Below are 72,089 nucleotides of genomic sequence, written 5' to 3' on the forward strand. Positions count from 1 at the left end.
CAGACCCAAACTCAAAAGTCATCTCCCAGCAAGTGATGCAGCAATCTCTACTTTGACTTTGACTTTGACTTTAGCTCCACAGCTGTGGTGAAACTCACATGATGGCTGTGGGAAAGAAATTGTTCCCAGGTGAGAAGTAAATTACCTGGCTTGGCACAAAAATGTTGAAAAGGCAAATTCCACCTGCTTTTCTCTAGGCAAGATATTTTTGTTCAGATATCTCCCTGCCACCTAGTCAAGCATATGTCCGATTTACATCCTGATTCCGGAAATGATGCTAATTTTGCAATCTGTATACACATAGTATGTGTGTGGAAATACACAGAGAACTTAAGGGCTGAAGCACATGCTTTCTAATTCACTAAAGAGAGAATTTTAAGAAACCTCAAGTATGGTTATCTCGATTTATTGATTGATCCATTCATTCGCTGATTCATTCATTCGTTTCATTTTTTTTTTTTCATCTTTCATTCAACAAATATTTCCTGAGTGCCTGTTTTATACCAGGCACTGTTTTAAGCTCTGGGACTACAGCCAGTGACAGACAGGGTCAACACTTTTGTTCTCATACAAGAAGATAAACAATGAGCATATCAATTAGACATATGCATTCTTACTCATTTCACACTTAGCTGGTGTACAGCATTTGAGAAAACATTGTTCTAAGGCCCTGCAATAAAAGAGATGAGGAAGAGTTTATTATGACTTCTGCCTTAAAGAAACATAGAATTTTATGGGGGTGGCAAGCATTCAAGCCATATGCTATAATATTAAACATAATTTTTTAAGTTCTAGAATAAAGATACAATAGAAATGTTGGTAGAACACTAAGGAAAGAGCAGATATTCTGACAAGTGATAGGAGAAAGCATTTTGCATACAGAGGAATATCGGAAAAAGGTGGTGATGATGATAATGATGATGATGACAGGTAATATTCCATGCAGCGCTCACTTCTTGTCATGCACTGTCATAGGTACTTTACATGTGTGAACTCTTTCCATCTTTGTCACCCTGAGAGATTAACATTTTCCTATCCTGATTATAGTACCGTACTGAGGCATGCAGATATTAAATAAGTCACTCAAGGTCACAGATGTGGTGCATACAGGAGCTAGGATTTAAACAAGGTAGACTGAATTTGGGGTCCATGTTCTTATACACACAGCTCAATATGGTCTTTCACAGTAAAAGAAATTTCAGCAGGTAAAAAATAATCCAGCCTATTAACACAGCATAACCAAAGGCAGAAAGGCTTCAAGATGCCAAGCACGCTGGAGAAGAGGAAGTTGGATGGATAAGGGAAATCAGAGGAATGTAGTGGAATTTAAGGCTGGAAAAGAAGGAACTAACTGTGGGACTCATGAAGGCCATGCAAAGTAATTTTATTATTTCGGTTGGCAATGGGGAATGACTGCAAGTGTCTAATGATGAGAGCACAATACTACTACTAAGAGTATTAGGGTGCCTGGGTGGCTCAGTTGTTTAAGCAACTGCCTTTAGCTCAGGTCATGATTCTGGAGTCCCGGGATCGAGTCCCGCATCGGGCTCCCTGCTCAGCGGGCAGTCTGCTTCTCCCTCTGACTCTCCCCCCTCTCATGCTCTCTCTCTATCAACTATCTCTCTCAGTAAATGAATAAAAATCTTTAAAAAAAAAAGAGTATATTATGACGCATACTTGCATCCCTGTAATAGGTGCTTTATCTATATTATTTCTAGTCCTCATAAAATGGTACAAACAATTGGCACAACTTTGGAGATCAGAAAACTAAAGTTCACTGCTGACACGAGGCAAGGCTAGGATGTGAATCCACATAATTTAGACTACTGCATCATTCCCTTTAATTCCTATAAATTCTAGATTTGTAGTGGTTTGGGGAGATAATGAAAACACTGAGAACCTGCAGGCAAGGAGACCAAAAGTGCACTTATTACCCTATATTATGTTATTTTAGGGGTTTTAAAGGCTCATTATCAAATATCAACAGTATACTTACATTGTTCCTTCAGTTACCCTGCAATATCATTTTTGAAGCCATAGAATTGGTTAGTCCAATTACTGGGACTTTAAGGTCCTGTGAATCTGGTAGCATCATTCATTTATTTTCTTTTTAATGCTCACTACTTCAGTATTTACTCTTTGTCACAGTTTGCTAGGGGATCCTGTGGGTGCTGTCTCAGACCCAGTCTTTCTCATTATGCTGGATACAGTGTAGTGAGGAAGACAGGTAAAGATAACAACAACCAAAGTGGGATACTGGTGATAATACAGGGAAACAGAAAGTGTTATGGTCCCTCACAGCACAGCCATCCAACCTGGTGGAAGATAAGGTTTAAAAAGGGGAGGAAGGGGGAAGGGAGAGAAGGGGTCAGAAATGTTTCCTGGAGAATAAGGAGGAGTTAACAAGAATATTTGTAAGAAAGACATATGCATTTCTGGGAAATAGGATAGAGGAAAAGTGGAACAGAGGGGAAGAGTAGACAAGGGCTCAGACTGTGGAGTTAGATCTAGCTTAGAATCTTGGCTTCATACTAGCTAAATAATCTTGGGAAATTTATTTAACCTCTTTGAGTTTTCATTTTCTTATCCACAAAATAGTAATATTGTTGCACTCCTTGCAGGGTTGTTGTGAAGGTACCTGAAATAGTGGCTATAAAGTACCTGGTACAATGCTCACACATAGGTATTATGTAGAAAACTGTATCAAAGTTTAAACAAAGATACAAGTGTTTTCTTTTCATGGCCAATAAGATTCTTCATGATTTACCCTCTGTTCATCTCCCTGACTTCATCTTGTACCATACTCCACTTAGCCCACTTAGGATCACTATGCTCTAATCTTTATGACTTTATTTCCATTTTTTAAAATCACCCTGTCTTAAGGCTACTGTATTTGTTCTTTCCTCCAGGAAGATCCATTCCTCAAAGCATTGCATGGTTACTTCCTTCCATTATTCAGATACTTTTATCTCCTTGAGGAGGCCTTTTCATAATCAACCTTTTATCACAAGGACCCCTGCTCCACCCAATAATTCTTTATCATGTTATATTTAGAGTCTTTCTAACAGTTCTTTCTACTTATAATTATCTTCATTATAGATTCATTTGCTTTTTAATTATATGGTTCCCCCACATGACTATGAAATGCCTAAGACCATGATCTTCTCTGTCATATTCCTCAAAGAATGCCAGACCAATAGACCTTCAGTACATGCGTGAAGGATGGATAGATAAACATGAGTTTCTGTTTATGTGTATCTAATGAGGGTCAAGTAAAACAAAGGGAAAAAAAGGAAATATTTTAAAAGAACAGCATATGATATTACATTTCTGTGGGAAATGGAGACGGACATTTGCCTGCTGTCCCAGACTGGAGGGATGCAACAGAAAGGGAATCAGGTGACTACTCTTTGTTAGCTGCGGGGCTTGCACTGGAGACAAATTTACCCCATGCTGCAGTGAAATCATAAGTCAACCTGATCTTTTCTCTGATGCTCTTTATTCTTTCCCTCAGGTATTATGAATGTGTGACCTAGGGATTCTCTCTCTTCCTTTCACTTCTGGTCTTTTGGGTTTAACTCTGGGTATCTGGCTGGATGTCTCTCAATCAAGAAAAATTGTCTTCCTTTTCCAGGAAGTAGTATTTCAAGTCTCATAAAACAAATGCATTGCACATGCAAATCATTCCTCCAAAAAAACAAAACAATTCTAAAAATTACTCAGCTTGCATAAAAATAAATGTTAAATTCATTAGATTGACTGTTTTTACTTTTCTGATCTTTTCACTGGAGCTATCTGGCAACTGAAAATTCATCAGTGTATAAATGAATCCATGTGCTTGTGTTAGAAGCTTCTAATTAGCACATACAGTGAATTGTAAGAGTTTCCTGTACAACATTCTCTGGCTGAGGTTTAAACCAAGGTCTGTCCTCTGAAATACGTGGACAGCTGCTAGGCACTTTAAAAAAATAAATAAATAAAAGGAAAGGAAATAAGTTGTTAACTTGAGACTGTGGTATGGATCTTGACTGTATCTCCAGAACAGATGTTTCAGGTCTGGGACGTTTTGCATGGAGTCATTAGAGACTTCATATCCAAAGGCTCCCGGGAGCTGTCTGACTGTTTTGTTTAGTTAATATATCTCTTCACAACTTAGAAGCAGAGAGGCAAGGGGACAAGTATAGATGTGCAGTATTGTTTTTCCACCTGAAAACTGGTTATGTTTGCTCCAGGTGGCCTTGGAGTGATCACCAAGCTTCCCTAGGCCTCAGTTTCCCTATCCTTAATTGAAGAGGATATGAATCCTTCCCTGTTTCACAGGGATATGTCAGAGGACCCAAACTAATGAATATACCAGTTGTGTGCTTCCTGATAACCCAATTTTTTAAATACCTAATGCTTTATTTTTCTCTAAAATCATCATGAATTCAAGGCTATCATAATTTGGGGGATTAGAGCCACATAATATAATATTCTCACAATTGTTTAATGGCACTAAACAGTTTATATTTTTCATCATTTATGTTCAAACATTCAACAACAAATTTAGTATTAAGCAATTTCATAATAGCTTAAAAAAAGAGAGAGAGAGACTTTGCTCTCCTGTGCTCAGTGCACCCCTCTTTGATTCATAAACCTGGACACTTGGAATACTAAGGAAGTGAACATGAAACCCTCAATAGTATGCTTTGTACAACAACTAAAAAGGGCACCTTTCTTCCTGTTCTGCTGATTTACAAAGTGATCGATGATAAGGAACAACACTAAGCTCCATGCCTAACAAAGTACCACTCTTCAGCTATTAAGAAGATATTGTCTTAATATTGACAAGGAAATCAAATGTTTCCCTGAGTGGTGGTTGCATGTTTTCTTCCTGGTGGAATATGATTTCCTAGTGTCCTTGGGAGGAGAACATCCCCCCCCTCCAACATCCTCACCCCACTGGAAAATATTTCCACTCTCTTTGCTTCCTCGAAGGAAGAGACTTCCTATTCACTTAGTTTAGTTTCCTAGAGACCTGAAGTCATTTCACCTGTAGAAGACTGATGACTTCAACCCTCAGTGTTGAGCCTGAATTGCAATACAAACTAAATTAGATAAAATAAATCAATAATACCCTTGCAGGCCAAATTCACTTAAGTAACATTTACAGTACAATTGCCCACTTTGCCCATATACTTTAATCCATTAACACTCTACATCTGGTACCTGAATAAATACGTTACCCCAACTGAATATAATAAATGAAGTAGGATCCCACCATTATTTTGTGTTGAGTGAAAGGTTAGTAAATTTTCATTTCTTTAAAAAAAATGATTTTAAAATGAAGCAAAAGCTGGTATATTGTGAAGCCCTAAGACTGTGAGTAGCTACTGCAGTACCTTCCAAGTTCATTGATGGCTTATAAGTTTATACTGAGTTTATGGATCATTGCATTCATATATTACTTTATGATTCTCCAAATACAAATATGGCCCAATACATTTATATTTGGATTATAACTTAGAAAGCAAACCTTAGATAAGGAACAATAGACATACATGCTGAACTTTGGCATAGAAAACTTCAAAGTGGGTTTTGTGCTTACAAAATTAAGACACCTGAACATAACTGTGGCAAACATGGAAATAACTGAAAGATATTGGTCAGTCCAACTTATTCCATTTTTTAATGTAAATTACAAGTAAATTAGTCCCTCCAATTCCCAAAGTACCAATGGAGTATAGTACATTACACTGTGGGTAAGGTCTTTAATTAGTCATTGGTTTCAACTTAGGGAGAGCTATCAAACAATTTTTTTAAACCATTATCAGAGCCATAGTAATGTCAAAACTTGCTCTCAGCTGGAAAGGTGACATTGGAAATCTAGTCCCAGGGGTTTAAGAATTAGAATGAAAAGCAATCAAGATATATGCTAGGCAGATATATTTAAGACCACTACAGTTACGAGATTGTTAGTGACATAATTCTCACCAAATGTACTTTTCCCGGTGCTTGACTACCTTATGTTTTTGGCTTTTTTTTTTTTTTTTTTTTACCCTCACACACTGCCAAGGCAGACTACTCATGGGCATGTTTTACATTATAGCACAGGGGCTAGGGTAAAAGCTTTAGTGTTAGGGAGCTGGATTCAAAAGCTGACACGGCTACTTACTTTCTGAATGACCATGAGAGTGTCACTTATCCTTATCTAAACTTAACTTGTCAAAGATCTACGACCTAATTCTTAAAGGTTGATAGTGAGAAATAAGAGAGATAAGGATGGAAACACAAAAGGAAAAGGAGAGAATGAATGACAATTTAAGTAGGAAGCGGGCTTGACATTGGCCTTGAGGCAGGTAGGTATGGAATGGAAGTGAGATGGTAAATGGGAGATTTGACTCTCTTGTCTCCTCAGACGGTCCTAATATATAAGCCTCTCATATACCATTGTCCTAGATCACCATGCTGAGCATGATCCTAATATCTAAAGATGTCGAGTTTTGCTCATGACGACCAGTGAACATACCTGTATTTCACCTGGTGCTCAATAAAAAACAAGCAATCTTTTCCGTCCTTAGGAGAAAGACTGCATTATACTTGAAACAGTAGTATGTTGGTCTCCAATGTATCACTTTCCTAAGATATTTTTGGTGGTTAATAGACTATACCTAATTTTCATCATATGTGATGACTTTAAAATGTTACCTAGAATAACAGAGAACCCACCTTTCTGGGCCAGACCAAACTCTAGAAAGTACTCTAGAATGTTCATGGATCAGAGCATACAAACTGACACACATTGGAGATTAAAGTGACTCAGGGACCACCAAATGGGTATATTAGAGTCTTGAGAAATGGCTCCTCTATTCAACTGGGTTCTAGAGTTCTCTCATACTTAAAACTGAGTTGTTGATTCAGTAGAGAAAGCCATAATTCAGAGATAACTCACAGTACTTATCCAGCAAATTGTGTTGATAAAAAGGGAAAAATTAACTGCAGAGAGAGAGAGAGACAGAAAGCGTTTGTGCTACAGCTTAAATCACATGAAAAACAATTTACAAAATGAGCATTTTAATAGACAAAGCAGGATGTTTTTACTGGTTAAAAAAGGCTGCAAAATGTTGGCAACAATAGTTTGCATTCAAATAGTCAAACCTAATTGTTTGTGAATGCAACATAATTGAGTCTTCATTGTAAGAGCTTTAAGAAAAGCAAGTAATATAACATGGGTTTTACAACATTAAAAACAAATAATGTGTACAGAGTTATTATGTTTGAAGAAACACACACCCACCAACCCATTAGATTTCATTAGAGACATACACAAATTGTTAAATGTTTTGTTTTGTATCTGCTTTGAACTTCACAAAAGATGAAACTCATTTCTTTGAAACATTTTCTACTCTATCCTTAGAAATAAACTTTTAAGGTATGCATTAAAATAAAGCCACACTTAACCACAGCACCCATAATTACTATTAGCTGTTAATTTTATTAATCAACTCTCAGGAGCATTAACAGTACTGTCAAAACCTCTACAACTGAAATTGATGCCCAATAAACACTTTGAAAATTTTGACCTCATTGACATAAGTGCAAATTTATACTATTAATGAAGACACTGCTCAGTCAAGAAACAAAAGGAGGGATTCAAAATAACCTGGATGAGAGCAAATAGAGTAACACATCAAAAAATAAAGTCAAGTCAACAAATTTAAGTGACTTTCAGGAACTTTAAAATGATACCCAGCTTCTGCCTTTGTTGAGCCCTATTGCACACATAACACTGAAGTGAGAAAGAATTAAGCAGAGAAGCAAGCTATGGATCACATACTCCAGCGTAATCAAACTCCAGCAGTTACCGCAAGAACAAAATGTCAATTCTAACTAACTGCCTTATTGAATTCTCCAAATCTATGACCCACAAGATAGCCATATTAATTTGGTCATGCCCAGAGCCTAAGGGAAATCAGTCAGGGAATGAAGAATATCTGACAGTGACAAAATGAAATGCAAGATAGTCTAGCTTCTACAATAGGCACAGAATTATTTCACCATAATGACTAATTTGCCAGGTTTGCCTGGGACTTACCTGGTGTTAGCCCCAAAAGTCCTGCATCCCAGAAAACCTCGCAGTCCCAGAAAAACTGGGAGAGTTGATCACCCTCCCATTTAATCTGAGAATCTCATTACTGCTGACTTACTCACCTGAACTTACATTTGACTAAACTATATAGAGAGCAGTGTTGTCAGACTTTATGGTACATAAGAATCACCTGGAGAGCTGTTAAAACACAGTGTGTCCTGGGCCCTATCCCTTAGATTCTGATTCCATAAACTGAAGTGGGGCCAATGAATCTGCAGCTCTACCAAGCTCACAGGTGATATGAATGCTGTTGGTTCAAGCATCACATTTTGAATAACACTGTTTCTAACTTCATATACCCCTTTCATTTCCCAGTTTTTTCTTCCCATGTCCTTGAGTTTAGTTTTCAAGGGTATATGCATGAACAGACTACATAGGTCTTTTAGAAATAGAAATGTCTTGTCTTGGCATAAATGATGCCAATATAATTAATGGAAAAGTTATCCAATAAACTAGTTACTTCTACAACATTAAAAGATGTGATGCATTTATTCATATGTACAATTGGTTATTTCACTTGTAAAGTCTTACCGAAATGCTAATTCACTTCGGGAAATTAATAGAAATAATAGCAAAACAGAGATAAGCCTTGACCATAGCCAATGGGTTTATGCAACTATAAAACTGGAATAACCACAAACTACCTGAAGAAGCTCAGTAAGGGAAATCTCAACTAAGTTATATTAGCAGGCCTACGACTTCCCAAAACCAACTGGGTGTGAAACAATTAAATTCTGACACTGTCAGGATTTAATGCATACTCCAGAGGTTAAGGGCTCAGTCCCACAAGACTGCCTCCACTTCAGATGCCAGTCTCAGAAGTCCCAAGAGCCACCTGTACTTCTGACCTACCAGCTACAAATTTGGCATGACTCCTTCCTCAGGTTCTATAGTTGCTAGAATGACTCACAACCCAGGAAAATACCTTATGTATATTTACTGGTTTATTATAAAGGATATAATTCAGGAACAGCCAAATGGAAGAGATGCACAGGACAAGGTATGGGGAGAGTGGGCATGCAGAGCTTCCATTTCCTCTCCAGGCATACCACTTTCCAGGCACCTTGAAGGGTTTGTCAACCTGGAATCTCCCCAAACTTCATCATTTAGGGGGTTTTACTGAATTTCATTACATAAACATGACACTAAATCATTGACCATTTGTGATTTAACTTAATCTCCTCCAGCTCCCATTCTAAAGGGTACCAGGGCTGCTAAAAGTTCTAACCCAAGTTCTAATCATTTGGTTGATTTTTTTGATGATCAGCACCTCCATCCTGAAGTTCTCTAGACAGGCCCCCCCACCGGGCATGGCCATGTCATTCACATACAAAAGAGAGTAAATTCCAAGCATCTTAGGAGTTGTGTGCGAGGAACCTGGAACAAAGATCATATATTTATTTTTTTACACTATAGTAGGACTTTATTTTGCATTTATCTTCCCCAAATAAAAGATACAAGTCATGAGAGAAAAAGCTATCTTTGACCAGGGGTACAGTTTCAAAAGTTACAGCTCAATCTCTAACACCTGTAAACATAGTATGAACCAAAGACCATGAGCATCCACACCAATGACACAAGGTTATTATGCTCCATCCACTCTAGTTACTATGGTGAGAAAGTCAGTGAATACATTTTACAGAGACTTTTCAATAGCCAAAGCCAAAGCTGAAAGAAATTCTCAGGATAAATCCATTTAACTAGAATGTCATACTTCATGAGCATTTCAATTTATTGAATGTTGAATGTGCTATTTGTTTAAAGATAATCTTTACAAATTCAACATCTTTTTATAAATGTTAACATTCATAAAGAGGCTCCAACTTATTCATTTGACATTTCTCATATAATAAATTAGAAAACGAGCACATACACACTCACATTCATATGCACTGTCCAGTCTTCACAGGTCACCTATGGGAATAAGCTCCTGATCTTTCCTTTTAAGCTGAAAATATTGCCAATCCATTATCATAGTTGTGTTTTTCTTTTAATTCACATTAATATAGTGGTAATTTTCCATAGTCTTCTCTAAAGTAATCATAGCAACAACAATAATATTAGCAACAATTACATATTATTCAGTGTTACCTATGGTACTGGCCCTCAGCTGTATAATTTATTTTAATTATTATTGTTAATCTTCACCAGGGTCAAGTCTAAGGTGAGGTGAATGAAGTTCTTACCTTGGGTGCAAAATCTGAGGGGCCATAAAAAACTTAGCAATCAAGATAAATAATATTTTAATGCACCATTTTTCAATGAAATATCCAGTTTCAATGAAATATCCATGATGAACAGAATATAAAAATTTTAAATAAAAAATAGATCAGCATTACTGATTTTTCTCTTTGCCTCAGGTTCTGATATGGTTTGGCACAGTACTGTCACAGATTTCTCATAACAACCCTACAAGGTACAAAATAGTATTACTTTGATTTTATGAACAGAAACTCAGAGAAGTTAAATAACTTGTCCAAAAGCACATAGTTGGCTAATGGCAGAGCCAGTGTATTTGACTTCAAAGCTCTTAGTCTATGATGTTACAGCACCTCTCCATATGTATTGAGTGTTTTGTATGTCTGTGATGTTAGGGGATAGAGTGCCCAACCTCAGGCCAATGGTTCCTTAGAAGGGCTCATAATACTCACCAAAAGCTGTTATCTTCATGGTTATGTTTTATGATAGTGAGAGGATACAGATTAGAGTTAGCCAAGGGAAAAGATGCATGGGGGCAGAGTCCAAGAAGTTTCCAAATGTGGAACTTCCAATTAACCTCTCCCAGTAGAGTCACAGACAGAAATACCTCTCCTAGCAATGATGTCTGACAATATGCACAGAGTACAGCCAACCAAGGAAGTTCACCAGGCTTCAATGTTCAGAGTGTTTACTGGAACTCAATCATGTAGACTTGGTTGACTGCCTGTGTGCCTGACCTTTAGTCTCCATACCCTCCAGAAGTAGAGTAGATACCATGTGACCCAAAACCTTTATCATTAATCACATTGTTAGACTGACTAGTATGGCCTGAGGTCCCAAGGTAAACAAAGACACTCTTAATAGGCAGGACATTCCAACAGCCTAGAGATCACTTCCCAGGAACCACAGGCAAAGGCCACACCTCTCTTTGGGAAATGTTAATTATTTACTATACCACGTGCCAGCACCAGGAGCAAAACAGGGCTGTGAATAAGGATACAGACACTTCTTTTTTGGAAGAGAAGATATAAGTCTTAAGTAAATAGGGTAACATGATCCCATATTTACAAATCAGCAACATTGCCTATATCTTTAGTAGAATGAATACATATGGAACGTAAATGGCTTTCCTTCTCAGTTTCCAGACTGCCAACAGGAAAAAGAGCACTTAGTCTTTAGGTGCAGCCTGATTTTACTTCCTAAATCTGCTTCTCTATTTTGGTGAAAGAAGATGCCTTCCTATAAAAATAATCAGTACTGAAGTCAGGAGATTAAAGAAGATGCACACACAACCATACAGTATTTATAAATAACATCCATCAGAGACCACAGCTTCTCCACAAATCCTTAATATATTTCCTTAGCACCTAAAGAACATTATCCCTATTGTCCCAGCTTGATAAAGAGAAAAGAGTGTTTAAGAGGTGGGAGGTACACATCCATGTGAGATGTTTTAGGTGTTATATAAACAAACAGGTTTTAATCTTAATAACTATTTTTTTTACTTAATGTGTATTAGAAAATTCTATTACATGCAATTGGAAACATACTAAAAGTATTTATGCTTTTAAAAAACTATCAATTTAAAGAAAAACATTAAGTAACTTAAAAATGAACAGAAGCTATACTTGGATATGAATACAAAAGTAAGGATACAAAAGTAAGGAAGGAAAGGAAATAACTGAAGTTTAGGATGCTATAGATGAGTAGGATATGGACCTTATCCCATCTTCTTAAATAAAAGGATTTTAATTCTAAGGCTGTTAAAAAAACAGTTTCTGAAATGGAAATCTAGCCATGTTCAATTTAGGTTTTTATTTATTTAAAATGCTCGAAATTGAGGGATTTCCTCAAACTTCCTTTTTTTGCTAGAGATCAGTTTTGAAGGGGACAGGGTGAGCCTACTTCTTTCTGATGGGTCATTCTGAAATATTTTTAGTCCTGAATCAACTAGCTGATAAAAATTTTCTTTTTTATCACAGTTTCCCCCAGTGCTAACCATTATCTTCAAATGCTACAACCTGTCTTCCCTGTGCCTGATGACTGGATCTCTTCACTAGAAAATCAGTAGGTGAGCTGAGGTGGAGGCAGGTGGGCCTGGTGGGAAGGGTACCCAGTTCCCCAGGGCTCCTCTCCCACCACAGTATGACCTTTAGAAAACTGTTCCTCCTCCAAATACCTCACTTTCACCATTTGGAAGGGATGGGATGGTGACCTTCTCAGCACATGGTGGGAGGAAGGAGTCCCTGTCTGCTGGCACCCTGAAACTCTTGAAATGCAAAGAGGGAGGAGGTGAAGGAACAGCAGGGTTTCTGGCTGTGTCTGTGATCACACAGAATGAACAGAGCAGGTGGCTAGTTGATGGAATGCAAGGGCCCAGTTCTGAATATGGAGGAAGCTACCGACTGTACTTGGAACTCCCACACTCCTTTGTTGTAATAGAGCATGATTAAAATGAATGAGCAAATGTTAAACTGGAGGGTGAAACCATTTCCTCGATTTTTTTTTTTCTTTTTGTGTTCAGTTTACTTATTGGTTTAAAATGGAATAGGAAAAAAAACTGTTCTTCAACACTGGATTTTAAGACTCATAAGCTAGAAAGGTAGAACAGCATAGTGAGTAATTGTCAGATCTGGTTCTCAGTCTACTACTTCCTGTGTAACATTGAGGAAATAACCTCTCAGTGTCCTCAGCTGTAAAGTGAGTATAGTAATAGTAGCAGCCTCTTGTTTTATTTGAGATAATTAAATGAGATAATTCAGTGAAGCATATAATGTCTGTTATTGTTGCCGTTATTATTAGTTTAATTTAACCTCTCAAAGTTGCATTTCCTCATCTATAAAATGTTAACAATAAATACTTTGTGCCCACTGTATTATGTTAACATGAGAAAATCAAAAGAGATAATGGAAGTAAAGTTATATGTAACCTGATGTGACTTGGGGGCCTTTCTGTCCCTTGAAGATTTAAGTAAAATTGGGTGGAATGCTCTAAATTTTAAGATTTTACTAACAGGTGCACACACACATGCACCCACACACCGACACAATTTCTGCAAACTTCCATCTTACTTTCTCATCATCCCCCTATCTCTAGGCCTGAGTTTTTTTGGGCATTCCCAGGAACTCCTACATCATATCTGGACACAAAAGTTCTGTTCTCATGTTATTCTCCTAAGAAACCTCATCACTTTGAGTAGGCAGGATCTTAGTAAAGATCTTAGTAACTTTACTGAAGATCATGACATGCAGTCTCTTATTACTGCACTCCCTCAACCTTCTGTTCTGTGCCACACCTCACCACTGTCAGCCTCCTCAAAGCCTGTCCCACCACATGCCATCTGCCCTGTCACACAGAGCTGACTGGGGAAGGTAATCTATTGCCCCTCAACTGCAACTGCTTTTCTAAAAGGACTCCTCTACCACCTTCCCTCAAAATGTCTTCTTTTGTAAACTAAAAAGTAATTCTAAAGTATCAAAACATGCAAATTATAAGAAAACTGGAATTTTAATTCCAAGTCAATTCAGGATATATTTATTGATATTCATCCTATGCCACAGATTATGCTGGTTTCTAGAATGCCATAATAAATAAAACATATTTCCGGCCTCCAAAGAGCTGGCAGCCAGGAGCAGAAAGAGCCAGGAAAATGAATACTTTCAGGATAGCTTCATCAGTGAAAGGAAGAGTTCAGGGGAGACAAGGAAACAACAATGGGTGGAGGCCCGAGTACTGGAGAAGATGAGAAAAAGGCACAGCAGGGTAATGAGATCTTAAGCAATGAAGACAAAATAAGCAAGAAAAGAAAAAAGAAAGGGAGGAGGGTGGGAGGAAGGAAGGAAGGAAGGGAGGGAGGAAGAAAGGAAAGGGGAGGAAGGAAAAGGGGAGGAAGGAAAAAGGAAGTTCATTTCAGGTAGAGGATAAGCCATTGCAAACAAATAGCCAAAAAAATTAGAAACAAGATATTTTAGGGGAACAGAAAATACTTCATTGTAGTTAGAGCCCAGTTTAGATACTGAGCTTAAATCTCTACTCCATTATGTAAACATTTCTAAAAACCAAAAAAAATTGAAAAGTCCTATTTCAGTACTATTTCTATAGAAGTGATCAAGTCTAGCTAAGAATTATTAATTGTAGTAAAAGCAAGCCCCCAAATTTCAGGCTTATTGTCATAATATATCTTACAATAAATAGACTGAATCAATGGTGATATGAGTTTTATGAAATCTTGACATCTATGGAGGTGACACACAAAACATGTGCTACTGAAAAACTGTGAATCTTTCATATTCTATGCAAGAACCACAATTTATAGACCTTTCTAGGGCACATGTAGATGCAGCCTTGGATGCTAAAATGAGAGACAAAACAAAAATGTATCACTTGTTGCACTGTCCACTTTGGGTGCAAATTTCTCTATTATCTATTATTACCAGTTACTCATTGCAATAAAAATAGAATTTTACCAAAATTTCCACTTAAAAAATAGACAAAAGAATATAATTATCAGGGGAGGAGCAAGATTGCAGAGGAGTAGGAGACCTAAATTTCCTCTGGTCCCAGGAATTCAGCTGGAAAGGGATCAAACCATTCTGAACACCTACAAACTCAATAGGAGATCGAAGAAAAGAATAGCAGCAACTCTCTGAACAGAAAAGCGACCACTTTCTGGAAGGTAGGATGTTCAGAGAAGTGAATCCGAGGCAATATTTGGGAGGATAGACGGCAGGGGAGGGGGGCCTCCGAGAGCTGCTATCAGCAAGTGATAGAGCCATGGAGCACAAAATCAGAACTTTTACAAGTAGGCTCCACTGAGCGACATCACACCAGTGGCTAAGCAGGGGGAGGAACCCTCGCTGGGACAGTGTGGTCTCAGGACCCTCGGGGTCACATAAAGACCAGGGGTGCCTGAGTGCGGCAGAGCTCCCAGGTATCAGAGCAGGGAAGCCGGCTGCATAGTTGGAGCCGAGAAGCGGGCTCTCAGCTCGGGGTTGCCATAAACCGTGATCTGCGGCACAGTTGGGCCACTGCTCCTCCAGCAGGGACCCAACAAGTGGCAGATCCAGGGAGACTCACATTCCTCCCCTGGGAGGGGCAGCATGGGAGCGCACCGCAGGGATCTGCTGGGTTTGGAGACTCCACACCTGGTCGGGTGCCAGAGACAGAAACGCTCGGTCACAGGCCAGGTGAGCACGGAGTGCGGCCAGAGACCGGGAGATGGGAGTAATTGACTGCTTTCTTCTGGGGGCACACTGAGGAGCGGGGCCCTGAGTTCTCGACTCCTCAGGGGCGGAGATTGGGAGGCCGCCATTTTCAGTCCTCCAAAGCTATACAGAAAGCTTGCAGGGAACAAAAGCTCCCAAGAGCAAACCCGAGCAGATTACTTAGCCCAGCCAGTGGAGGGTGGGGCAATTCCGCCTCCAGCAAAGACATTTGGGAACCAAGGCAACAGGCCCCTCCCCCAGAAGATCAGCAAGAATGGCCGGCCAAGACCCAAGTTTACTGATCAATGAGAATGGCAGGACTCCAGTGCTAGGGGAATACTGCACATAGAATTCATGGCTTTTTACCCCCTAATTCTTTAGTCTTTCAAAGTTAATTTTTTTAATTTTCTTTTTTTCTTTTGAACTTTTCTTTTTCCCTTTTTCAACCAATATCTAATCAATCCCTTTTTTAAAAATCTTTTTTATTTTTCATTTTTAGAGTCATATTCTATCCCTTCATAGTAGTTAACCTTATTTTTGGTATATATATAAGTTGTTCTCTCTTTAAAATTTGGGATACAGTTTCTTCTAACAGACCAAAAGATACCCTAAATCTTAGTGTATGGTTTTGTTCTAGGCTCCTGCCTGATCACATTCTCTCCTTTTATTTTTTTTAATTTCTCTTCTTTCTTTTTTCAACCAACTTCTTATCAATTCCTTTTATAAAATCTTCTATAATTTTCATCTTTGCAGTCATATTCTATCCCTTCATCGTATTCACCCTTATTTTTGTACATATATAAGCTTTTCTTTCTTTAAAATTTTGGGAGGCAGTTTCTTCTAAAAGACCAAAATACGCCCAAAATCTAGTGTGTGGCACTGATCTATTCACCAGCCTGATCATATTTGATCATATTCTATTTTTTTTTAACTTTTTCTCTTTTTTTCTTTCTTTCCCCTTCTTTTCCCTCAGTTTCAGGTCTCTTCTGATTTGTTTAGTGAATATTTTTCTGGGGTCATTATTACCCTGTTAGCATTTTGTACTCTCATTCATCTATTCTCCTCTGGACAAATGACAAGATAGAAAAAATCACCTCAACAAAAAGAACAAGAAGCAGTACCGACTGCCAGGGACGTAATCAATACAGACATTAGTTAGATGTCAGAACTAGAGTTCAGAATGACAATTTTAAAGATACTAGGTGGGCTTGAAAAAAGCATGGAAGATATTAGAGAAACCCTTTCTGGAGAAATAAAAGAACTAAAATCTAACCACGTCGAAATCAAAAAGGCTATTAATGAGGCGCAATAAAAAATGGAGGCTCTAACTGCTAGGATAAATGAGGCAGAAAGAGGATTAGTGATATAGAAGACCAAATGATGGAAAATAAAGAAGCTGAGAAAAAGAGAGATAAACAACTACTGGATCATGAGGGCAGAATTCAAGAGATAAGTGATACCATAGGACAAAACAATATTAGAATAATTGGGATCCCAGAAGAAGAAGAAAGAGAGAGAGGGGCAGAAGGTATAATGGAGCAAATTATAGCAGAGAACTTCCCTAATTTGGGGAAGGAAACAGGCATCAAAATACAGGAAGCACAGAGAACCCCCCTCAAAATCAATACAAATAGGTCAACGCCACGACATTTAATAGTAAAAGTTATGAGTCTCAGAGACAAAGAGAAAATCCTGAAAGCAACTCAGGACAAGAGGTCTATAACTTACAATGGTAGAAACATTAGATTGGCAACAGACCTATCCACAGAGAACTGGCAGGCCAGAAAGGACTGGCATGATATATTCAGAGCACTAAATGAGAAAAATATGCAGCCAAGAATACTATATCCAGCTAGGCTGTCATTGAAAATAGAAGGAGAGATAAAAAGCTTCCAGGACAAACAAAAACTAAAGGAATTTGCAAACACAAAACCAACCCTACAAGAATTATTGAAAGGGGTCCTCTAAGCAGAGAGAGCCTAAAAGCAACATAGACCAGAAAGGAACACAGACAATATACAGTAACAGTCACCTTACGGGCAATACAATGGCACTAAATTCATATCTTTCAATAGTTATTCTGAATGTAAATGGGCTAAATGCCCCAATCAAAAGACACAGGCTATCAGATTGGATAAAAAAAACAAGACCCATCGATATGCTGTCTGCAAGAGACTCATTCTAGACCCAAGGACACCTCCAGATTGAAAGTGAGGGGATGGAAAACCATTTACCATGCTAATGGACACCAAAAGAAAGCTGCGGTGGCAATTCTTATCAACAAATTAGATTTTAAACCAAAGACTGTAATAAGAGATGAGGAAGGACACTATATCATACTCTAAGGGTCTATACAACAAGAAGGTCTAACGATTGTAAATATCTATTCCCCTAACAGCCAATTAATGACAATTAACATGGGAGCAGCCAATTATATAAGCCAATTAATAACAAAAGCAAAAAACAAATTGACAAAAATACAATAATAGTGGGGGACTTTAACACCCCCCTCACTGAAATGGACAGAACATCTAAGCAAAGGATCAACCAGGAAATAAAGACATTAAATGACACACTGGACCAAATGGACTTCACATATATATTCAGAACATTGCATCCCTAAGCAACGGAATACACATCCTTCTCTAGTGCCCATGGAACATTCTCCGGAATAGATCACATCCTAGGTCACAAATCAGGTCTCAAATGGTACCAAAAGATTGGGATCATTCCCTGCATATTTTCGGACCACAGTGCTTTGAAACTAGAACTCAATCACAAGAGGAAAGTCAGAAAGAACTCAAATACATGGAGGCTAAAGAGCATCCTACTAAAGAATGGATAGGTCTACCAAGAAATTAAAGAAGAACTAAAAAAATTAATGGAAACAAATAAAAATGAAGACACAACTGTTCAAAATCTTTGGGATGCAGCAAAGGCAGTCCTAGGAGGAAAGTATATAGCAATACAAGCCTTTCTCAAGAAACAAGAAAGGTCTCAAATACACAACCTAACCCTACACCTCAAGGAGCTGGAGAAAGAACAGCAAATAAAGCCTAAACCCAGCAGGAGAAGAGAAATAATAAAGATCAGAGCTGAAATCAATGAAACAGAAACCAAAAGAACAATAGAACAGATCAACGAAACTAGGAGCTGGTTCTTTGAAATAATTAATAAGATTGATAAACCCCTAGCCAGACTTATCAAAAAGAAAAGAGAAATGACCCAAATCAACAAAATCATGAATGAAAGAGGAGCGATCACAGCCAACACCCAAGAAATACAAACAATTATAAGAACATATTATGAGCAATTATATGGCAAAAATTAGATAATCTGGAAGCAATGGATGCATTCCTAGAGATGTATCAACTACCAAAACTGAACCAGGAAGAAATAGAAAACCTGAACAGACCTATAACCACTAAGGAAATTGAAGCAGTCATCAAAAATCTCCCAACAAACAAGAGCCCAGGGCCAGATGGCTTCCCAGGGGAATTCTACCAAACATTTAAAGAAGAGGTAATACCTATTCTTCTGAAACTGTTCCAAAAAATAGAAATGGAAGGAAAAACTCCCAAACTTGTTTTATGAGGCCACCATTACGTTGATCCCAAAACCAGACAAAGACCCTATCAAAAAGGAGAATTATAGACCAGTATCCCTGATGAAGATGGATGCAAAAATTCTCACCAAAATACTAGCCAATAGGATCCAACAGTACATTAAAAGGATTATTCACCACAACCAAGTGGGATTTATCCCTGGGCTGCAAGGCTGGTTCAACATCCACAAATCAATCAATGTGATACAATACATTAATAAAAGAAAGAATAAGAACCATATGATCCTCTCAATAGATGCAGAAAAAGCATTTGACAAAGTACAGCATCCTTTCTTGATCAAAACTCTTCAGAGTATAGGGACAGAGGGTACATACCTCAATATCATAAAAGCCATCTATGAAAAACCCACAGCAAATATCATTCTCAAGGGGGAAAATCTGAGAGCTTTCCCCCTAAGGTCGGGAACGTGGCAGGGATGTCCACTATCACCACTGCTATTCAACCTATAGTACTAGAATTCCTAGCCACAGCAATCAGACAACAAAAAGAAATAAAAGGCATTTGAATTGGCAAAGAAGTCAAACTCTCACTCTTTGCAGATGATATGATACTTTATGTGGGAAACCTAAAAGACTCCACCCCAAAACCGATAGAACTCATACAAGAATTCAGTCAAGTGGCAGGATATAAAATCAATGCACAGAAATCAGTGGCATTCCTATACACCAACAACAAGACAGAAGAAAGAGAAATTAAGGAGTCGATCCCATTTACAATTGCACCCAAAACCATAAGATACCTAGGAATAAATCTAACCAAAGAGGCAAAGAATCTGTACTCAGAAAACTATAAAATACTCATGAAAGAAATGGAGGAAGACACAAAGAAATGGAAAAACGTTCCATGCTCATGGATTGGAAGAACAAATATTGTGAAGATGTCAATGCTACCTAGAGCAATCTACACATTCAATGCAATTCCTATCAAAATACCATCCACTTTTTTCAAAGAAATGGAACAAATAATCCTAAAACTTGTATGGAACCAGAAAAGACCCTGAATAGCCAGAGGAATGTTGAAAAAGAAAAGCAAAGCTGGTGGCATCACAATTCCGGACTTCAAGCTCTATGACAAAGCTGTCATCATCAAGACAGTATGGTACTGGCACAAAAACAGACACATAGATCAATGGAACTGAATAGAGAGCCCAGAAATGGACCCTCAACTCTATGGTCAACTAATCTTTGACAAGGCAGGAAAAAATGTCCAGTGGGAAAAAACAGTCTCTTCAACAAATGGTGTTGGGAAAATTGGACAGCCACATGCAGAAGAATGAAACTGGACCATTTCCTTACACCACACACAAAAACAGACTCCAAATGGTTGAAAGACCTCAATGTGAGACAGGAGTCCATCAAAATCCTAGAGGAGAACACAGGTAGCAACCTCTTCGACCTCAGCCACAGCAACTTCTTCCTAGAAACATCGCCAAAGGCAAGGGAAGCAAGGGCAAAAATGAACTATTGGGACTTCATCAAGATAAAAAGCTTTTGCACAGCAAAAGAAACAGTCAACAAAACCAAAAGACAACCGACACAATAGGAGAAGATATTTGCAAATGACATATCAGATAAAGGGCTAGTATCCAAAATCTATAAAGAACTTATCTAACTCAACACCCAAAGAACACATAATCCACTCAAGAAAGGGCAGAAGACATGAACAGACATTTTTCCCAAGAAGACATCCAAATGGCCAACAGACACATGAAAAAGTGCTCAACATCACTCAGCATCAGGGAAATCCAAATCAAAAACTCAATGAGATACCACTTCACACCAGTCAGAATGGCTAAAATTAATAAGTCAGGAAACGACAGATGATGGCAGGGATGCGCAAAAGGGGAACCCTCCTCCACTGTTGGTGGGAATGCAAGCTGGTGCAGCCACTCTGGAAAAGAGTATGGAGGTTCCTCAAAAAGTTGAAAATAGAGCTACCATATGACCCAGCAATTGCACTACTGGGTATTTACCCCAAAGATACAAAAGTAGGGATCCAAAGGGGTACGTGCACCCTGATGTTTATAGCAGCAATGTCCACAATAGCCAAACTATGGAAAGAGCCAAGATGTCCATTGACAGATGAATGGATAAAGAAGATGTAGTGTATATATATATATATATATATATATATATATATATATATATATATATATATATACACACACACAATGGAATATTATGCAGCCATCAAAAGGAATGAAATCTTGCCATTTGCAATGACGTGGATGGAACTGGAGGGTATTATGTTGAGCGAAATAAGTCAAACAGAGAAAGACATGTATCATATGATCTCACTGATATGAGGAATTCTTAATCTCAGGAAACAAACTGAGGGTTGCTGAAGTGGTGGGGGGTGGGAGGGATGGGGTGGCTGGGTGATAGACACTGGGGAGGGTATATGCTATGGTGAGCGCTGTGAATTGTGTAAGACTGATGAATCACAGACCTGTACCTCTGCAACAAATAATACATTATATGTTAAAAAAAAAAAGTAGAAGATAGTAGGAAGGGTAAATTGAAGTGGGGGAAATCAGAGGGCGAGACAAACTATGAGAGACTATGGACTCTGAGAAACAAACAGAGGGTTCTAGAGGGGAGGGGGGTGGGGGGATGGGTTAGCCTGGTGATGGGTATTAAAGAGGGCACGTATTGAATGGAGCACTGGGTGTTATGCACAAGCAATGAATCATGGAACAGTACATCAAAAACTAATGCTGTAATGTATGGTGTTTAACATAACATAATAAAATTTAAAAAAATAAAGGGAAGAATATAATTATCATAAAGAGAAAAAGACAGCACAAAGTTGGAGACTACCAAGGTCTAAAGGAACCTAGATTTAATAACACAGAACTCAGAGAAGACCCATGTAACAACAAGTGTCGATGTGGTGTGCCACCTTGGAGAGACGAGAACTGTCATATGTTTCCATACACAGAGATACTTTTTTCTTAATTATTTCAAATATAATTTACATCCTACCTTCTAGGTTTGAGAAGAAATCTAGACGTGTTTGAATCCCAGGATTTATTCATTCCAAAAAAATTCAAGGAATGGCTTCTGGTTTTCTGGTCTCCTTCGCCCAATATGGCCAGCCCTACTTCTTTTATTCAAGCTTGGGTGCAATGATTTTAATTTTTTTTTCCAGTGCATCAGCAGCAACTGTGTGATGAGCATTTATTTAAAATAACTTTTCGTCTACACTGTAAGAGTAGTTGAACATTTGAAGTACCTTAATCAGGAATCCATACTCCAGGTGTTTCATTAGCACCTAAAGGTTCTTAATCAGTTGTATACACTCCAGAGGTGGCTGCATTAGTGCTTCAAATATCACTATATAAATTCGTTACAGTGTTTTTTAGTTAACATAAAGGATATTAAAAATTACTTTTTATTGTTGAAAAGCCACAAAGGTGGCTTTGTGGAGAACACTTTGTTGAAAACTGTTGTTGATAAGCTCACTACTGATTGCTTTTGGATTATTACTCTAGATATGGAAGTGCTTTGAGAAGTTTATTTCCCTGAAAATGGAGGAATTTGTGGCCTGATCCAATCAGTAGTCTTGCTGATTCTGCTGCATGCATCCCCATGTAAATGAATCTTTCACATAGTGGGGTTTTTTGAAGGGTCTAAAAGAATGGAAAGTCCTTACTGAGCACAAGAAAAAGGTTGCATGACTGGTTATGCACCTAGTTATTAACAATGTTTGTCTCTGTATGCCAGATTTTGACTTGAAACTGGGTATCATTAAAACAACACCTGATAGTATTGCTGGACTGGGTATGGTCCCTAGTTACCTCTAACGGTTAGAAGCAACCAATATAGATGAAAAGAACTTGAATGATTGTGAAGGCTAAATGATCTTTGCCTGGGCTCCAGAAATTTCAACCTCCTTAGATACACACACTTGAAAGCATCCCTTATCATCAAAGTCCTTGCACTTTAGCACTGTGGTGATTTTGCTCCTCGGGCATTTTTTGGCAATGTCTGGAGACATTTTGGTTGTCACAGCTGGAAATGGGAGGGCTATGAGTATCTGGTGGTTAGGGCCAGGGACACTGCTAAACACCCTATAGTGTATATAGCACAACACACACCCTTCCAACAAAGAATTATCCAGTTCCAAATGCCAATAGTGCCAATGTTGAGAAATCCTATACTAGAAAATGTAACTTTAAAAGATAAAACGTAAAATATGATAACTATAATCGGTAATACTGGATTATCTGGTGAAGTTTCAAATCCTCTAGATGACATGTATAGGTTGCCACAGCACAATTTCTAATGCTTTAATCACTTATTGTTTATCTTTGTTCTGAAAAAGGTTTGTTTCTCACCTGTTTTTGTTTGTTTCCTATGTAAACATTTCCTATGTAAAACTGAATTCTTCCTTCAAGTTTAGAAGACCATTACTTATAAAGAAATGTTTAGGAAAAGATATTAAAACTCGCTAAATGAAGGATACTGTGTAGCAAGCATTTTGTATTCTATAAGAGAACAAAGACATTTTGTCACTATTCTATGGCCATGAATGGGGTGGGGGGGGAGGTGGCACTAAATAATGCTCCAATGGATTGTGACATGAGACAGATCATAAAATTGAGATTTAAACCGGAAAAGACCAAACAAAGCAATGAAAATTAATTTAGTCAAAAAGGAAAATTGAAAAGGCAAGGAAATGAAACTTACAGAGGAAATACAAAACCACAGTATGAAGTACTGCTCCTTTAGATATTAGCATGGTGGAAACTGAACTCCTAAGTGCTCTATCGATAAACAGAGCCATCATTAATCTTTTGTGACAAGATACTTTGGAGTAACCAAATTGTGATTGTCCTAGGCCCTGAATATCCTGTATTATCCTCAGAATTGAAGATGGCTTCTATATATATTGTGTCGTGTTCTCCACTGCAGTAAATTTTAACAGAAATGGCTTTCAAAAGCTGTCTTAATAAAAAGTGATTTAGGAAAAAAAGAATGAGTACCCAACTCTAGTTATTCCAGTTATTTCTTTTACACAGTGTTCACTTAGATATATTTGATTTTGAACTTCTTTTTAGAGGGGCAGAGATACTATGTCATTTAAAACTGAAGTAAAAAGTGGAAGGTTTACAATTGGCTGAGGATTTTCTGACATAAGACATGCCCCAACCCCCGATTATATAATTAGAGCTGTTTATACATCTTCTATAAATCTCATCAGATGACATTTATGCTCTTATTGAGATTTTCAGAGAGATGTTAAGATCAAAGTTGGACAAATCCAAATCTAAATTATTATCTCTCAGAGAAAAACCAGAATTTAAACATATGAGAAGGCTTTTCTTAGCACATGAGAGAGATCAAGAGGGTCTTCATATTCGCTGCAACAATTATTGAACCTTACAAGAAGATGACAAATGGTGAATAATAACAAGACAGAAATCAGGCCCCCCACAATGCGCTCCCCGTGGTTAAAGAATCACATTACTGGGCTGGGAGTATAGACTCAGAGATCACCCTGTGTTTCATCTCAACTCTGGCTCCTTTCAGTGTGACCTTGAGCAAATTATCTAATGTCTCTGAGTCTCAGTTATACCATCTGTTCAATGTAGATAATAACAGTACCTATTTCATTTAGGCTTGCTTTGAAAATTAAATAGTGGAGGTAGAAATGCTCAGTAACTAGCGCCTGCCACCATAGTAAATGTTTACAATAGGGTTTGAGCTTTTAGTGGGTTGAATGGTGCCCCCCTTCCAAACATATCCATGTCCTAGATTCTGTGAATATGACTTTATTTGGAAAAAGGATCTTTGCAGATATAATTAAGGATCTCAAAATGAGATCACCTGGATTATCCAAGTAGTCCCAAAATGAAATATAGTGCCCTTTATAAGAGGCAGAAGAGAAGATACACAGAGGAAGAGACAATGTAAAGATGGAGGCAGGGATTGGTGTGATGCAGCCATAAACCAAGGAATGTCAGGAGCCATCAGAAGCTAGGAAAAGGGATGGAAAGATTCTCCCTGCAGTCTCAGAAGGAGCACTGTTCAACTGACATCTTAATTTCAGACTTCTGGTCTCCAAACTGCAAAAGTAAATTTTTGTTGTTTGAAGCCACCCAGTGTGTCATAATTTATCATGGAAGCCCGGGAAAACTAATACAGAGCTATTTTTTTTTAAAGATTTTATTTATTTATTTGAGAGAGAGAATGAGAGAGAGCACATGGGGGGGGCCAGAGGGAGAAGCAGACTCCCTGCTGAGCAGGGAGCCCGATGCGGGACTTGATCCCGGGACTCCAGGATCATGACCTGAGCCGAAGGCAGTCGCTTAACCAACTGAGCCACCCAGGCGCCCACAGAGCTACTTTTTAAACAGCTTTTACTGAACTAAAATTCACATATCCTAGAATTCATCCATTTAAAGGCTACAATTCAGTGGTTTGGGGGCATGTTACATCATTAATTTTTTATACTGTCATACAATATATACGTTTTAACCATTTTTAAGTATACAATTCAGTGGCATTAATTACATTCATAATGTTGTACAACTATCACCACTATTTCCCAAATTTTCATCACCCCAAATAGACACTCTATACCCATTAAGCGATAATTCCACATTTCCCCCTCCTCCCAGCCCTTGGTAACCACTAATCTACTTTCTGTAATGCAGAGTTTTTTATTACTTACTATTCCAACTAATATTACTTGTGCCATAGTTAAATATTTGGAGATATGATAGTGCTTCCTCTATTACTAGACTGGGGTGATTTCGGCAAAATCTAATTGCCAGAGAGTAGCCTAAAAATGAAAATATCTGCCAATTCCCCCTTTGTGTGCTATATGAGGAACCAATCAGCAGCCAAAGAAAGCAGACAAAGCTCTGAAGGCAATTACACAAGAAGAGCTGCCTTCCTATCCAACTCAAATTTCTATAGCCTGATATCGCCTTGCTCTATCAGTGGATTTAACCCTCTGTCCACCTAGGTATACTTGGCAGGCAATTGTGATCTCCAGAAGCCTTATGTATAAAACATAGACTCTCTGCTATAATGACAGTGGGACAGGATTTCCAGTTCACTCTCCTCTCAATATTATAAAAATTGCTTGTATTTTATCCATTACTCAGGATTTTCTTTTCCATTTGCAATACAGTGTTCTAGGAAGATATTATATAGTATTTGTTTTATTTATGCATTAATTCAACAAATTTTAATTAGGGGAAATGACACACTATTCTAGGTGCTATGAAGGAGATAAGTATTAGTAATTTACTTGGTCTATACTTTTATTTATCATCGTAATTGCTGCCTACCAGGCTTTGGAGTACGCACAAACCATAGAAAATTCTTCCACTGTTTGTTTTAAAGACCATTACACAAAATGGTTGGGGCTTAAGTCATAGGGGATCATATTTCAAACTATTTACCAGAAAAAAATTCTGTCCCTTAGAAAACATAATGTCCTTTTTGATCCACGACATTTCATATATGGTGTAGTGCCTATAGAGATAGTCATATCTGGGTCCTAGTTCTGCTAGTAATAGCAGAGAGACCTTAGGCAAGATACTTAACCACTCTAGGCCTAATTTTCCTCATTCTTAATAAAGGATAATTCTTGAATCTACTTCTTATAATTGTGAGAATTAAATGAGATTAATTATGTTAAGCTATTAGCATAGTGTCTTGCCCATGAGTGTTTCAGAGATGATACTCTACTTACCATGTTACGAGGCTGGAGGATCTAATAAAAATATTATGTAGTCTTCAGTTTCAGAAGGTTTTCTTCTCTATAAGATGTCGTCCATTATTTTTAAGGGCATATTCTTAGAGTTCTTTTTTATTTTAATTTTAAAGGTCAGAATTCTGTGGTTTGAGATTAGACCTAGATTGAAGGGCTATTTCCCTTCGAAGAATGTTGCCCTCCTCATTCGTTGATCCAGTGAGCATTTATTAACCACTTACCATTCCCAGGGTGCTAGGTTCCATGCTATATCCCAGAAGTTCATGATGTAGTGGTACACAGACATATAAGCAAATTATTAAATGATTGAATAAAGGTTATATTAGCAGGGTGTACAGGGCAGTAGGAGAAGTACTTTAAAAAAATGAGCACTTAACTCCATCCTGCAAAGGCAGAAGAAGTGACATTTAAGAAGAATTTGGAGTCATATATAAAACACAAATAGGAAGAAAGGAAAGATAAGATTCAAAGCACAGGAGAGAGCACAGCATGGTTGGGGGACTCGTATGTTTGGTTTATATACAAGAGCCAGATACCCATGTGAGTGTGGCAGGAGATAAGACTGACAACAGCCAATCTAGATCTATGGTCCTTGGCTTCTCTCAATATAAATGAGGAGCAGTATCTCAGAGATAATGAGGAGCAATTATACTTTTAAATAATTAGAAATCTGAATCATATTTCCTACCTCACCTCGTTCTTTCCACAAACACCTATAGAGCACCTATTTTGTGTCAGGTGCTTTGTCTGATAAATGACAGAGCCCTGGCTCTCAAAGCACTCACAGTCAAGTGAAGAGTGGGTGGATAAGCATATAAGCACACCATCACACACTAAGTACTGTTAGAGAAGTAAGTGGAAGGTGCTCTGTGAGGTGCCAAAAGACACCTAACCAAGTCTTGCAAGGTTAAGGAAAGGGCTCCATAAGTATTAAATAAACTAAGATTTGAAAGATCAGTAGAGTAAAACATTAAGGGAATATGGATAGAAAAGTGCACTAGGCAAAGGAAGTAGCACATACAAATCTATTGTACCAAGGCAAGAGAGAGCATATGGAATTCAAGGCACCAAAAGTAGATTAGTCTGACCAGGGCTTAGAGTAGGAAGTGGGAGATGGGAAGAGACTGGGCTGAAGAGAGAGATGAAGACATTTTGTGAAGGGCTCTCTAAGCCATGTTAGGGACCTTATTCTGAGGTCAATGCATATCTACAAAAAAGATCTGTGCATAAAGGTAGCATAATCATATCTGTACCTTGGAAAGATCAGGTGCTTGAGGGATTAAACTGAAATAAGGAGACCAGATAGGAGGCTGCTGTAATAATCCTGGTAAAAGATAAGAGTTTCTTAAATAGGATGGTGGTAGTGGGTATAGTTTGGAAAGATATTTAGGAGATAGAACTGACTGGACTTGCTGATGTGAGAAGTGAGGGATAAGGAGGAATCAAGAAAAATGCCAAGATTTCTGTCTTGGCAGTCAAAGGCTGATTATATTTTCATTCTGATGGGGATCTCAGAAGGAGTTATGCTTTGGAAGAAAATGAAGAGCTCAGTTTGAACATATTAAACTGGAAAAAACATTCCTATGGAATCTTTAAATAGAGATAAAGAATCTAGAATGGAAGTGATTTCAATATGTTCTAGAAATACAAATTTGGGAATCATCAGCAAAGAGGTGGTCAAAGAAGCCTTAGGACTACTTGAGATTGCCCAAGGTAGAAGAATAGGATGAAAGGGAAATAGGTATGAAGACAGAGACTTTGAAATACCAACATTTATGGAATTGGCAAGTGTAGAGAAGCATATAAAAAGACATGACAGGGGCAGGCAGAGAGTTAAGAAGAAAACTGAAGAGAGTATTACTGCATTCTGATGGGGATCTCAGAAAGAGGAATTGTGCTTTGGAAGGAGTAATAGGAAGAGAAAGAAGTCAATATTATCATGAGTTACAGATAGTTTGAAATAAGGACTAAAAAAATAATTTAAGGGCACCTGGGTGGCTCAGTCATTAAGTGTCTGCCTTCGGCTCAGGTCATGATCCCAGGGTCCTGGGATCGAGTCCCGCATCGGGCTCCCTGCTCTGCAGAGAGCCTGCTTCTCCCTCTCCCGCTCCCCCTGCTTGTGTTCCTGCTCTCGCTATGTCTCTCTCTGTCAAATAAATAAATAAAATCTTTAAAAAAATAATTTAAGATAGATAACTACAGACACATATAACTAATGGTCAAGAAAATAACAAGAATAAAGGTAAGAAAATCAGTTATCAAACTGATGCACTTGTTCAAGCAAGAGATGATGAGATCTAGGTTAGTTCAATAGTAATAGGATTATTGGCAAGGGAAAGATTTACAGATCTGGACATATTTGGGAATTACAGATGACAAGACTTAGAAATGAAGGATGAGGGGAAAAACAGAGTCAGGGAGAAGAGGGATGGTTCATTTAATTAGGGAATTGTTAAAGTTGAGGAATAACTGAAATTTCCAAGTAGAACACTAAGTGAAGAAAAATGATCTTCAGCTCAAAGAAGTCAAAAAAAGAGAGATCCAGTGGAGAATCACAAATTACTCCTGCGAGTGAGGACTACATGCAGAGGGAGAGGAGAAAGACACAACAATTCGGGGAACACCATCCAATGAAGGAGCAGAAGGAATGCCTAGAAGAGCATTCACTGAGATAGAAAAAGAGTCACAAGAAAAGTATTGTCTAAACTAGAAGAAACAAGACAAGGAGTATCCACAATATCAAATGCTACAGAAAGTTTCAATTACATGAGAGGGTTCTTCTGGACTGACTCAAAGAAATCCAATATCTTATCCTGGTTCCTTACAGTGCAAAGTTACAAGAAGAGAAGACCCCTGGAAATACCCAGGACTTGCATTAACAAATTAATAGATGTGTATAAAGAAGATGTATATCTGAAACTAATGATGTACTATATGTTGACTAATTGAATTTAAATAAAAAGAAGACTAAATGCCCAAATGCAAAACTTAAAAAAAAAAAAGATATATATAAATGTTAATATGAAATGGATACAAGTATCTCTGGCAGAAGTTTAAGATTTTAGTTTTGGTAAAGTTCATTGTCAAAAAGTGATTCTTTAATGACATGCTAAGTAAGAGCTGGGGTAATGGATAGACAAAAATAAGAAAAAAAATCTCTAAGCAACAATTTGAAGAGAGCACAATATGAAATGTTATCTGAAATATTACATGGTCATTCTCTAAAATCCCATGGACTTTCTCAGCTGCTTGTTGAAGCCAGATTATACTTAGGAAGTTGACATCCAGCATCCTTTACGTCTATTATATATACTAGAAATGCCATTTATTCCAGAAAAAATAAACATTTTAATGACAATCAGCACCATATTCTAACTGAATATAATTTCAAAATAGATACTCTGGAGAAAGTTGAAAATGTTTAAACAACTGTAAGTCAGAACTCGATAATGTAAACCATGGAAAGAGAGCAGGCTTAAATTCAGAAACTGTTCTGAAAACCACAGACATTTTAACCCACATTAGTGAGATACTTTGGTTGAACCTAAATGTCTTAAATTAGATAATGATTATATTAATGGATAAATACATCAACCATAATATAGGCTTATCTTCTTCCATACACAAGCAGTTTTCCTTCATGTGTCTGCTCATTTGTTTTCATATATAATTAAATTGGTAGTTCTAATAAAATAAATGCTCCATACTAAATGCTAGGTTGAATATAAATATATTGTAAATTATCCTGATGTACAATGACTGCAATAAGAATTAGGTATATCTCAGTGCACTGGATCTATCCCCTGGAATGACACCAGGTTTTTACCACTCCCCCAATTCACTCCACCCTCACACTTCTGGGCTGTTTTTGCACTGAAAAACCCAAGGTTGTTTACAATTCAGTAAGTCCTTACAATATGAATTCAGACTGCCTGAAATTACTTGATGTCCAGATTCAATAATCTCCCAGCCTATAATAAATCCACAAATGGAATTTATAAGCAACAGAAACAATAATAGAACATTTTGTTCTTTTAAACTAAAGTTCTGGACCAGTGGCTAGCTTAGTGGCCAGAAAAGTTACGTTTTGGCTCCAGACCATTGTGAAGTGCCTCTTACAGATTCAATAATAAAAACAGAACCTCTAGCTTTGAGAGTAAACTGCCACATTCTGATCTAATAGAGTAGCCATATTTATTAATATCCTTATCATCATTTTAATACCCTACTTTATCTTTCCAATAGAGTGCAATGAAAGCCACATTTTACAAGCCAGTTTTAAATGCCTTTTAATGATGATTCACAGTGCTGTAATGCAGATTTCTCATCAATATCACCATCCTACAGGCATGCATTAAAGCTGCAAATCATTTCTTGGGTGGTGTTTCTGTCAGATTCCAAATGTACTACAAACATAACTCAGAGGTCTGAGTTAAGCATCACCCTTGGATACAATGGGTATAATCTGATTTCTGCAAACTAGAAGTAATGCCAGTCATGCTAGAGATAGATTTGAATGCCCTTGTTTTGAAGATAAGCTGGAGTCTCTCTCTCTTTCTCTCTACTCCAAATGAGACAATTTTGTGTCTCTAAGGCAGACACTTTTCAGTTCAGAACCAACCCCAAACCCTCCCAAAATAACCATGAGTTGAACATCTAAGTTTTTATAATTTGTAAATTGTTTGATTATTTAAATCTTTTTTCCCTACTAAATGTTAATCAGCATTCCTGCTGGTGGTCCTTAGGGCTGTTACCATGGAACTTGTAAATTATTTTAAAGATGTAGCTTAGATAAAGGGGGACACCTGTGGGTGAGTTCTTTCCATTATCATTAGCATAAACCCTTACAGGCCAATTTCTGCAACATTGTGATAAACTGCTGGAAATAGAAATGCTTGATACAAAACATGGTGGAAAGGCTTAAATTGTTCTGGGTCTTTAGCATATTTTCACATTGGTATTAAGAATGTTAGAAATAATTTAATCATTGCCTGATTATAGTGACGTTAGAAGTAATGAAATCCTTGCCTTATTACATATGGACTCATTCAGAGCCTCATTATTTATTTGGCAAGCATTAAGCATCAAATCAACTTAGTCAGATACTTGAAAATGGGAAATTCAAGATGAAAGTTAAAGTGAAGATTAAGAGGTAAAATTAAAACTATTTATTTCTAACAAGCACAGAGCAATTTCCTTTGCAAGAGACCTAGCCCAAAAGAGTTTAAATAAGAAGGGCCAAAGGAAGAGTCCATCCCAAAGATGGGAACCGAAAATGAACTGTTGGCAAAGCATTCTCTACTTACATTTGGGTGGGTCAAATGACATAGGAAGAAAAGGGTGATAACTTTGATTTGTAGCTATGCAATATACTCTGTGCTTTTATGCATCTGATTATTATTGGAATGGTTTCCATTTCCAGCTCGATAGAAATGGGAAGAAGGGAAGTACATGCTAATCATTTGGGAATTTGTGGTTTCATTTTGCACATGAAGAGCTACTGACATTAAGAGGATGCAATAAATGTATTCAGGAGTGTTGTGATTTTGGCCTTAGAGCAGTGGCCACATCAATGATACATATTTTCACACTGCAATGTATATGGGAAAGTATCCCACCCCCACTAAATTGAGGCTGGAGATAATGCCATTGTATGCAGCTTTCTGGTTGTTCCTTGTAAGGAAATTTTCTAATGTATTGATCCATGACAATAATTAGTGGATTGGGTCACAGGAAGCTGATGAAGCTCATTGCATAATGGGGAATAACAGCCAATAAAATCATACAGGAAGCCTTAAGGAAAAAAATAACTTCTTCCTTTTGAACACAGAGGTAATTAGAAGTAGAGCCAAGACTATCATAGGCCAGTGTGTGGATTTGTTACCCTGGCTCTAACACACCAGATAGCAATACATATGATCACACACAGAACCAGCGGCAGATGGGAGAAGTTGGAATTAATTCTAGTCTTTGCGAATAAGGTGAGAAGCTAGACATTTAGACTGAATGCAGGAAGTGGGCCAAAGTATTAACTACAGGAAGAGCCATGTTACTACTGAAAGGAATAGTGTTTAGTGTAGGAACAGAAGGAATATATATTTTGTATTAAGGAAACGGGACAAAAAATACAAGAAAATGAAAATCAAAAATCCTTTTTTTTTTAAGATATATTTATTTATTTGAGAGAGGGAGAGAGAGAGAGAGAAAGAGAAAGGGCATGTAAGCAATGGGGAGGGGCAGAGGGAGGAGAAAGAGAATCACAAGCAGACTCCCCGCTGAGTGCAGAGCCCAACTCAGGGTTCAATCTCACCACCCTGAATCAAAATCAAGAGTTGGAGGCTTAACTAACTGAGCAATCCAGGCGTCCTGAAAATCAACATTCTTATTCACTGAGTTATAAGCCTTGCATATAGTGTTTCATGTGATCCCATTAATAACCCTTCAGGCTGCGGAAGTTCAAGTTTAATAGATGATAAAACAGAGTTAGGCAGATGATGTCACTGTTCCTGGTCATACTTGTTGGGAATGACTGACCTGGATATAAAACCAGCTGTCTGATTCTAAAACTTACACTTACTAAAAAAAAAAAGCACCTTGGTTTACCCAGCATGTACCATCAGGTAAAATAAACCCTATCTCCCCCAAAATATCATCCAGTTGCAGACCCTATCTTGGCATTTTCCACATTTCTGTGAGTCAGCTAGAGACCTGAGGTCAAACAGCTTCTGTGAAGTGACCCCAAATTCAATAAACAGTTGTTTAATCTGCTGAAGTGGTGAAAGTGACTTTAGTCTCAGTCAGGAGTGGATCAATCCATCCCCATTGGATTTTTTTTAATGCTTAGATTTTACTAGTCAGCTCACTAGAGTCAAGTGGAGGGTAAAAGGAGGAAATCTTTTGTTTCACTTGGTTTGCTTGAGGATCTTATGTAAAAAGAGACAATATTAATATAAAGAAGAGAAACTAATGAGCTCTTTTGCTGGGGTTACCTTTGGGTAATATTGCCACCCACTGCCAGTCTCTATGCTATTTTCAGGAGATAACTATTTATTTCTCATATAATTCATCATTCCTGGGTTGCAATATTCTCTTTATCATATCAAGGTTTGCTCTGTTTACATCCTGTCTAATAACACGTAGCTATCCAAGTATAATCAAACATAAATGATATTCAGTATATTGGAAATGCTCTTTGGCTCTTTGTAGAAGTCAATTAGTATTCTCAATGCCTTTATGAATAATCCTTTCATTTTTAGGAAGTTTACATTTTTCCTTTTTAAAAAAATTTTAACTCCCTAGTATTTCATGAATTCATAATTGTTCGTGTGATTAAGATAAAAATAGTCTTGCTGCTCTGATAAAGATTTGCTGTCCCATGTGGTCATTATAACCAGTCTAAAATTGTTTTTTTTATTATTTTTTTATTTTATTATGTTATGTTAATCACCATACATTACATCATTAATTTTTGATGTAGTGTTCCATGATTCATTGTTTTCATATAACACCCAATGCTCCAGTCAGTACATGCCCTCTTTAATCCCCATCACCAGGCTAACCCATTCCCTGCCCCCCAGAACCCTCAGTTTGTTTCTCAGAGTCCATAGTCTCTCATGGTTCATCTCCCCGTCCATTTTTTTTATTTTTTATTTAAAGATTTTATTTATTTTTTGACAGAGAGAGAGACAGTGAGAGAGGGAACACAAGCAGGGGGAGTGGGAAGGGAGAAACAGACTTCCCGCTGAGCAAGGAGCCAACTGGAGCTCGATCCCAGGACCCTGGGATCATGACCTAAGCCAAAGGCAGACACTCAACAACTGAGCCACCCAAGCGCCCCTAAAATTGCTTTGTTTTTTGAATAAAGATTCTTTGCAAATAAGAGACATCTCATTGCCAATGCTACAGAGCCTTTCTAAGTAATAAAGGGAAACAGTATTGTGAGTATACTGGAAGAGAAAGATGAAATGTGGTATCTTTCCAAATATTTCATCAAGGAATATGCATGGGAAATAATATAAAACACAGGTTAAAATGAGAGTCAAAGAATTTGACCACAGGAGGCCCTAGTAAAGTCTAAACTATTCCAAATACAGACACATCTCTTTTTTTTTTTTGGATTATAAAAGTTTGGAGATGTTAGAAATTTTGCAATGTTTAAATATTACCCAGTAAATGTTAGGAACTGTTCTGAGGCATTGAGTGAATGTGAATTCAAAGTAGTGAGGGAATGGAGGATGTGCTGACACTAATAAAGGAGGTAATTTTGACTATTTAAAGGAAGAATGTTCAAAAAAGAGATGTAAGAAGGAGTTTAAACTAAGGTAAGCAAAAAGATAATTAGAATCACATAAGAACTTTGTGTGGGATGAGCTGCTACAGCAGAATGAAAGGACAAAGAGAAATACAGCACACACACTGTTCATCATCAAGTATTTGAGACTAAATGAGTAAGCCTTACATTTCCATTATTTTTTAATTTTGCTTTTTTATGTGAATCATTTATTTTTCTCATTTTCAAAGGTTTTTCAAAGTCATCTTACTAATAGACATCAAATCAGGCCATGTAGAACTCTCATTTCCTTTTTGTGGGGAGTGGGGGAGTCCATTAATGGGCAAAGGAGTTACATTTCCTGTCATGGAAATAAATTCCATGTGGCCAACCATCCCACTCTATCTACTCAGACAACATGCTACACTTATAGAACTATATATGTAGTTCTATAATCATCAACTTAACTCTATTTTTGGATTCCCCATACTGTGGAGGAGAAATATTAAACGAAAAAATATTAGTGACAATTTATATCAAAACACTATCCATCTAAAGAGTTATTTTAGGGCGCCTGGGTGGCTCAGATGGTTAAGCATCTGCCTTCAGCTCAGGTCATGATCTCAGGGTCCTGGGATTGAGTCCTGCATCAGGCTCCCTGCTCCTTGGGAGCCTGCTTCTCCCTCTGCCTCTCTCTCTCTCTCTGTCTCTCATGCATAAATAAATAAAATCTTTAAAAAAAATAAATAAATAAAATAAAGAGTTATTTTAGAAGACTATGTCAAACTAGCTTCAGGATACCATATCATTCCCATATTCATGTAGACTAACAGAGGATGTATAAAAGTGAGCCCTTTGAATGTCCCTGGTTATATCTCTTTGTAAAGGGGAATGCTCCATGAATAAATCATATCAATGCAAAGAGTGATATAATTTCTCTCATCCTAAAAAATATCCACTCTGAATACCATTTACTTCTCCATGCACCATCCATTATGAGTGGTCAGATAAATGTATTTTAAATTTCAATGTTCATGCTTTTTTTTTGTAGAGATTTTATTTATTAACTTGCGAAACAGTGCATGTGAGAGAGCACGGCGGGGCGGGGCGGGGCGGGGGGGCGGTGCCAGGAGGAGAGGGAGAAGCAGATTCTCCACCACCAAGCATGGGACCTTACAAGGGCAGATCCCAGGACTGAGATCATGACCTGAGCCAAAGGCAGATGCTTAACTGACTGAGCCACCCAGGTGCCCCTCAATGTTCATGCTTTTAATTGGATCATTCAATGAGTAGAAATTCTTAAGTATAATATAATCAGTTTAGATATCTTTTCCTTTGTAGTTAATGCCTTTTTTTGTCTTACTTAGGAAATTCTCCTAGAAGTCATGAAGATATCCTATTATCATCAACAAATTCATTGTTTTGACTTTCACAGTTATGTTCATAATTCACCTGTAATTAATTTTTCCGTACGTTCTGGGGCTTATAACACCTTTATTGTCAAACAAGTGTTCATATAGGCATGGGCCTATTTCTGAGCTTTTATTTTGTTCCATTGGTATATTACTCTACTTTTAAATTAATGATTAATTGCCATAGCTTTAATCAAGATTTGATCTTCAGTAAAGCAAGTTTCCCTACTTTGTTTTTTTTTTCCACTTTGGAATATTTTAAACTTTTTATTCTATCTTTTCAAATATACAGAAATGTAAAATATATATATACTGAATATGAACTATGACCTTTTCATAGTCATAGTACTATTAATATAGGAACAAAGAGAATAATCACTAATTCTTCAAAATGTTGTTCAAACTACCCTGATTATGTGAATACGCAGAGATAGATGTGTGTGTATGTGTGCACTTTTTATGTATACATAAATTTTAAGTATGTAAATGTATGTTTTATGAATGTGTATCTTTATGTATATATACATTCATGTATATAATGGCAGATACATACACTTCATATATTCATATATATGTGTGTATATATACTTTACATACACATGTGTGCTTATATACACTTTTATGTATATATTTTTTAATGTATGATGTATGTATATTTGTGAATGTACACACAATAAAAAATCTGAATACTAATTTGAGGAATTGTAGATTTTCTGGGTCACTACTGAAATGTTAAGAAAAATGATAAAATTTAGCTCGTATAATGAAATAAAAGGTGTTTTCTGGCAAGCGAAATTTAGCCAGTAGTAGGATGCTGGTAATTGGTTTTCAAAGGCTTACCCTTCAGATAATTTTAAAAGGTCCAAAGGCTATAGAATGACTTTAACTTCTATCAACACAAGGATCATGTCTGTTTTGTTTACCACTGTATACTAGAGTGTCTGAGATATGGTAAATGTTCGATACTTTTGTTGTTGAATGAATATGAAATCATATTCTGACAACTTATTCTACTTGCTGTGTGTCCCTTCATAGCCAAGAAGGATATCTGTAGATCAGTGACCCCAACCATGAACTTTTTATCTCTTTCTGATAATTCCTGCTTTAACTTTCCAGTGAATGGGGTAGAATAAAATATTAATATTAGAATGATGTATTAAATTTATTAGCTTAGTACAGTTCAGATTATTGTGAGAATTACATAAATATTTGTACATTTAAGAAATATGAATTTTCTTGATATTTATTCAAACACTCCATATATTCTCTGGTTTCTTAATATCTGAGTAGCTGCCAGGAGTCTGTATCTGTCTCAGATAGGTAGCCTAGTTGTGTTATCATCAGAGACATGTTGAACTGACAAACCATGAACACTTACCCTGCAACCTGCCTACAAATGCTTTACAGCTGTTAAATGTCTTGGAATCCAGACTGAGTGACAGTAAACATTGATTTCAACACTTCCCAATTCAACAGGTGAAATTATATTGTGTGGTATCTATTGTATAGTACCTTGCTTCTTCACAACAGAATGAGATGAGGTTCAACATAATTGATGCAAGACGATGGGTTGGATTTGCTGGTAATGCAAGAGCTACTGAATCTGTCCAGTTCATTTCTGGCATTTTGTCACAGGCTTTTCTATCTGTGTATATTTTTTTTCCCTTCACGTCATATATTCCCATTCCTTTTTAAGGGAAGGAAACAAAGTAGTGAATTCTACATCCCCTTTAGATTACTTTTACATGTCTTTTGTGACCAAGTAATTACAATATTGATAAATCCTTCTATTATTGCTACAGAGAGGGAGAAACCCCGGCACCTAGATTTATCACAGTTTTTTCTTTCCCAAAAGCATCTTGTAAAATCAGCTTTAGAAGAGTATGTTAATTTTAAATTAGTTTTCAATTAGTTTAAAAGCAGGAATATGAATAACTAAACTAAAATTTCATTTGGAACTTGCAAAAGCAGATGCTTACTTTACAACGTTAAAAGGCATCTTTGTGGGGAGAGCTCTGGACTATAAGCTAAGAGGTCTGGTTTGTTTGCCTTGCTAGGCCATAATCTAACCCTGAGACTGTGGATAAGATCCTTGAATAGTGTATATTTCATTTTATATGTTGAATAGCAATGATATTTTACATACATGTACAGTTTTATATGAAAAGCAAGTTCTGCGAATATATGGAAAATGCCTAGGAAAGTATTATGCAATGTACAAATATTTTTTATCACACAGATTCTTTTATGTACAGAGACCATCGTGCCATATTTGATGCAGAAGTGACTCAGGCATGAAATAAGTCAATCAGAGAAAGACAGGTATCATATGATCTCACTGATATGAGGAATTCTTAATCTCAGGAAACTGAGGGTTGCTGGAGTGGTGGGGGGTGGGAGGCATGGGGTGGCTGGGTGATAGACACTGGGGAGGGGATGTGCTATGGTGAGAGCTGTGAATTGTGTAAGACTGATGAATCACAGACCTGTACCTCTGAAACAAATAATACATTATATGTTAAAAAAAAAAAAAGAAGATAGTAGGAAGGGAAAAATGAAGGGGGGTGGAAATTGGAGAGGGAAACGAACCATGAGAGACTATGGACTTAGAAACAAACTGAGGGTTCTAGAGGGGAGGGGGGTGGGAGGATGGGTTAGCCTGGTGATGGGTATTAAAGAGGGCACATATTGAATGGAGCACTGGATGTTATACGCAAACAATGAATCATGGAACACTACATCAAAAACTAATGATGTAATGTATGGTGATTAACATAACATGATAAAATTTTAAAAATTTTAAAAATTTAAAAAAAAAAGAAGTGACTCAGGCAGATGAAATCATAAGGGCAAGCCAATCTCCCTTTGATAACCACTTATAAATTCGGTTACGATGCCCCAAAGAGCAAAGAATGGCTTACATATATTCAGCTTCTAGATGCTGAGTAACTCAGGAACCTGATAGGGGAAAAACTAGTTGAACTTTAGTGCCTTAATTGAGATGAACAAGAGAAGTGACTCAAGATATATACTGAATATGAACTATAATACTGCCCCTTGTCTTCATGGAGTTTAGTGTTTAGCGTTTTTCACAGAACTAGAACAAACAATTCTAAAATGTGTATGGAACCACAAAAGACCCCAGATAGCCAAAGCAATCTTGAAAGAAAAAAAAAAAAAAGCAAAGCTGGAGGCATCACAATTCTAGGCTTCAAGTTATATTACAAAGCTGTCGTGATCAAGACAGTATGGAACTGGCACAAAAAAGGACACACAGATCAACAGAACATTATAGAAAACCCAGAAATGGAGCCACAACTATATGGTCAAATAAACTTTAACAAAGCAGGAAATAATTTCCAATGGAAAAAAAAGTTTCTCCAACAAATGGTGTTGGGAAAACTGGACAGCCACATGCAAAAGAATGAAACTGATCTCCTTTCTGGCACCAGACACAAAAATAAATTCATGATGGATTAAAGGCCTAAATGTGAGAAAGGAAACCATTAAAATCCTAGAAGAGAACACAGGCAGCAACCTCTCTGACATCAGCTGCAGCAACTTCTTACTAGATATGTCTCCTGAAGCAAGGGAAACAAAATAAAAATAAACCATTAGGACTTCATCAAAATAAAAAGCTTCTGCACAGTGAAGGAAACAGTCAACAAAACAAAAAGGCAACCAATGGAATGAGAGAAGATATTGACAAATGACATATCTGATAAAGGGTTAGTATCCAAAATATACAAAGAACTTATAAAACTCAACACCCAAAAAACAGATAATCCAATTAAAAATGGGTAGAAGATGGGGCCCCTGGGTGGCTCAGATGGTTAAGCATCTGCCTTCAGCTCAGGTCATGATCTCAGGGTCCTGGGATCGAGCCCCACACTAGCCTTTGCTAGTGTGGGGAGTCTGCTTCTCCCTCTCTCTCTCCCCTCCATGTGTTCTCTCTCTCTCTCTCTCAAATGAATAAATAAAAAGTCTTTAAAACAATGGGTAGAAGACATGAATAGACATTTTTTTCATTTTTCAAAGAGACACAGATGGCCAACAGCCACATGGAAAGATGGTCAACATTACTCATCATCAGGGAAATACAAATCAAAACTACAATGAGATATTGCCTCACACCTGTCAGAATGGCTAAAATCAACAACACAGAAGACAACAGGTGTTGGCAAGGATGCAGAAAAAGGGGAACCCTCTTGCACTGTTGCTGAGAAAGCAAACTGGTGCGGGCACTCTGAAAAACAGTAAGGAGTTTCCTCAAAAAGTTAAAAATAGAACTACCGTATAATCCAGCAATTGTACTACTGGGTATTTACCCAAAGGATACAAAAATACTGCTTTGAAGGGATACATGTCCCCCAATGTTTAGCAGCATTATCTACAATAGCCAAATTATGGAAAGAGCCCAAGTGTCCCATGACAGATGAATGGATAAAGAAGAAGTGATATATATATATTCCACTACATATATATATGTAATATATATGTAGTGGAATATAAACCAGCCATAAAAAGAATGAAATCTTTTTTACATGAAATCATTTGCAAAGATGTGGATGGAGCTACAGAGTATTATGCTAAGAGAAATAAGTCAGTCAGAGAAAGACAAATAATGTATCATTTCACTCATATGTGGAATTTAAGAAACAAATAAACAAATGAGCAAAGGGTGTACAGGGAAGAGAGACAAACCAAAAAACAAACTCTTAACTATAGAGAACAAACTGATGATTGCTGGAGGGGAGGTGGGCAGGGGCGATGGGTTAAACAGCTAATGAATATCAAAAAGGGCACTTGTTGTGATGGGCATCTGCAGTTGTATGTAAGTGATAAAGCACTAAATTCTACACCTGAAACTAAAAAAAAAAAAAAAAAGAAAATTGAGGGAAGAACAAAAAAGAAGTATTAGTAAATCAATCGGAATTATACTTTGAAGTGAAATCTTTCTGTGATTCTTACTGTGATTTCTCAGCACATAGAAAATTGTTTAACAATGGAGGAGAGAGGTTTGGGTATGAAGACATGAACTTTAAGATACCCTTGAGAAAGGAAAGAACAAAAGAGATGGTGTGGAGGAAAACTTCTCTAAAATGAAGGGAGGCATGTTGGAGGCAACAGTAGAGAGGAAACCAGATAAACAGAAACCTAACAGGGTGTAATAGGTAGAAAGGAGTCCAGAATGAGAGAGTTTTTAACTACCATAACTTTAAATTCAATCATATTAATGTATATTCACAAACTGTATCAAGCCCTGTAACTGAGGATCTAGTGCTTGGTTCTGATACAGTATAATGGCAGAAATTTTCCTAACTGGTCTCATTGAAGAAGAGGAGGCAAATAAATACTTTCAATTCAGTTAAATCAAAAATAGTATTTCCAAATTGGCTAAAGTTGAGGAATTTAAGACAATTTTGAGAATTTTTGAGTTTTTAAAATGTCAGCATATTGGGTTTAATACTATTAATACTAGGGCCTTTAAGCCCCACTTTTTTTATTGTTATTGTAAAGTCTTTTTCTTTGATTAAATGGCATTACCTCTGAGTGACTAAATGTTTCCTTTTTTTAAGAGGAACTGGATAGGGCGCCTGGGTGGCTCAGTTGGTTAAGCGACTGCCTTCGGCTCAGGTCATGATCCTGGAGTCCCGGGATCGAGTCCCGCATCGGGCTCCCTGCTCGGCGGGGAGTCTGCTTCTCCCTCTCCCACTCCCCGTTTGTGTTCCCTCTCTCGCTGTGTCTTTCTCTGTCAAATAAATAAATAAAATCTTTAAAAAAAAAAAAAGAGGAACTGGATATTTTACAGGAATACCCACAATTTTTATTTACCCAAACCATTACATTTGAAACTTCAATAGGTCCAAAGTAGTGTATAAATAGGAGTAACCAGAGTTTTAAAACATATTTATAGAGACACTGTATTGTACACCTGAAACTAATATTACACTGTATGTTAACTAACTGGAATTTAAATAAAAACTTTTTAAAAAGCAGCTACAAAAAATAAAAATAAATTTATAATAGCCCCATTTAATAAAAATCCCTTGTATTATCCATTATTTTACAAATATTTTGAAAGCTTGAACAGGCTCATTTGAATATATAGTTCCCTGCTAGAATCTGTGTAACTTTGCTGTCACCAACAGGTTGCTGTGTGAATTAAATGTTTTTATCTCCGTATGTTTTCATTGTATCTAACAGTTAAAAATCAAGGAATAAGCTACACTGTTATTTTTCTTAAACTTGAGATGCTCTTCAGAGTACAATTAAGCATTAACATATTACATCTGGGAAAGTAATTATTATTTTTTGATTTGCCTGAAGAGGATAGTGGGGACATATATCAGCCAAAGAGCCATTTGTATTTTTTTCTCTAGCAGTAGATTTATTTCTCCATTAAATGTAGAGAGATCATCAATATCCACTACATGGCTTCAATTAACTGAACATTTTGTCAACCACTGCTATTCTCCAGCTGCCAGAGATACCATATGAAATAATAGAGAACCTGTCCTGTTTTCTCATCTTCCTTCTCAATTAAATAAAATAGAACAATATGGGGATATTAAAACTAAGGCTGCCTTTTAGTTGGCATCTGCTCATCTACAGAAAATTTATAAAAAGTTGTGTAAAGGAAGAACCAATGTAAAAGCAAGAACACAAAGTTCATCCCATTTTCAGTCACCTTGGTTCTTATGCTTCCCAGAAGATCTCAGGATCACCAAGGCATAAAAGAGAGGGATTCAGAGAGTATTATCCTTTGATGATGACAGAAATAGGCAAAGAAACTACTGGCCAATCATGAATAACACAAATAGTTTATTAATGTAATTCCACATTACAACAAACTGTTATTCTTTTATTTTTAACAATCCAGATTGTTTTATTATTATCAATTAATATTTTTCAAGATTTCATTAAACCTAAAGTATCCTAGAGTATTAAAACATGTATTAGGTTTATTTCTTTTTAATAAGGATTAAAAGAATTTAGGATCATATACATTACAACATTCAAGTAAGAACATAAAATATTCTTATTCTGTCACATTTAAATGTAGCCCATATGGACAGATTGACTTGGACTAGCTAAAAGAAGTGCTCTATTTTTTATATACATATTCATTTATTCGACCACCTACAACATGCTTGGTAAAGTGCTGGACAGCTGGGATGCAGATCTCCACTTTAAGGCTACTGTCCAGTTAAGAGTGGGTGAAGATCCAAGCCAATACTTATAATACAGTGTGACAAGTGCAATAATATGTGTGTGTGAGTGTGTGTGTGTGTAAGAGGGAGAATTTATATGAATTTGGGAATAAGAAGGAAGTGGTCGTGGGAGACTTCGAAGAGAAAAAGTTACTTGAAATGAGTCTCCCAGAATTTGCTTAGGACACTTTAGGATGAAAGAGCATTTGGGATCAAGACATGAAGATATTTCTTTGTTATTTTTATCTTAATTGAGCAACTATAATCAGGCCTTATGCTACATGCTTTAAGGAAGACACCTACTTTAATCCTCCCAACCAACTGTGAGGCATTTACTATTATCATCTTTATATAAAGGGTAAAAATTAGACAATTTGCCCAAAGTCAAACATACTGGATTTTATCTGAGAGAGTCTAATTCCAGAGCCCATTTGGTATAACACTAGAGATAGCATGGCACCTCTAAAAACATTTTTCTCCATGATTAAGAATTTGTAGTATTTGGGAGTTGAGGGGGCTATAAGAGGTGACACAAATCAGAAATGAAAGTGTGAAAAAGATGGTCTTCTTATATGACCATCTTATTTTCTTATATGAAAATACTATGTTGGGACTTTATCCTATTGACTATGCAGTATCATTGTAGGATTTAAAGAAAGGATAGACAAAACTACATATTAGTTTTACAGTAGTTAATTATTTATTAATTTTATAATAACCAGTACAGAAGATAGATAGGAAAAGTAATCATTAGAGTTAGGAGTTATTTCTATCTCTATCTTAAGTCTCTCTCTAACTTAAGAAACTATGGCAATATTTTGAGCAGGATATGGTAACTTTTGAACAGATTGAATGGGGGTTGAAGAAAAATGGACAAATTCAGGAGATACTGAGGAAGAATAATTCAGAGGCCTTTTTTGATAGATTTTATGTGTGGACAGGGGCAGAAAAAGGAGGAACCTGGAGTGACTCTCACATGTCTAGCCTCAGTAATAATTGGACTATAGTGACTTCTGCTGATAGAGAATATAGAAAGAAGACACATTTAGGAATAGAACGAGGGAAATGATGGATTCTCTTTGGAGAATGATACTGCTGAAATACCTCTAGACAGTATCATGGCAGTTGAATACAATGATCTTGGATGCAGAGAGAGGTTGAGGCCAAATGTGTATTTGTGTGTAACTAATTCATAGACTATTGAACTGTCTCAGCTGACAAGATCAATCGGGAGGATAAACTGAAGTAGAAGATAATTTGGCTTAGATATCAAGAAAAACAGGATCCCATGAGAGAGGCTGAGAAGAAATGCCAGTAAAGAGAGACAGAAGCAGAAAAAATTTGTGGAACAAATCATTTTAGAGTATAGTCAATGTCATCAGTGTTAAATAATAGAGACAGTGTTAAGTTCAAGAAGGACCCAAATATGTTTACTGTATGTAGCGTTTGAAGGATCAAATTTGGTTGTATTGTAGGGCAGAAGTTAGACTACAGTTAGAGGGGAAAAGATTTGAGTGTCTAGGCCATAGAGGGGCTGAACTGATGCATCATGAGGTCTACAGGGGCTAGAGGAGAAATTCAAGTCAGATAGAGCCTAGGAACTAGAGGTTGTGATGAACTTAAAGAAGTTATACATCATCAAGGTACTAAGGAAATTGAAAGACTGGATGGTTATGGTGAAAATAAGTGCCTCTAACTTTTAGGAATCCAGAGATAAGACATCTCTAAGTAATTATACCATCTAAGCCCCTTGCTACAGACTGAGTAAGAGAATGGAAACGAAGGTCATTGGAGAAGAAAAGGTCAGAAATTTGGGTAAATGACCATGTAAATGTCCTAAAGTACCTGACAGCAGTTGGAGTAACTAAGGCAGGAGCTATTCAAAAAATATACATGGTTGGGGAACAGGGTTAGATTAAGAGACCAGCCAGATAGCATGAGCTTCATGTGAGAATGGCTTTCCCCAAAAGGTAAATAAACACTAGGGAAGGAGGTGGAAATGGGGAATTGAAGGTCAGCATCTCCTACCAGCCCCAAGATATGCAGAATATGGAAAATCAAGGTATCTCCACCAAAGAGAGCAGGAGAACAGAAATTAACTTCCTCCTATAAGCACCTGGTAAGCCATGAACTCACCTCATAGCAACTAGAATTTTCTTTTACATAATATTCACTGTACTTGTCATTACAACAGCATATCTGCCTTTGTCATATTTAACTTCTATCAGAGTTACTAGATTATATCTATCACACAATTCATTATTATGTTCATTGCATTTTCCATAGAAGAGCTATACACACAATACCCTTCTAGGAAGTACCGTATGAATGAAGGGTTGGGTAGGTGTACTGATCAGAAATACTCCTGTGTCTTTTCCAATTGGTTAACATAAAAACAACAAAAATATGGATATGTCTCCTCCACATTTGTAACAGTACATTTGCATTGTTACTCATATCATCAGTAAACAAGCTAGCTAGGGCTTTGAAGTGTTTATTCCAGCCTGAATGATTATCCAATGCCACTATATATTTTGACCAAATTAATTGGTAATACGGCAATAATCCTACTTCAGTTTATGTTGTGCATAGTCACAGAGATGAGCAAATCAAACTAATTAACTTTGAAAAAAATCTAGATAACAAAAACCACATTTATGAAAAGAAAAAAAAAGGTCAGGGGTAATATTGCCAAAGATGCATTAAACATTCTAGTTTTGACTTTAGGCTCCCAATTTAATTCTCTTTAATCTGTCTCACTTTTATATTTCCTGATGATGCTTCCACTTGCAGTTTCAGAATCTATAAATTACAAGACCAGGGATAGCATCAGAATTCTCAATGCTCAGAGTGACTGTTGTAACGAGCAAGGCTACAGGTTCAGTCACTGTTTCAGTTAAAGGATCAATATTTGTATCTTGTCCAAAGTCTGCTATCTTTCCTTGAAAATAACTTCCACCATTCCCTTGAGGAATAACCTGTAAATGTCTGCAATTTTGTATCTAAAGTCCTCCTTTCTCTCTCACTATCCATTGTCTTGGCAAAACACTTTTCTTTCTCACTACTTCAGAGACTGCCCTTGGTACTCTCTCATCCAATCTGGCATTAGCAGTACTATTGGATAGAAGAGCTGCAACTGGTAGAAGCTCATCTTAAAGGGGTCAGGTGGTCAAACTGATATTTAGATTTTTAAAACTTTTATTTCCTATCAATCAGTAGAAGCAAAAATTTCAAATATAGAGCCAGACACCAAGTGCCAAATGCCAACAAAGGATCAAGATTTGATTAGGTTTTTTTTAAGTTTTTATTTAAATTCCATTTAGTTAACATATAAGGTAAAATTAGGTTCAGATGTATAATATAGTGTCCAAGGCTTCCATACATCACCTGGTGTTCATCACAACAAGTGCCCTCCTTCATACCATGACCTGTTTAACCCATCCTTCTACCCATCTCTCTTCTGATAACCACCAGTTTGTTCTGTATAGTTAAGAGTCTGTTTCTGGATTTGTCTCTTTTTGCCCCATTGCTCATTTGTTTTGTTTCTTAAATTCCACATATGAGTGAAATCACATGGTATTTGTCTTTCTCTGACTTATTTTGCTTAGCATAATACTCTCTAGCTCCAACCACATTGTTGCAAATGACATTTCATTCTTTTTTATGGCTGAGTAATATTCCATTGTATATATATACCACTTCTTTAACCATTCATCAGTTGATGGACACTTGGACTCTCTCCATAATTTGGCTATTGTAGATAATGCTGCTAAACATCAGGGGGCATGTATCCCTTCAAAGCAGTGTTTTTATATCCTTTGGGTAAATACCAGTAGTACAATTGCTGGATTATAGGGTAGTTCTATTTTTAACTTTTTGAGGAAACTCCTTATTGTTTTCCAGAGTGCCTGCAACAGTTTGCATTCTCACCAACAGTGCAAGAGGGCTCCCCTCTTTCTACATCCTTGACAACACCTGTTGTCTCCTGTGTTGATTTTAGCCATTCTGACAGGTGTAAGGTGATATCTCATTGTAGTTTTGATTTGATTTCTGATGATGAGTAATGTTGAGCATCTTTTCATGTGTCTATTGGCCATCTATGTCTTCTTTGGAAAAAAAAATGTCTATTCATGTCTTCTACCCATTTTTAACTGGATTATTTTGGGGGGTGTTGAGTTTTATAAGTTCTTTATATATTTTGGATACTAACCCTTTATTAGATATGCCATTTGCAAATACCTTCTCCCATTCCATGGGTTGCTTCTTAGTTTTGTTAACTGTTTCCTTCACTGTGCAGAACCTTTTTATTTTGATAAAGTCCCAATAGTTTATTTTTTATTTTGTTTCCCTTGACTCAGGAGATATATCTAAGAAGCTGCTGCAGCCGGTGTCAAGAGAGATTACTGCCTGTGTTCTTTCCTAGGATTTTAATGGTTCCCTGTCTCACATTTAGGTCTTTAATCCATTGTGAATTTATTTTTGTGTATGATGTAAGAAAGGGGTTCAATTTCATTCTTTTGCATGTGGCTGTCCAGTTTTCCCAACACCATTTTGTTGAAGAAACTGTCTTTTTCTCATTGGATATTCTTTCCCGCTTTTTTGTTAATTAATTGACCAATTGGTTTTCTATAAAAGTATCAGTTTTATGAACCCAAATCTAATAGTTGAAATAGCCAATCTTTCCTATCAATTAGCAGATCACATAAGTAAAAGATAGTATTGAATTCCTTTGATAAAGCAGAGTTCATAAAAATGACACCTGCTTTATAGCTTATAAAGACTTTTCTTAAGATTTATTTATTTAGGGGCGCCTGGGTGGCTCAGTCGTTAAGCATCTGCCTTCAGCTCAGGTCATGATCCCGGCATCCTGGGATCGAGCCCCGCATCGGGCACCCCGCTCCGCAGGAAGCCTGCTTCTCTCTCTCCCACTCCCCCTGCTTGTGTTCCCTCTCTCGCTGTGTCTCTCTCTGTCAAATAAATAAATGAAAAATCTTAAAAAAAAGATTTATTTATTTATTTGAGAAAGAGAGAGAGTGTGTGAGTGAGGGGAGGGGCAGAGAGAGAGAATCTCAAGCAGACCCCCCACTGGGTGTGGAGCCTCTGACTCATGAGATAACGTCCTGAGCTGAAACCAAAAGGCTGACACTTAACTGACTGAACCACCCAGGCACCCCATAAAGGCTTTTTTTAAAAATGTGATGGGACGCCTGGGTGGCTCAGTCAGTTAAGCATCTGCCTTCAGCTCAGGTCATGATCCCAGGGTCCGGGGATCGAGTCCCGCATCGGGCTCCCTGCTCCGCGGGGAGCCTGCTTCTCCCTCTGCCTCTGTCTCTCTCTCTGTCTCTCATGAATAAATAAATAAAGTCTTTTAAAAAAATGTGATAAAAAGATAAACCTCATGGATCTGTTTATATCAGGAACCTTAAAATATTTTTAATAATGTATTCATTTAGTTTAATTTTTAAATTTGAATTATTGAGGGCTTGCAAGGAAGTGAAATCATTAAATGCAGAAGAGAGCACATGGTAGCAGAAAACAACTGGGATTAGAAGATGAGATCCCTGGATTCTAGCCCTACTTTTTCTCTCTGCTTGTTTGACCGGTAGGCAAGTTATTTTGTCTGTGTTTCTTTGTTTCTTCATTTGTAAAATGAGAGATATAAATCATATCCTTCTAAGTTTACTTCCTATTTGTGATTCAAATGAAAGTGTGCAAAATATTATACTGTTAGCCAGATCACATAGCTAATGCTACCCTAATTACCTACCAAGATCTGTCTTCCAAATATTTTACTCCAAAGTTTTCTCCAAGAGGTAGCAAATTCTAATCATCTTAAAGAATAATCTATGGAAAGATATTGAGAAATACATCTAAGCTTTCGTATATTTTAGGAAATACATTGCAGGACTTGTCTTTTCATAGATACTTCGTCAAAACAAAAGATGCTAAAACTCTTATTACATAATTCTATTTTTTCCAAATAACACCATCAAGTATAAGCCAATTAATGAAAGCTTTTACTAATACATTCAGTGCTAAGCTTCAAGGCAGGCTTCTTTCAAGTGCTCTGTCTGTCAAGGTCATAATCAAAAAACTGTTTTAGATATAATGCATGCTGTCACTGGGTTTTCAGGCATGTATGACATCATCAAACTAGCTAAGCCAAAATCTATGTCAGTCTCCATATTAGTATATTTTTATTGATTGGCACCAGATAAACGCAATACAGATATTTCATACACTACTTTGAGAAACAAAATATATGCATTATTTTAATATTTTAAATGGAAACAAATGCTTGTATTATTTAAATTTAATCAATTTCACTATTCAAAGAAATAGAAATGAATGAAAGAGTAAGCAAGTGAGTGAATGAACAGATATAAAATTGTAAGCTAGGACTATGCTAAGTATGTTACATGCATTATATCCTTTGATCTTCACAAAACTCAAAAGGTGCTTATTATTATTATCTTCCCAGTAAAAGCAGACTTAAAGATTAAGTAACTTGTTCAAGGACAGAGTAGGGAAGAAGAAAAGTGAGTCCCTGAAGCCCATCTTCAGATCCTACACACTACCACTAAGCTGCTATATCCACATCATAGAATAGTTGGCATTTCATTACACAGCATATATAAAATGGTTAGTACAATATGTGGCACATGACTAGACCATGATATGAAACAGAAGAGGTAGCAGGGAAGAGTGTAGAGTCAGGAGCAAAAATGCAGGATTCAAATCCTACTTCTGCCACTTACTAATTATGAGACCATAGGTAAATCACTTAACCTCTTTGTGCCCTAATATGCAAAGATGTAAAATGGTAAATAATAAAAGCACCCATTTCATATGATTGTTGTGAAGGTCAAATGAATCAATACAGGTAAAGCCCTAAAACAATGCCTAGTCTATAAGAAGAACTATAATTATTATTAATGTAAATGTAAGCTAGTATCATTTCCACATTTAAAAATAACTAAGTATTTTGTACAGCACTCCAGAGATGACAAAGAATCTACTCAGAGAAACTTTCTTTGTTCCTCATCTTATTATAATCATTATTTCCATTTTGTCGATGAGGAATTTAAGAATCAGAAATACAACGTAATTTTTCAAAGTCACATGGGCAAGGAGTGCCTCAAACTCAGGACTTTATATTCCAAAGCCATTTACTATAGTATATGTTGTATTACTTTGGCCAAGAATCAAAACCAGGGCCCTCCCAAGGGAGGTAAGAATTTTTTTTTAATTGACATATAACCTGACATACAATATCCTATTAGTTTCAGGTGTACATCATAGTGATTCGATATTTTTATACATCATGAATGATTCCCATACAAAGTTATTATGATATGATTGACTATATTCCCTATGCCGTTCATTACATCCACATTAACTATTTATTTTGTAACTGGAAGTTTATACCTCTTCATCTCCTTCACCTATTTTGCCTGCCTCCTTTGTCATAGATTATGTGTGCATGATCATATGTGCATTGGTTTATTTCTGAGCTCCCTATTCTATTATATTGATGTATGTATTTGTTTTCATGTCAGTACCATACTGTTCTGATTACTAGAGCTTTGTAGTGTAGTTTGAAATCAGGGAGCATGATGCCCCGAGCTTTGTTCTTCTTTCTCAAGATTGCTTTGGCTATTCAGGGTTTTGGGGTTGGGTTTTTTGGGGGGTTATCTTGGAGGAGGCAGGTTGTGGTTCCATACAAATTGAGACAATACAAATAAATGGAAAGATATTAATTATGTGTTCATTGATTTGAAGACATCAACATCTATATTACCGCTAAAACATCTATATTACCCAAAGCAATCCATATATTCAATGAAATCCCCATCAAAATACCAGTGGTATTTTTCATAGAACTAGAACAAAACATCCTAAAATTTGTAAGGGAGGTGAGAATTTAACTGCCAATTCTTACTTCTAAATACCGTTGGAAAGAAATATGGGTAGCATCTTGATATAAACAAATTAGCAAACAAAACAAATCAACCAATCAATCTAATGAATTAAATTGAGAATTCTACTTCTCTTCTAGAAATCAAAGGGTGCTTAGGAGCGTAAAGCAAGTGTAGGCAATCCAGCCAGCCACCTAGTTTTGTAAAACCCATGAGCTGAAAATAGTTTTCACATTTTAAATGGGGAAAAAAATCAAAAGAACATCTTGTGGTATGTATATATTACCAGAAATTCCAAATTCATGTTCCATAAATAAACATTCATTGGAAGACAGCCACATCCATTAGTTTACATACTGACTATGGCTACTTTGCATTACAACAGAGTTGAGTAGCTGTGACAGAGACTGTAATGGCCCACAAAGTCTAAAACATTTACTATCTAGCTTTTTACAGAAAAAGTTTCTTGCTTGCATTGCCTCTGCATCTTAGTGTTAGTGGTACTAGACTGTCCAGAAGAAATGCTGAAACAAATGTCTTCTGATCCCCTCATACATGCAGCAAATTCCCTACAATAATGGTTGACTATCCTGCACTATGCTGTGTTATGCTAGGTCTCTGAATAAGGGTACTTGGAGTTACCAGAATAAAACATAGAAATATTCACCTTTTGATTACAGATCTTTACATCATGCCTGTTTTTAAGTTCTCATATGAAAGTCCGACAAAAGTCAGCTCTCAGTGTTTTTCCACAGAGAAAAGAAGAATAAAGATGATGACTTAGGTTCACACCTAGGCTGAAAACTGAAGGTCCCCAGGCTGCCATGTGCCTAGGATGCATACTGAGCATGGTATTCTGAGACAGAGGAAAGGGATGGTGTATCATAGATAAAGGATGGCATACTAACCCTATGTTCGCATTGTAGAATCAGCTGATTTTTCTGTTTGGGGGCTAAGGAGCCTGATGATGGTCAAATGTTCAGAACCGTGGGACTGATAAATGATTGGATTTGATGTCAGCTCAGACAATGGTGTTCTGTGGTTTAGCATTTCTAATGACCTTTTGAAACTATAAGCTCAACATTACTTTTTAATGAATTTCCTTTGTCCTTTTTCAGGAGCCCTCAGCACTCCTTGGTTACACTTGGGTGACTCATAATTAGCTCTGCAATACAAAGATTACAATTTTAAAAAGAGTAAAAACAAATATGCTTTCAATCACAGCAAAGGGGGACAAAAGGAATTGTAACAAAATGTGTTAGTATTGCAAATTACCTAGTTTTATTACTTGTTCTCTTATCTATCTATCTATTTACTAACTTATTTAATTAAGATTCTAGGTCCTTTAACCCAGTCTTGTTCTTTCAATGACATTTTATATTCTAAGCTTTGAAGAAGTGATTTAAAAAATATTCTTTAATGTTTATGGCAGTTTGCTCAGATAAGCCATGCTGGTCATTAAATTTGATCTTCAAGTAAACAGTATAGTGATTGCCACATGGCACATCTAAGAATCATAGAATTGAATATCCATGAGCATCATGGTAGAAGCTATATGGGGTTAAAATTATGGGATATTGGGTCTGATAAATCCTGGTTTGAAACCTATTCCTGCTATTGACTAGCTTGTAATCTCAAGTAATTTATTTCAATTCTCTAAGCCTTGGTTTCAAAGGACTTGTCCTCATAGAATTGTGGTCCAAGGAAATCTAGTAATTAATTTAAAGTGCTCGGCAAGAAAGTGCTCATTAAACATTATTATTATTCTATTCCAACACGGTCTGACAATCCTGTACCCTACTGAATCAATGCATAGTGATAAATGCATGAGTGTTCTTCTATAGTGTCCCTGAAGGCCTTTTGGCTGTGTGGTCTCTACCTGAACTCAATAGGTGCCCTTGAAGATGCCCATTTTTGTTCCATATGCTCAAATTACCATGATTCTTCTTATAATGGTCTTCAATCATTAAGTGTCTCTCCTTAGTCCCACTGTGCTTCCTAGAGCTACACAAAATTAATCTGTCCTATGATCATCCATATAAGTCTCTACTTCCTCAAACTAATTAACCCAAGTTATCTCAACAACTTCTCATATTTTATCAATGGTTCTCAACACTAGCTGCACATAAAACTCATATGGAACTTTTAAAAAACCCTGATGCACAAAAAAACCCATGAGAAAAATTAAATCAGAATCCCTAGAGGTGAGACCAAAGCATTGGTATTTTAAAAGTTCCCCAGGCAGATTGAGTGCACTTGTGATAAGCATCGGGTATTGTATGCAAGTTTTGAATCACTATATTGTACACCTGAAACTAATATTGCACTGTGTATTAAATAACTGGAATTTAAATAAAAACTTAAAAAAAAAGCTCCCCAGGCAGCTCTAGATATACAGCCATGGTTGAGAACCACTGTATATGTATTTTCAAATTATTTCATTTTGATGATTACTTTATTCCTAAGTAACTTCAGTTTCTAACAACTGCCTAAATTATTGCTCTCAGATAAACATTGTGTTCTTGATGGCTGAGGTGGGTCACATATATTACACCTTATTTAAACAAATGCAGTCCAATACTTCTCAGACATTACTGTGCATTAAGAGTAACTTGGGGATTCTGTTAAACTATAGGTCATGATTTGGAATCTCTGGGATGGCACCCAAGATTCTGCACTTCCAGGAAGCTCTTACAAAAAGCTGATGTTTCTGGTCCAAGGACCATAGTTTTAAGTAGTAGATGTCTACCTGCTGATAGAATCACATTAGTGACATGCCAGTACTGAGAGAGAAAGAGAACAAATATTGTCTTGGTCACATTATATGTAATTCAATTCATTCTTTTATAAATCTGTATGTATTTGGTGAGTTTGTAAATTGGTTGGCAAGCCACCTGTCTCAAATATTGGCTATTTTCTCAGATATTCTTCTTGGTACCTGGTTTGGAAATCAACATCCATTTGTCTTTGTGGCAGATGTGATGGTGAATATAGCTTGCTGGAGGAATTCATAGAAGTATTAATTTTGTACTTTCAATATTCTAAAAAAAATTTCTAAAACATTTATATAATTTGAGAAAATAAACATCCTCTTAAGTACAAGGATCATGTCTTTTCTTAATAATGTCTTTTATTACACCCAGTGTTTTCAACATGATAGACATAAAGAAGATGCTAAATGAATACTGGTTTATTAATAAACTGATGAGACATACTGAACAATAAAACATGCTTTTTATGCCCATGGAATAACTAAGGAGGGAGAGACTATGCAAAAAAATGATAAATTGCACGGCATAAACAGGGAATGTAATTTGGCTAATAAATGGGAAAACTGAAGGGTTGAAACAAGGCTTTGAAAAAAGTAATAATCTGTAAAAAGGTAGAGAAAAAGGGCAGGGAAAAGACATTTCAACCTTTAATATGTATAGTTTTACATCCAGAATCAACATCATGCTTGACTTAGGATATCTAATGAGACTGCAGACCCAAATGGTGTACTTGTAGGACCTTCTGTCACATAATGTCAGGGATAATATATTAAGCCAAGGAACACGTGAGTTATATTACAACTGCAAGGGAATAAAAATTAAAACCCCTTCATGTGGAAATAGACATAATCATGCTACATTTCCCTATAGAAGAGCATACAGTGGCAATTTTTCTTCATATAATATTACATTAGTTTTAATTCTTATTAATAAGATACAAGAGTCATTAACACTATTAAAAATCTAATTATGTTAGCAATTTTCCATCATGTCATATTTGAGCAGTTAAGTATTGGTATTTGTTTTTCCTAATGGGATTCAAAAGTCTAATTAATAGGCTTTCTTTAGTGGTTAAGTGGAATGAATCTCTGAGAAGAAAGCCATTTTTAATATCTGCATGCAGCTTATTTTCTCATATAGTATACTACCAAGTCATTTGCCCATCTGTAGTATAAATAACTATATGCAAATTACGAGATTATCCTATGAAATTGAATAATGCTTTTCATTATATGTGATGTTGCAACTACTATGTTCTAAAAATGTTGCTAAATTTAGTAGACAAGAAGTGTAGAAAAAGAGTATGCAGTAGATTATTACTTAAGGAAATTTGTGGAAACTGAAGATGGCATACTGAATGGGTCAGATGCTTTTTCTGCTTGAGCTGGTATTATCTGGGGTCAGTGCACATTCAAACAACTAAGTCAAAAGTTATGTTTCTTAACTCCAATCTTGTTTAATTTATCCTAAAGTTAATGTCTTTTTTTTTAACATTTTACACTGTAATTTCCTATTTCTCTATCTAATTTCTTTTTTTTAAATTTTATTATGTTATGTTAATCACCATACATTACATCATTAGTTTTTGACATAGTGTTCCATGATTCATTGTTTGCATATAACACCCAGTGCTCCATTCAATATGTGACCTCTTTAATACGCATCACCAGGCTAACCCATCCCCCCCTCCCCAGAACCCTCTGTTTCTGAGTCCATAGTCTCTCATGGTTCATCTCACCCTCCGATTTCCCCCCCTTCATTTTACCTTTCCTACTATCTTCTTTTTTTTAACATATAATGTATTATTTGTTTCAGAGGTACAGGTCTGTGATTCAACAGTCTTACACAATTCAAAGTGCTCACCATAGCACATATCCTCCCCAATGTCTATCACCCAGCCACCCCATCCCTCCCACCCCCCACCACTTCAGCAACCCTCAGTTTGTTTCCTGAGATTAAGAATTCCTCATATCAGTGAGATCATATGAAACATATCTTTCTCTGACTGACTTATTTTGCTCAGCATAATAACCTCCAGTTCCATCCACGTTGTTGCAAATGGCAAGATTTCATTCCTTTTGATGGCTGCATAATATTCCATTGTATATATACACATCTTCTTTATCCATTCATCTGTCAATGGACATCTTGGTTTTTTCCATAGTTTGGCTATTGTAGACATTGCTGCTATAAACATCGGGGTGCACATACCCCTTTGGATCCCTACATTTGTATCTTTGGGGTAAATACTCAGTAGTGCAATTGCTGGGTCGTACGGTAGCTCTATTTTCAACTTTTTGAGGAACCTCCATACTGTTTTCCAGAGTGGCTGCACCAGCTTGCATTCCCACCAACAGTGGAGGAGGGTTCCCCTTTCTCCACATCCCCGCCAACATCTGTTGTTTCCTGACTTGTTAATTTTAGCCATTCTGACTGGTGTGAGGTGGTATCTCATTGAGGTTTCGATTTGGGTTTCCCTGATTCTGAGCGATGTCGAGCACTTTTTCATGTGTCTGTTGGCCATTTGGATGTCTTCTTTGGAAAAATGCCTGTTCATGTCTTCTGCCCATTTCTTGATTGGATTATGTGTTCTTTGGGTGTTGAGTTTGATAAGTTCTTTATAGATTTTGGATACTAGCCCTTTATCTGGTATGTCATTTGCAAATATCTTCTCCCATTGGGTCAGCTGTCTTTTGGTTTTGTTGACTGTTTCTTTTGCTGTGCAAAAGCTTTTTATCTTGATGAAGTCCCAATAGTTCATTTTTGCCCTTGCTTCCTTTGCCTTTGGCAATGTTTCTAGGAAGAAGTTACTGCGGCTGAGGTCAAAGAGGTTGCTGCCTGTGTTCTCCTTTAGGATTTTGATGGACTCCTGTCTCACATTAAGGTCTTTCAACCATTTTGAGTCTATTTTTGTGTGGTGTAAGGAAATGGTCCAGTTTCATTCTTCTGCATGTGGCTGTCCAATTTTCCCAACACCATTTCTTGAAGAGAATGTCTTTTTTCCATTGGACATTCTTTCCTGCTTTGTCGAAGATTAAGTGGCAGGATATAAAATCAATGCACAGAAATCAGTGGCATTCCTATACACCAACAACAAGACAGAAGAAAGAGAAATTAAGGAGTCGATCCCATTTATAATTGCACCCAAAACCATAAGATATCTAGGAATAAATCTAACCAAAGAGGCAAAGAATCTGTACTCAGAAAACTATAAAATACTCATGAAAGAAATGGAGGAGGACACAAAGAAATGGAAAAATGTTCCATGCTCATGGATTGGAAGAACAAATATTGTGAAGATGTCAATGCTACCTAGAGCAATCTACACATTTAAAGCAATCCCTATCAAAATACCATCCACTTTTTTCAAAGAAATGGAACAAATAATCCTAAAATTTGTATGGAAACAGAAAAGACCCCGAATAGCCAGAGGAATGTTGAAAAAGAAAAGCAAAGCTGGTGGCATCACAATTCCGGACTTCAAGCTCTATGACAAAGCTGTCATCATCAAGACAGGATGGTACTGGCACAAAAACAGACACATAGATCAATGGAACAGAATAGAAAGCCCAGAAATTGACCTCAACTCTATGGTAAAGTTAATGTCTTAATGAGAAATATTTGTGTGTTAACTATGGCACTTTATTACTTAGTAGTATGCTAGTGTGTGTACAGAATATAATATAATATGATATATATCCTATATAATATATAATACATAAATAGTGTAAGTAATACATATAATATGCTGGTATATATGTTACATATAGTATATATACTATCACAAAGACAATATACATATAGTATACATAGTATATATATCTAATGTAATAATAGATGTAATTATATGTAATATAATATAGTGTACTTATATATTATACATATAAGCATAGTACAAAAGAATAAAGAATATTTATGAAGGTAGCTCTTTCTTGGTAGTTGTTATTACTAAAAATGCTTCTGTGGGGTCGCATAGTGACTCAGTCAGTTAAGCGTCTGCCTTCAGCTCAGGTCATGATCCCAGCATCCTGGGATGCAGCCCGACATTGGGCTCCCTGCTCAGTAGGGAACCTGTTCCTCCTCCCTCTGCCTGCCGCTCCCCCTCCTTGTGCTCACTCTCTCTCTCTGTCAAATAAATAAAATCTTTTAAAAAATGTTTCTGTGGTATGCTAGTCATTTGTTATTAATCATATGGTCACAGGAATTAGTCCGTCATATTTTTCCCTTCAGACTGTTATTGTAATTGTTTTATTAAGACTTTACTTTTAATAGCAGTTTTATGTGCACAGCAACATTTATGGGAAGGTACAGACACACATGCATAACCCTCCATCATCAATATCCCCTACCAGAGCAGTACATGTGTTCCAATTCATGAACCTACATTGACACATCAATATCTCCCAAAGTCCATAGTTTACATATGACTCACTCTTGGTTTTCTACATTTTGTGAGTTTGGACAAATGTATAATGACATGTTTCCATCATTATGGTATCATATAGAATACTTTCACTGCCCTAGAAGTCCTCTGTGCTCTGCCTATTCATCTCTCCCCACCTTTCAAACACTGGCAACCACAGATCTTTTTACTGTCTTCATACTTTTGCCTTTTCTAGAATGTCATATAGTTGGAATCATATAGTATGCGGACTTTTCAGACTGACTTCTTTTACTTAGTAATATGTACTTAAGGTTCCCACATGTCTTTTCTTGGTTTGATAGCTCATTTCTTTTTTAGCACTGAATAATATTCCATTGTCTAAATATACTACAATTTATTTATGCATTCACCTACTGAAGAGCATCTTGGTTGCTTTCAAGTTTTAGCAATTATGAATAAAGCAGTTATAATCATCTACGTGCAGACTTTCTTGTAGAGTAAGCTTTAGGTCCTTTGGGTAAATTCCAAATTTTATAAGAAACTAGTAAACTGTCTTCCAAAATAGCTGTATCATTTTTGTATTCTTGCCAGCAATTTATGAGACAGTTCCACATCCTTGTCAGCATTTGGAATTGTCAGTGTTCTGGGTTTTGGCCATTCTACTAGGGGTATGGTGGCATCTTCCTGTGTTTTAACTCACATTTCCATAATGACATATGATGTGGATCATCTTTCCACATGCTTATCTTCCACCTGTACATCTTCTTTGGTGAGGTGTCTGTTAAGGTTTTTGGCATATTTTTAAATCAGGTTGTTTTTTATTCTTGAGTTCTAAGCATTGTTTGTATTTTAAATAACAGTCCTTTATCAAATGTCTTTCGCAAATATCTTCCCACAGTCAATGGCTTGTCTTCTCATTTTCTGGACATTCTCTTTTGCAGAGCAAAAGTTTTTAATTTTAATTAAGTCCAGCTTATCGATTATTTCTTTCATGGACTGTGCCTTTGGTGTTACATATAAAAAGGCATCACCAAACCCAAGGTCATGTATTTTTTTCTTATATTGTCTTCCAAGAGTTTTATAGTTTTGTATTTTGCATTTATGTCATGGTCCATTTTGAGTTAATTTTTGTGAACAGTGTATGGTCTGTATCTAGATTCATTCTTTTTTCCAGGTGAATGACCAGATATTCCAGCATCATTTCTTGAAAAACACTATCTTGGCTCCACTGTATTGTCTTTGTTCCTGTGTCAAAGATCAGCTGACTTTATCTATCTGGGTCTATTTCTGGGCTCTCTATTCTGTCCCAATCATCTATTTGTCTATTATTTCACCAATACCACATTGTCTTGATTTTTATAGTTTTAGAGCAAGTCTTAAAGTTGAGTAGTGTCAATCCTCCAACTTTGTTCTTCTCTTTCAATATTTTCTTGGCTATTCTGGGTCATTTGCCTCTCCATATAAACTTTAGAATCAGTTTGTCAATATCGATGAACTAACTCGCTGAGATTTTGATTGGGATTGCACTGAATCTATATATCACTCTGGAATCTATTTTTCATTCCTTAATGAGACTTAATATTACTCTATCTCATACTATAAACATGTATATACTTATTTTAGTAGTCCTAGTAAACTGTAAATTCTTTAAGATTATGGGTAATTTGCCTAATTATTTTTGAAAATTGCTGATTTGTTTGAAATATATAAATTGCACTCAGCCCAATGGAGCTTTTCAGTGATATAAGGAAAAGGGTGGGATTTGTTAACACACTAACATATACAGTATTTAAAAATATAAAGCAGGATTAATTATATCCATGGCTTATCCCCCTAAAACAGACCATCCCTACTTACATTTATTTTGCATCTTAATCTTCTGTATTTTTAAAAGGGTTTTACAATTTTAAAAAGGTTTAAAAATCAAGGTTGAGATTTGCAGGTAAAATGGTAGATTGAATACACACTTTTATCTCTGTTCCCTCTCCAAGAACCAGGAGAATGACAACAAATGATTTTTAATGCCTAAAACCATAAAAATAAAGACAATGGAAAAGGAAAAAGCCCCAACTCTGGGAACTAGAAGGCAGGCAGACGAGTGCTAAGTGACAAAGAATTAATTGTTTGCTAAGCAGTCATGGAGGTAATCTAGGAAGCAGCCATACTTCACAACTACAAAAGCTCAGGAACTGGTTACACCACATACTCCTAGAAGTGGGGATAAAGGTGGCATCAAAAACAGGAAGCTGCTTATGAAACAGTTAACTGCCAAATCTCCCCTACACCAACATGAGTCTAGAGGGCTACCTCTTCTGAGCGGGAAAAAAAAGTTTTTCTAAACAATACTAAGTACAGTTAGGATGGAATATCACACTGAGAAAAGGAGGAGAAAGGAAAGTGAAATAAATGTTTATACACAGAAGGTCAGATCCCCCAGCTTTTTTCTCACACAAAACTTCCAGAATGTTTGCATTCTAGAGAGGAGTTAGAAGAGATCACTCCGACCATTCTAAGAAAGAGAGAATCTAACAATACTGACATTTTATGTTCACCATTATAACTGCCCATTGACCTTATGTTAAAACCTCATTTGATAAATCCTCAAAAGTTCAGAATCTCATGGTGCCTGGGTGCCTCAGTTGGTTAAGCGACTGCCTTCGGCTCAGGTCACGATCCTGGAGTCCCGGGATCGAGTCCTGCATCGAGCTCCCTGCTCAGCAGATAAATGACCTGACCCTCCCCCCTCTCATGTGCTCTCTCTCTCATTCTCTCTCTCTCAAAAAAAAAAAATCTTAAAAAAAAAAAAGTTCAGAATCTCAAATCAGCTTTCAGTTTCCCACTGTTGAAATCAGCAGAAAGCCAAGGATTACCAAATATGAGGAAATTTTTGTAATGAAACACAGAGAACAAAACAAGCATGCAAAATAATGAAAGAAACAGAAATATGCAGATAAATTTTAAAAATTAGAAAGTCACATTAACATATTTAGAAAGACAGGGGTGCCTGGGTGGCTCTATCAGTTAGGCGTCTGTCTTCTGCCTTCAGCTCAAATCATAAGCTCAAGTCCTGGGATTGAGCCTGGCATCAGGTTCTCTGCTTGGGGGGGCGGGGGGCAGCTTCTCCCTCTCCCTCTGCCCCTCCCCACTGCTTGTGCATGCTCTCTCTGTCAAATAAATAAATAAAATCTTTAAAAAAATTTAGAAAGATAAAATATATTAGATGAAACAATAATAGACTGTTATAAAAGAGAAATGTTCATAAAATAAAAAACTCTTGTAAATAACTATGATAGCAGAAATATCAGATTCATTAGAAGTGTTAATAGTAGAACCAAAACACAAAAAAATGGAAAAATAGCATAGAAAAGATAAGAAAATTAGAAAACTAGAGCAAGAGGCCCAATATCTGTACACTTGGAGTTCTACAAAGAAAGAACAGAGAAAGGAGGGAAAGAAATGTTTAAAAATCAAGAAAAAATTCCAAGGGATTTGAGTTTTGAGAATAAGTCCACTGAGTAACCAGCTTAATGGACACAATATACTGGCACTAATGACAGACACTCACTATAATATCATCATGAAATTTTGTAACACTAGGAATTGAGAGAAGATGCTCCAAACATCCTTATGGAGAGAATAAACAGAGTTCTGACAATAGGAAGAGTCAGAATGACATCTGAGTTTTCAGCAGCCATATTAGATGGCAAAGCCAGAATGCCTTCAAAATTCTGAAAGAAAAATATTTTCTAATTTTGGACCTGGTTGAACTTAAATTTCAGTATAAAGGTGGAAGAATGATTTGTACAGATATGCTACAACCAAATTAATTAATTAATTAAAGAAGAAGAAAAAACACTTCTCATTAGTTCATTCTCTGAAAACTACCAGAATAGGCTTCTCCAAGAACATGTAATTCAAGAAAGAGGAAGGCAAGAAATGCAGGAAACAGAAGGTCCAACTCAAAAAGAGAAAAAAAAAAAAAAAAAAGAATCAGTCCCCAGGAAATCATGAATGAAACACTCAAGACCACAGCTGGGTAGATGTTTGGAAAACAAGTCTAAATGGGAACACATGATGGACCAGGAGAAGCGAAGCTGCTTTTACAGTGAGACAGATAAATTACCCAATGCCTTCTTCCATATTAACAGAAAACACACACAACTGGGGGAAGAATTTGTAGTTGGATTTGTGATAAGTTCACAGAGAGCTAAGCAAATAAATAGGAACCAAAAATTAATTCTGGGGAAACAAATATTTGCCAGAAAGGACAATTAATCATTACCATGCTCAACTGAGAATAGCATTTGTATAGTCAAATAATGTAAATGCTTAATATTGATCTAATGAATTTATGACACAGCTGCTTAGGGAAGCCAAGAGGGTTGGAAATCTGTATTTAGGAAGGGGGAATATGTGTATAAGTGTGTAGGCATGTAGGCAGAACAGTTTGGAGCAGAGAAAAAGCAATAGATGAAATGCTGATATTCTTTAGAGGAAATTCAACAGATAATGTTTAAAAGGGGAAATAGCATATATTATTCAGAAATATGAATGAACTAAACAGATGGAAAATAATTACCCGAAGAGTAGAAAATAACTGGGGCACCTGGGTGACTCAGTCGTTAAGCGTCTGCCTTTGGATCGGGTCATGATCCCAGGGTTCTGGGATTGAGCCCCACATCAGGCTCCCTACTCGGCAGAAAGCCTGCTTCTCCCTCTCCCACTCCTCCTGCTTGTGTTCCCTCTCTCTCTGTGTCTCTGTCAAATAAATAAAATCTTTAAAAAAAAAAAAAAGACTAGAAAATAATTGAGTGAATTGGATAAGAGGACAGTTATTTTCCATAAAATTGCTTATACTTGATAAAATTATACATATATTTAAATACCTTAAAGTATATGCATATCCTTTCATAAACACAAGACTAATTTTAAATATCTGAAGTAAAAATCAATAATAAAATCAGTTGCCTAAAGTCTAAAATATGGTATGTCTTCAATAAATACTTGGATTTAAATAGCCTGGACTAAACTCCACTTAACTGAAGATACGGCACTAGAACATAATATACCACACAAGGATGACAAAAGAATTTCTAAACTCATGCCATCTTTGACCAAAGGTAGTTGTTAATACAATGATTTACTGAATAGGATTTTGAAACTGAATGTAGGATTAGTGGAAAAGAGTCTTTGATTGATTAACTATGTCTGTCATGGGTAGAAGAGTGGAAAATAAAGAAAGCATTTTCTTTTTTTTTTAAGATTTTATTTATTTACTTGACAGAGAGAGAGACGGCGAGAGAGAGAACACAAGCAGGGGTAGTGGGAGAGGGAGAAGCAGGCTTCCCGCTGAGCAGGGAGCCCTATGCGGGGCTCGATCCCAGGACCCTGGGATCATGACCTAAATCGAAGGCAGACGCCTAATTGACTGAGCCCCCCAGGCGCCCCTAAACAAAGCATTTTCCAACCTCAGTTAATGAGACAGCAGTAAGTTCTAAGAAGTTTCTCCACTGTTCAGTGTGTGGTCTTATCCTGATAAGCAGTATTATAAATGAAATGATCATACAATCTATCAAACAAATGGAGGTATTTTTGAAAGTAAAATGAAGGGGGTGAGGTGGCTATTAATAATTATGCAGGGACAACAGGCATAAATGGGGCAAACCAGGGCAGTCTCCATTTATACCTGTTGTCCCAGGATAATTATTTTTGGTCATACTAGGTATAACCTATAATATGAATAGAAAAGATCAGTTTGGTGCTGAAGTTATGATTTAGAATTATTCTTAAATTGTTGAGAAGCTATTGGTAGAATAATATGAGACATCTAGAAGTCCTAGAAATGGCATAATACAAGAGCTTGGAGAGCATGGATAAAGAACAGTGGTATTAAAGGATATTTCTCTGTCTGAATTATGTAGCATTATATGTAACATATATATATGTAATATATATATACATAATGTTACATAATACATATATGTTACATATATACATATATACATATTTTTTAGTTTATTTGTAACCATAAATCTGGTAAGATCTCAAAAAGAAAATACTAAAATTTGACTTTCAAGTTGCAAATTACAACACAAATAAAAATATTATAATGGCTATAACATATTATTTCCATAACAGAGCAAAGTTCTGAGACAGACAATGTGACTGCTTACCTATTTTATTTTATTTGTTATTACCTGTTTTTATTTTACCTATTTAACTAGATCTGTTCTTAGTATTTTTTAGCTAAAGAAGTTTGAGATTTTTCTCCATGCTCTTTTTGCCCTTTCCTTTTGAGAAAATTGTTTTTCAAAAAAATTCTTTTACTTTTACCTGCATATGTATTATTCCTCTATATCTTATTTTGCTTTTCTATTTATCTTTAGTTAATGGTTTCTTCATATTATAGTTTTTGACTAATTTTTACTTTTATGCTTATTGCTTTCTTTTGCTTTCTCTGTATTGATATATCTTGTTTATTTCCTAAATTCTTAAATTAGATATTTATCTTAATTGAATTTGTCTTAATTATTTCTTATGTTAATGTGTGTTTAGGGCTGTGAATTTTCATCACAGCATAGCTTTTGTTATTTCTCATGTGGTATCTTCATTACCATTTTTTAAAAATTCAAGTTAGCTAACATGTAGTGTAGTATTGGTTTCAGGAGTAGAATTTAGTGATTCATCACTTACATATAACACCCAATGCTCATCCCAACAAATGCCCTCCTTAATCCGCATCACCCATTTAGCCCATCTTCCCACCCACCTCCCCTCCAGCAACCCTCAGTTTGTTCTCTATAGTTAAGACTCTCTTATGGTTTGTCTCCCTCTCTGTCTTTATCTTATTTTATTTTTCCTTCCCTTCCCCTATGTTCATCTGTTTTGTTTCTTAAATTCCACATAGGAGTGAAATCATATGATATTTGTCTTTCTCTGACTGATAGTCTGTAATCTTGGTTTCAATTGCTTCTGTGACTCAAAATTTTATTTTTAATTTTCTTAATTTTCCTCTGGTAAGTAAAGATACTACTTTTTAGTTTTATTACAACATTGTGATCAGACAATTTTTGCTGTATTTTTTTTGAGCACTTAGCTTTTTCTTTGAGGCCTAACATAAAATCAGTTTTTATGACTGCTTTCTTGCACATCTGAAAAGAAAGTATGTTCTTAGATTTCTGGGTATAAAGCCCAATGAATATCAATTAGATCTATATTATTAAATTTTATGTGATTTAGGGCTCTCATACCCTTACTTATTTTTTGGCCATTTGTATGTCAAAGAGTGGGAAAAGCAAATTAAAATGACATAATCTTAATGTGTTCCTGACTATTCTTTGTACTTCCTCTACCTTTGGTTATATTAATGTTGATGCTTTGGTATTTTATATGTAGATGTTTACAAGTGATAAATCTTCATTTGGATTAAACCCTGTCTCATAATAAAATGTCTTCTTGGTCTCTCTTCAGTGGTTTTTTCTGTGAGAGGAGAGATAAGTCTTAATTCAATTTGTTTGATCTTAGTATCATGACACTGCTTTCTTTGGCTTGCCTTGGTTAGGTATATCTGTTATCATCTCTACTTTGAATCTTTTTGAGGCAGTTTTATATTTCTTATACTTAGTTTACAGGTTAATTTTCTTTTGATGTAATTGGAGTATCTTTTCATTTTAATAGTTAAATTTTGTGAAGTTACAATTTTTGATAGGACATATGTATCAGCAAACTTTATGTCAAATGCTTTCCATTTTCATGAATATTTTAATATGTGTTTTATAATAATTTATTTTATTTATCCTTCTGATGACTTTTAAAGTTTATAGCTGATATAAAGTTTATAACTAGAAAATATCAATGCTTACTTTTACAAGTATAGCTTTATATCATATTAAGTACATGATAATATGCTATTTTTAATATTTACTACTTCCTCATATATATAATGAGGAATTTACTATTTTTCCAAATTCTCTTGTACATTTTAGTAGATAATATCTTTTTCATATTTACCTTTATATTTTTTAATATACTTATAGATCCATCCTTTGATTACTTGCTTTCAAAATTCATTTCTGACTACCATTTTCTCTACTATCCCCTCTATAAAAATTAAAGAAAATTAAAGATGGTATTCTGATGACTATCTTCTCTACCATCCCCTTCCCAGATAACATTTGTTAAGCTCATTTTCTATCTTGTTAGCGTTTTTAACATTTACATTCTGTTTGTAACCATAATCTTCACAATTCTTTACTCTTTGTCCTAGAATTAAATGGACAAATCAGTTCTAACCAGCAGTCATTTTACTACAGTAGCTTCAATAATTTTATCTTTGGCTTAAATTTTTCCTGAGAATTTATTTTTTTATAAATGCTCATGAAATGCATAGTCCCTGAGTTGTTAAATATTCAAATAAGTTTTAAATTATCTTTATACTTGAGTGACATTTTAAATGAATATAAAATTTGGGGGTCACATTTTGCTTCCTGTGGACTTTTAGACACTACTCCTCTGATTTCTGACATTAAGACCTGTGATGAGGTAATATCTCATTGTATTTCTAATTTGTATTTTCCTGATGATGAGTGATGTTAAGCATCTTTTCATGTGTCTGTTAGCCATCTGTATGTCTTCTTTGGGAAAATGTCTATTCATGTCTTCTAGCCCATTTCTTAACTGAGTTATGAGATATCACCTCACAATTGTCAGAATGGCTAAAATCAACAACACAGGAGACAACAGGTGTTGGCAAGGATGCAGAGAAAGGGGAACCCTCTTACACTGTTGGTCGAATGTAAACTGGTGCAGGCACTCTGGAAGACAGTATGGAGCTTCCTCAAAAAGTTAAAAATAGAACTATCCTAAGATCCAGCAACTGCATTACTAAGTATTTACCCAAAGGACACAAAAATACAGATTTGAGGGGCATGTGGGTGGCTCAGTTACTTTAAGTGTCTGCCTTAGGCTTAGGTCATGATCCGAGGGTCCTAGGATTGAGCTCCCGCCTCCTCCCCATCATGCTCCCTGCTCATTGGAAAGTCTGCTTCTCCCTCTCCCTCTGCTCCCCTCCGCTTGTGCTCTCTCTCCCTCTCTCAAATAAATAAATACAATCTATTTTTTTAAAAAATACAGATTCAGGGGGATACATGCAGCCGGATGTTTATGGCAGCATTATCAACAATTTTATAGAAAGAGCCCAAATGTCCATCAACTGATGAATGGATAAAGAAGTGGTAGATATATACAATGTATATTACTGAGCCATAAAAAAGAATGGAATCTTGCCATTTTCAGGAACATGGATGGAGCTAGAGTATTATGCTAAGCGAAATAAGTCAGAGAAAGACAAATACCATATGATTTCATTTATATGTGGAATTTAAGAAATGAAACAGATGTACAGAGGGGGAAAAAGAGAGACAAACCATAAAACAAACCCTTAAATATAGAGAACTGAGGATTGCTAGAGGGGAGGTGAGCATGGGGATAGCTTAAATGGGTGATGGGTATCAAGGAGGGCACTCGTGATAAACAGTGGGTGTTGTATGTAAGCGATGAATCACAAAATTTTACACTTGAAACTAATATTACACTGTATGTTAACTAACTGGAATTGCAACAAAAACTTGGAAGAAGAAAAAAAAAAAAGACCTGCGATTAGTAGTATGGGGCACATCCGATTACTCACTACCCCCATATGTGACTTGATCATTAATTACCTGGTTGCCTAACGGACTCTTTCTCATTGAAATCCAATAGGTCTTCATCTTCCTAGATAAATATTTTCTGATATACATTTTACTCTTTCAAATTATAAATTTAAGTCCTCTTTTACTTATAGAATATTTTCATGTAATATATATGTATTTTTCCTACCCCATTATTCTACTCTTTTTTCAGAACACCAATTGTAAAAATGTTGTTTCTCCCTTGTAGAGTTTCAGCAGTATCTCTTCTTTGCACTGTTTTCAAACTGCATTTATCTGTTTGATTTTTTTCCTTTTATTTTCTGAGCTCTGAAAGCTCACATTTTATCTCTTCCTTTTATCTTGATACATTTTATCTTAATTCTTGAAACTCTAGTTGGGGTATTTATTTTACACTATTGACTGATGCCATACATTTTTAAATATAAATATATTTCTTCACAATTTTTACATGTCCCATTGCAATATGTTTATGAAGAATATATTCATCTGTCATTTTTTCCTCTTATTTTCTTCATGGTTTCTTATATTATCTTCACACAGAAACAGCTTTTATTTATACTAAAGTTTCATTCTTATGATTTCTTTTAATGAGAGGACTTCTTGGAGCATCTACTTAAAGGAGATCCAATGGGAAAGGAGACCAGGGATATGTTACAGACTAGCAGCAGATCCTATGCACTAAGACAGTAAACACTCTGAGTTCCCTTAATATTTCCCAACAACCCCATACTGACAGTTAGCCCTTCTCACAGTCCAAGATTTCTCTCCTTCCCTCTCTGTCACTGATATACTACTTCCTACAAAATTCTTGTTCACACTCAGCTTCTTGGGACTTCCAGGCTAAGAGTGTATACTCGAATGATTCCATCATGCCCTTCGTGTTCGTACTGGGTTTTGTCCTTATAGGGTATGCACTTTACTTGGAGAACGGTCCAGTTTTGGCTTTCTCTGAGTTCTGCATTCAATTTCCTCTTCCCTCACCATTAACCCATTGCTATCTGTGAAACTTACTGTATCTGGTAGTATTTCCTGAAACATTCAAATACTGTTCAATTGCTGGTTTTATTAAAGATAACACTGATATCTTCTTTTTCTTCTAAAAATGTTTGTATGAAAATTAGGGAACTATCAGTCTTTATTCCAGTATATTAAAACCAGATGCGAGAATGGAAATATTTTTTAAGTCTTAGGCAGTGAAAAATACCTTCCTCTTGAAGAGATTAGCAATGTAGAATTAGCATCAGGACTCATGGGGTATGTGTTTTTTTCATCATTTGCCCTATCCAGTGATACACTATTTAGATTAGAGAGAGTTTTATAAATGTGAAGAAACTTCACAGAAACATTTGCCTTTTCACTATCTGATTTTAGGATCTAAGATAAGTATCTTAACAGCATATGAGAAAAAGATCAAAAAAGGCTTATTCCATTTTTTTTTTTAAAGATTTTATTTACTTACTTGAGAGAGAGAGCAGAAGCAGGGGGAGCAGCAGAGGGAGTGGGAGAAGCAGGCTCCCCACTGAGCAGGGAGCCCCACACAGGGCTTGATCCCAGGACCCCAGGATCATGACCCAAGCCCAAGGCAGACGCTTAACCAACTGAGCCACCCAGGCGCCCCCCAAAATACTTATTCCTAAAAATGAAGTATTTGTATAATTCTTCCTTGCCTTTTATATAACTCTGCTATTTTAATTTAAAAAAATTGACAAATGGAAATACAATTTCAAAACACTTTTATATAATGCAAACTTCAATTCCACTTCTATGAATATTCCTAAATATTTTAGTTTAAGATGTAATTTTAATCTTACAATGCAATTATTAGAAATAATCAAAATTAGCCCTATATTTAACTATTAATAAAGCATCTAATGGCATAATTATAGCATATTTTATAATATATAAATTACTATTTTAAATACAAAAATAATTTATATAATAACTTTGTATTTATCATTTAAACAACTGCAATCATTTATAGGATTTCTATTTTTTTGGACACCATGTCTACTATGTTAAAAAACAATAATAACCAAATGTTATCAATTACAGTAAATTTAAATGGATAAATGCTGTTAAAAGACAACCGGAAAATAAGAAAAAAGATCTAAATTATACCATTTTGCTAAAACCTAAGGATACAGAAATATAAGTAAAATGACAAAAAAAGATAGATCTTTTAAATAATAACTGAAAGAATCCTGGGATTACTATACTAATAACAAATACATCTTAAAACAAAAATCACTGGAGAGTTTCACCACATGATGAAAAAAGTATAAATTCACCAGGAAGATTTAAAATTTTAGATTTACATGCACCTAATATCATAATCTGAGAATTCATAACACAAAAATTGGCACTTTCTAAAAATAAATTCACAGTCACATTAAGAAGTTTTAATATTCCTTTCTCATTATTGCTAGAAGCAATGATATTATCTGTTTTATATATTTGGGTGGTCCATAAATATTTACAATATTCACAATATTTGTTAGGTCTTCTCGTTGCATTGTCCCCTTAATGATTACATAGTGTCCTTCTTTGTTTCTTGTTACAGTTTTTGTTTTAAAGTCTATTTTGTCTGACACAAGTATTGCTACCCCAGCTTTCTTTTCACATCCATTTGCATGATAAATGTTTTTCTATCCCCTCACTTTCAATCTGCATGTGTCTGTAGGTCTGAAGTGAGTCTCTTGTTGGCAGCATATAGATGGGTCTTTTTTTTTTTTAAAGATTTTATTTATTTATTTGACAGAGAGAGAGAGACAGTGAGAGAGAACACAAGCAGGGGAAGCAGCAGGCAGAGGGAGAGGCAGGCTTCACGCGGAGCAGGGAGCCTGATGCAGGGCTGGATCCCAGGACCCTGGAATCGTGACCTGAGCCTGAGCCGAAGGCAGACGCTTAACGACTAGGCCCCTTGTTTGTTTGTTTTTTTAATCCATTCTGTCAACCTATGGCTTTTGACTGGAGCATTTAGTCCATTTATATTCAAAGTAATGATTGATAGTATGTATTTATTGCCATTTTGTTATTTGTTTTGGGTTTGTTTTTGTGGATCTTCTCTGCTCCTTTCTTCCCTTGCTCTCTTCTCTCACCATAAGTTGGCTTTCTTTAGTGATATACTTAGATTCCTTTCTCTTTATTTTCTGTATATTATTGTTTTTTTATTTCAGTTACCATTAGGTTTGTATACAACATCTTATGCATATAGTAGTCTATATTAAGTTAATGGTCACTTAAGTTTGAACCCATTCTTTACTCCTCTCCTCACGTTTTATGTATGCAGTGTCATACTTTACATCCTTTTGTGAGTCTCTTGACTGATTTTTACAGATATTTTTATTTTATTGCCTTTGTGCTTCCTACTTTTCTTACTTATGATCTTTCCACTCCAAGAGTCCCCTTTAACATTTCTTGTAGTGCTAGTTTAGTGCTCATGCACTCCCTCAACTTTTGTGTGTCTGAGAAATTCTTTATCTCTCCTCCTATTCCAAATGATAGCCTTGCTGGATAGAGTAT

This window comes from Neomonachus schauinslandi, chromosome 7 (genome assembly GCF_002201575.2).
Source record: "Neomonachus schauinslandi chromosome 7, ASM220157v2, whole genome shotgun sequence".
Lineage (NCBI taxonomy): Eukaryota > Metazoa > Chordata > Mammalia > Carnivora > Phocidae > Neomonachus > Neomonachus schauinslandi.